Below are 72,089 nucleotides of genomic sequence, written 5' to 3' on the forward strand. Positions count from 1 at the left end.
AAATGGGGGAAGTGATTGACTCAACAGAGATAAAAAGTAAACTAAATTAAAACACGTTTAAAGTTGCCTAACACAAAATTAATTAACAAAGACTGACAGTAACCTGACACATCTGCTAGCAAATGCAAGAACAAAAATGGGAGATATAGAGAACTGGCAAGTAATAAACAATACAACCTAACTGGTATGATAGACACATAGTTGGATGAGTCTCATGAGTGGCCAGAACATTGGAATGATTATGGATTTTTTTAGTAGACAGCAAATGGGATACAGGGAGGTGTATGTTCTTATGTTAAAAAGAAATTAAGGCCTAGTACAAATAAATAGTGTATGTTGGTGCTAGTGATAATGTGGACGCCGTATTGGTAGAAATTGATTAGAACACTGGAAAAACTGGGGAATATGTTTCTGAACTTGGCAAATAACAACTTTAGTCTTAATTAGTGGCGATACCAACTCAATATTATTATTATTATGGAATTATTTATCACCTGGGGTGGGGGGTCATAAATGTGATTGTCTGGCAAAAGACAAAGTGGAAAAATTTTAAAATACTTAAAGCCCCACTGCCAGATGGTACAAATCCTTGGGTACATGGGAAGCGTTGCAAGAAATAGCCAGGCCGTTGCTTTTGATCTTCAATGATTCTCTGTTGTCTGGCAGTGTGACAAAAGATTTGCAAAAAGCAGAAGCAGTTCCAATATTAAAAAGGGATCAATATCTCGGCCAGGTAATTATAGACCTGTGAGCTTAACAGCTGTGGTAGGAAAATTATTTAATAGCTTTTTAAGGAATAATATTCAGAAATATATTTAATGCAACAGTATCATTAGTATCAGTCACTAAAAAAACAATTGAGCTAAAGTAGAAATGTGTTTCAGCGGATGTGATATATTTATATTTTGAGGAAGTATTTGATACAGTTTCACATAAAAAGTTATCGTAAAAATTGAAAAAGAAAGAATTGAAAAGTGGCTTAAACATAGATTTCAGAGATGGAATTCTCCCCAGGACAAAAGTGTTAGGTGGAAAAAACATTATATTATAGAAAAACGGTAACTGATTTGAAAAAAGAATAAAGCATAGTATTTCTGAAGTATGATATTATTGATAATGATAATCTTGAACATAATTCACTATAGCCCATTCATTGAAGGAATCAGATCAGTACAGAATATTTTTTTCCTCTTTTTGAGGCATATTTAGGAATCACTTTAATGTGGGTTTTTTTTGCCTTCTGCTGGATCCTCAAAATAATCAACATAATTTTGTAGTCTATTAGTTTTAGGCCCCAGATAGCAACAGCCTTTTATGTTTGAAAACTAGACATTAACCTGTTTATATTTCTCTATTGAACTTGAACTCCCCCTAAAAAAATATCACGAGAAAATATTGCTTCTCTGTTTGTGTACACAATGTATATTATGATGTAAAATACAATGCAAACCTAGCCTCTGAGCATCACAATAAATAAATAAATCTACAGTGTTATATGATGGCAAAAGCAATAAGCAGAGACGAACATCATACATAAGAAAATCATCTGCTTTTCTCCCTTTTCTATTAGCAACAGCTGTCAAAACTCCTATCATCTTTGATATACAACTGACACTGGCTTTCTCTATTTCAAGCACAATTCATTCAATATTAAAGCATTAGTCCCCTTTGGCACCAATCCTTTTAAGACTTGTAGTGTACTTGTATGTAGCAAGGGCTGTGTATTTAGATGAAATTACAACATAAAAAGATTGTTCACCAGTTCTTTATGAAATCCTAGAAACATTTTGCTTTTTCATCCCTAAAATGTAGGGGAAAAAACGTGAATGCCTTTATCCCAAATGGTTGTTTATGATGATTTAATATGTAATACTAGATTCTTGATCTTGGGTTAAAAAAATATTCTGTTTCACTAATGCCTAAATATACAACATTTTAGATTACCTTGGTCCTAGGAGAAGGCTGGCATCTTCTGGCCAGGGAGGGCAAGTATAGCCAAGTGGCCCCATGGGCCTTACTTACACACACTCTCACACACATGCTGCACATACTTAAATTAACACACACTTTGACGCACACTTATGCTAATACATACTCATGCAAGCACACAGTTACACATAGCCACTCATGCTAACACACACTTACACATAGAAACTCTACCCTCTAATACACAAGTAAACATACATTCTCATGCTAACGCACACCTACAAATACATATGAATCTAACATATATTTACACACTCACTGTAACATACCGTACATACAGAGTTATTCCCTACCTATCTCCCTTACCATCTCACACCCTCACTTTCTTACCGTCTTTCTCAAGCCTGCTTTCCTACGACCACCCCTCATCTCCTTAGATTCTTGGAACCTTTTTCTTGTGCAGCCATGGTTTCCCTGCAGAGTCACGTATCATCGAGTTACGTGGCATCTCAGAATTCCCCCCTTCGCCAGCTGGCCATCCAAGCAAGACCGGGTTCTTTTTAAAGAATTTTGGAGCAGTCCAGGGCTATTGCCCCTCTGCCCCCGGGTCAGCTCACCCCTGTTTGGTGCAAGGAATTGTTTTATTATTTTTATAAATACACAGCAATGCACTTAGTATAGCTGTCTCATGCAGCACCATTAGTCAGCTTGTCCACCTGAATATCTGGGAAAATTGTACATGAACTGAATTCAATAAACTGCAACTGCAGTAAAGACCTTCCAATGCTTGGAAGCTGAACTGAGAAAAATGGGCAGGAGACCCCTCTTGCTGCAACAAACACCTGAAATATTGGGGCTTATACATTAGTAAATCCTGCCAGTGATGTTTTCACTCTGCTGTGAGCTCTCATGGCAGCCAGAACCCAAGCAATCTGCTCTGTGATAGTGGGGAAGGACTGTTTGGTATCGTTTTCTCTTGCCTTCTTGGCAGTTTGACTAACAGTTAGTGCTGTTGGAGGCTTCAAGCTCCATACATAATACTTTTAATGTTGACTTAGCTGGCAGCTTCATGCAGGATCATAATTCAATGTAAGAGTAATAAAATAGTAATAAAATACAAAGGAATATGGTTTAATATGGGGTGTGATTGCCAAGAACTTGCTGAAACCACACCCACTGAGGCCACACCCCATTGAAAGCCACACCCTCTCAAACTCACATCAACTGTCCAAACTACTTACTGCTGTTCCTAAATCAGAATTATACATTTATTTGTGATGTATGCTATCAGTCATAATTTATTTACTGCTTTCAGCACAAATAACTACTTAATGTGCACGCAGTATCACTAACCACTCCAGCAGTTTAAATCAGAGCCCTTTCTGTTTTATTATGAGTCTGTTTATGAGTATTATGTGTACATTAATTACACGTGGAGTCATCTATAAATTAATATTATCGAGTGTCCAGCAGAGCTATGTGTTTTGTTTGTCTCAGAGCCCAGCATGGATGATGATTTTCACATGAGGCATTTGATGTTGGAAAATAATCTACATACATGCAATGCATTTAAACCTGAATACAAAACATGTACAAAATAGCACAGAAACATTTGTTTATTTAGAGTTTTATAGTATTACACAATGTATACAATATAATCTTCACAAACCCTGCCAATGAGCTTGCCATCTAACCTCATGGTACTTTTATATGAACTTCCTAGCAAGAATACTTGGCTTATGTTGGCCCCACCTGTGATCTTTTTTATGTTCAGATTGATGTTCTAAATAAGGCCCACACCAATTTTAGGCAGTAATGCAGAATTCTTTATTCTTGGTGCCCTATGTCTACTGTGGTCTGATGCATGCTGAGGAATGCAAACATGGATCTCCAGACAAATTGAAGGGGTGATTTTGATGTTCTTTAAATTTTGTCTTGAGCAACCATAAGAGTAGGGTATTTTCATAGATTGTAGCATTGTGAATTCATGTGTACAATATTTGGGCTTTCCTTTAAGTTAGGATAGACATATTGGATATTGGGTGACTCGCCAAAGTACCATTTCCTCCAATAAAACAGATGTGAACTGAGAATATACCCAAATAAGCAAATTCAGATTGACAGGCAAACAAAAATGAACAGTGCTATGGTACCTTGACAGACACATAACTGTTAATTTATCGTACATTCCAGTAGCTGTGGGTGGCAGGGAATCTCCCCCAATAATTTGCCATCCCTACTATCAGCTGATAACCTTCATGATAAGACTGTGGTTTTATAGCTTTTTTAATAGTATATATGAAGTGTTCTGCTTCTACCCAAACAACTGTGTGTTACATGGTTTACCTGTAACATCAGCACAAAATGCCAGAGCAAATGCACAATATCAAACCTGTAGGTCTTCTTTTTTCTGTGATATGCTTTCATTGGGTATCGAATATAGTCTCTAACCACTATCCTTGTTCCTAATCGGTAATGTTTTCAACCAATCTTGTTTTCAAATAAGGGATAAAATCATATTGTTGATTTTAGGTCATGCCCTAATTCAGTCTGAGAGTCACCTTTCAGATTTCTGCAGTTTTACACATTATCTTGCCACAGCTAGAAAAACAGGATTTCTCACCTACAAATGGTGTATTGTCAGAAAGATAGTTGAACATTAGGTTGAAACTGTCAAGATTGATTGTCTCAAACACAAACAAAACCTCTAAAACAAAATGTCCAGTATACAGTGAAGGCAGAATGCGTTGATAAAATAATACAGATGTTATGTTACAATGGTATTTATTGTATTTATTTTAGAGATTTAGGTTATAGGTAGATGTAGGTATTTTTGTAACTCATCAAGAAAAATGACACACTCACCAATTATTTATTTTTACATGCATGGGCACCCTTACCTCTATGAGCCCAGATGCATTGCCACATGCGGCACTTTTACAAAGTCTGGATTTACATATGGACACTGGCATAAAATAATGTAAAACATATAACAGTGCTGGGCTGTGAAATAGATACATAGACATTAAATAGGAAGAACATGTAGGTGTGATAGATGCTGAAGCTTCACTAAAATGTACAGAACATAACATGGAATGGGTTGATCTACCTTTAGACCTCTCAGGGTGCTGTAACCACATAATAGGTCTCCCCAATAGGAAATCTGATCATACAGTACATGCTGTACACCAACCACAAATACAGTCTGCATTAAGAAGCTCCAACTGTAATAGGACAATAAAGCATCAGATGAGCACTCAAATTATGGAGTCTGATACTGTGTAAACGTTCATACTGGAGGAAACAAAAGCCCCTTTAAATACTTTTCTTTTGAGACATTTCTGCATCCAAACCATAATAGTGCAGCACAATGTGTCTGATTACCAGAGGTGGCAAAAAGAAAAAAATAGTCATCTACATAATTAATGCCATGACATGATAGTTACTATAAAAAATAAATCCCAGCTGTCAAAGCAGAATTGATACAAGCAAGAAAATTAAAAGAAGAAAATCTGCTTACCAGTCTAAATATCCCAAATGTCAAGATTTCATCAAAACTGATATCTCAAAATCTTAAAAAAAAAATATAAGGCCTCAGATTCAAGTATTATTCCACAAAAACTTGAGAGCTTTCTTTAACTCTTAACTCTGCATATACCATAACATAACAGACCCGATAATTTTGCTTACTGTCAAGGTGTTCATTTATCAGAATTATCAACAATATAGTTGTGCTTTGCTTGAGGGAATAAAAGTTATCTCACCCTTCCATGTAGGGTTGCAACCTGCTTAATGTGTGCAGTCCTGGAATGAAGAGTCCCTGGTCCTGGATTTACCTTTTTGTGTTCTGGGAAAAGTCCACATTCTGCACATACTGAATATTCTGTGACTCACCACATTACCATTTTCTCTATTTCCAAAAACACTGAATAACGTAGCATGTCAACATGCTTCTATAGCCAATGTTGGGGTCATTTACATTGCATCACTTACGATCTTACCCAGAAAGAAAGTTAGAGGTTGATCTTGTATAATGCAAAGTAAAAATGATCTCATAGTTCTTGAATATCCCCAATTTAACTCTGTATGATGCGGGGCCAGCTCAACCCTTCTGTCAGGATTGGGCTTGGAGCGTAAGAGCAGAGGATAGTCCAAAACAATGTCAGACACAGTCCAATAGGTCAGGGGGCGGCGGCGATCAGAGAAAGCTGAAAGTAGTCCAAGCTAGGGTCAGGAAACAGACTAAACAGACTAGCGCGGGGTAGTCCAATAGGAGAGCCAAAGGTCAAATAATGGAGAATCCAAAAAAGGGTCTGTAGCAAGGCGAGCAGAGAAGAACAAGAATCTGGAGTCCAAGGACATACAGGAACAGGAAGTTCTGGAACACTAGCGTAAAGTGGTCATAGTCTGGAAGGTTTTTATAGTATCTACTCCTCCTCTGTGTTGAACAATCTCCTTACTGGATTGGTTGTCAGAGAGAAGTGATTCCACACCTGATTCACTGTTTATGTGTGTGAACATTATTGGTGGATAGTTGATGGTGGAGGCAGGCTTCACCTCCCCTCCACAGGTGTGCAACATTATGCTGATGTCTGGTCAACACCTGGAAGTCCTCTCTGGGGTTTGCTGGAACTTTAGGCCATGGTTTTGGCCTACCAGGCTACTGTAATCACAATTGCAGGTAGACACCGCTACTATAGACCGTGGCTCTGACCTACTCCACGATCGCAGAGCTTTTGGAAGGCCTGCAGTGACAGAGGACAGCTGGGGAGAGCAGATGAGGGTGAGAGGAGCATGACACGTTCTTACACTAGAAGCTGCACAAGGTTGGCCTTCATAATACATTGTGAAGGTGGTGAACTGAAATGTTCACTTGTAAATACCGTATTTGCTCGATTATAAGACAAGGTTTTTTCAAGAGCAAATGCTCTGAAAAATACCCCTCGTCTTATAATCAGAGACTAAGATCCAGATCCCCCGCAGCGATGGATCCTCCTGTGTTATGCCCCCCCCAGCTCTACACGCTTCCCGGACTAAGCACTGGGGACTCAGAAGCACCGGTAAGTTGGAGGGGGGGGCATAACATAGGAGGATGCAGGGGACCTGGATCCTCCTGTGTTATGCCCCCCTCCAAATTACTGGTGCTTCTGAGTCCCCGGTGCTTAGTCCGGGCAGCGTGTAGAGCTCTACGCGATTCGCGTGGACCTCTACATGCTGCCCGGACTAAGCACTGGGGGCTCAGATGCAGGGCACCTGGATCCTCCTGTGTTATGCGCCCCCCCCAACTCAGAAGCACCGGTAAGTTTGGAGTGGGGAGGGGGAGTGTTAAATGGGGGGGTGTAAGGCATTTCTGGAAGCAGAGTGCTCTGTGAAATGCCTTTTAACCCCTTTAATGCCACTCTGCCTCCTGAAATGCCTTTTACCTCCCTATATGCCACTGGCATATAGAGGGTTAAAAGGCGTATCATGGGGCACAGTGGCATATATGGGGTATAAGGCATTTCTGGGGCAGAGTGGCAAGCCTGGGGGCAGATGTGCATAAATATTTTTCTCAATCATAGCTTTTATTAACAAACAATTGTTCACATAGTTTACATGAATTAACATTTACTGGTAAAACTTTTTTCCTATAGGGTCGTCTTATATTCAGGCTTTTTCTTTTTTTCATAAAGTTGATATTCAGATTTTGGGGGTCGTCTTATAATCAGGGTCGTCTTATAATCGAGCAAATACGGTACATTTACTTAATACAACCCATAGGGTAGATTCTCAGGTGCAAATTATTATGTATTGATGTATATAGCATCATCATATTCTACAGCACTGAAATCTATGACTTCTTAATTCAGGTGCACATGTTCTACACTTATGCTATGATACATCAGAACATTTTTTTAATATTTTTATGCTTCTGTCATCTTCAACAATAAACTACACATTTTTGAAATGTTACGAGCAAGCTTGTAATCGCAATGGTCCTGTGATATACAAGGTAATACATCTGCAGCAATGATTTATTACATTAATACAATAGCCTGTTCAGTTAAACCATATATATGTATCCAACTGTTTGAGAATGCAGTATTTTATAATAAACATCATTAAGATTAAGATTTCACTATTGCATATGGAGAGTGGGGACAATCTTGTGCCTATATCCTGAATTGTGTCTATGTCTTGGGGCAGCTTCTTTAGGGCAAAATGAAGATTTGCAATAAAAGTATGTTGCCCAAGACTACAAATTAGCATCAAAGTCTATTGGCTAAAGGCAGAGTTAGAAGGAGAGTATGGAGGAAAGTCACAACTTCAACCCCTTCACTCCTCTTTGCATTACGAAGGGCAAACAAGTTCCTTCAAATGTTAAGTTGAGCTGGCTTTCCAGAAATCTCACTGATTTTAATATATATATTTTACAGAGAAAACCAAGATTGTCTTACAGGAGACACTGACTTGTGTTGTCCCTTCATATTGTATATGAAGGCCGTCTAATGAGGACTTGCAGCTTACCACTGTTGCACCCGCACACTGTGTGAGGAAACATTTTTTTAGGGGCATATTTAGCACAGCTAGGCTGTTTCAGGGCCAGAGTTGGCACAGATAGATAGGATAAGGGCAAGTACTAAAGGAAAGTACTCAGAGGTTGGGCAGACTGGATGGGCTTACTGGTTCTTATCTGCCGTCTATGTTTCTATGTTTCTATAGACTGTTTCAAAGCAGAGTTGGCACAAGCAGGCTGTTTCGGGGCAAAGTTGGCACAGGCAGGCTGTTTCAAGGCAGAGTTGGCAAAGGCAGTGCTGTTTCAGGTGCAGAGATGGCACAGGCATGCTGCTAAAAGGGCCGAGGTGGCACAGAAAGGCTCCTAAAGGGGCAGTGGTGCCACAGACTGGCTGATAAAGGGGCAGCAGTGGCACAGGCAGGCTGTTTTAGGGGAAGAGGCCTACCATGTCAATGTCTGGCTCAGGGTATAGTGATGGAAGTTATGATGTACCATATCTGTTCAGTAAATGTTATTTACTTAAACTAATTTAATTTATTTATAAGTTAATCATTAGTTTTTCAGATTTCAATTTTTTTTCCAGTTGACATACAGTTTACAAATTTGTGAAATAAATATTCTTGTCGGCGTTATTTTATTTTTTTGTGTAGGGGGTGCCACATACACGATCCGTATTTTCTAGGTATGACCCTGGAAGTCAGGGAGCTGATTGGATTTTCCTTGGTTATTTTTTACTCATTTTCATAGAAAAAACTCAAACATTGAATTTGCATGTATTATATATTAATGAATAGAATATTTTTTTTCAAATATTTGTATACATTCAGGTGAGTTTGGTCATTCACGTTAAACTTTTATTCCACAGACTAAGGGTGACCTGACCCAATTACATTTCGACCGTACACATTTTAAATGTCATTCAAAATCCTCAGTAATGTGCTAGAGAGGAAGGGATTCTTTTGCCCAATTTTTCCACTCACACTGAATAGCAGAAATGTATTGTGAGTGAACCCAGCCATGTGCCTCTAAAACTCATGATCCGCAAACGTTACTGGACTGTTATAACAGCTATCTGGGTCCATCTAATTGTCTAGAAAAAGTATTTTTGGTACAGCAGGTTACCTCCCACCCTGATGTCTATCGGTTTCCTAATTTACCGGCACAGCACTGCAAACAGAACAGAAGATCAATGATATATGTCAATAATAAATATGATTTATACAATGGCCATTTAAGTTTGCTGCTTAGTAAACCTGTGAACAAAATGGTTTTAAAATGTTTAATTTAGTTTTTTCCACGTCCCTTCTTTGGCCAAATCCAAATGCACAAATCTACTGCTTAGTGCTTTTGTTACTTACAATTTTAGACACAATCTACATTACTGATAATTTATTATTAAACAATGATCCTCATCTTTTAACTACAGATGAAATTAGATTTTAATAATCCTGCTGTCTCGTGATACAAATGTAATATTTATGTGGTCCAAAACATAACACTTACAGTTTTATTATCTGTCATAAAAAAAGAGTCTGAATATATTTTAGACTAATCATTTTTCGGGGAAATATATTTGTTTTATTAATTCAGCAATTACTTCAACATGGAGTCTGATGGCTGTATGATTAAGCATCTGAGTTAATGTAAAGTATGTATTCCGTTTATTTTTTTGTATCTATTTCATTTTTTCAGTTCTTAAAAAATGGTTTAAGAGTAAAGTTTTTAGAATAACCCAAAACATGGTTCATTATATTAGCGAAATATAGTGAAGTGAAGATTCAGAAATATAGGTAAGTGGGAAAGAAAAGGATATGCGGGAATAGTGCAGGGAGACTGGAAATATACATATGTATGGGAATAGGAAGGCCAATGAATAAAGCTAATAAAGAGAATGAGAATTTGCAGGTTTGTTAACCCACTAGTAAATTACTAGTTGGAACCTATTTTACCTTCTATCTTCAGAACTATAATGTGGGGGAGAAGATAATAAAATAGGCCCCTTTTTGTACTATTTTGGAAATTCAGGCAGGGTCGTCACTGATTTTACTGACAGAAACATATTGCATCACTTGTCTGCCACACTCTCGACATACTTTTTTCTATGATAAATTGCCAAACACTGGAAATACCCAGGAGCTTTCCCTCTTTTGAGGGAATGGTTTTGTGAGATGGTGGGACTAGATGGGTAAGGAGCCTGGTTAGCCATGTGATGGGTGGAACAAGCCCCAGATAGCATTAGGAGTGGGAGGGAAATATGGCAAGGAGTGAGCATGATAAACAATACCCCAGAGAAAAAGAAGAATGACCTGAAGACCTATGGGAAGAATGGCTTGACCTGAAGGCTCTTGGACAAATCTAGAGAGTTGCTAGGTACGTGTATGTCTTAAAAGAAGGTAATTACTTACACAGTGGATTTTCATTTTTTTCCACCATGATATGCTTCCCTTTGTTAATGGCCTCCCCTTATAGCAAACGAACCTGTTAAGATGGCTTTCTACTTTTCATGTACAAGCTTCTAGCAGTCGGTGGTGCGTGATATTCCATTATTTCACCCATTTCACTATCTTTTGAAATAACATATGTGCAAACTTAAAATATATATTGCATTTAAATGAAAATTACCACATGCAGTCCCAATGGATGCAGGTAATTCCTTTCTGTGTGAAGAAAACAATTTTAGCATTTCTGTGTTTAGCATTCAATCCAGCTTTTATAAATAAGATTTCACTGTTTTTCTGTTTGTGACCTTTTTGTCTCTGCTGTCAAATTAAATGTAGCATGATTGAAAGGGAAAACAGATTTAGGACCTGTTTATATAGAAAGACATACAGATTGTGGTTTGTATAAAGAAATAAACATATGGGGTGTCATTAACCAAAATAATGTTAGAATCCAACAACATCCATATATTTACTAGAATAGAACTAGACTTTTTATGTGACTTTGTGACCTCTGGATAGTTATTTAGAAGAAGAATAATGTATTTTATTCACACAATTTCTTGCTGTTTCTGTACCAATTGCTATAACTTTTAGGGTTGTAGAACACTGGGATACACTCATACCTATGAAACATTTTAAGATAATATAAAAGAGGGGCATCAAGGGGCAGAAAGAGAGACAGGGGGATTCAGAGCCAAAAGAGTGACTGCCCTTTCTAAACTGGGACACTTGTGAGGTATGCCAGCGTAACTAAAAAGCAGATTTGGGGAATATTCAAAAATAATATAAGCACAAAAAAAGCTTAATTCTAGTGCAGTTGTATCATGGGAAAACATTTTTTTCTACATTTTCTGCCTTGAGTGATGAAGTAATAAAAGTAATGGGATGACATAGAAAACATGACATGAAAAGGAATGTTCATTGAAACTAGTGGATCTGATTCATATATACAAAGCCACTATAATGATAATTCAGCCAAAAGAAAGTAATCTTGGTACCAGTCAGGGGCGGTGTACCTCACCGGAGAGGAGACCTGGGCTACGTTTTTGGACTCTGCACCTGTGTTTTCTCGCCTGCTCTGGTTCGTGCCTGGTTCTGCACCGTGGATCCCCTCTTGCGGCGGAGAGTATGGGAAGCTGCTACGTCCGTAGGTGCCACAGGTAAGTCCGTTACACCCATGGTAAGAGCCCAGCCATTTGCATACTGTGCAAGCGTGTATAAGAAAAGAATCTAGGCAAGGAAAGGGTGTAGGTGTAATGTGTGATAATGTATGATAGTGAGAGATGTGAGAGAAAGTGAGGTGTGATGAAGTGAGTATGTTTTAGTGTAAGCATGTATGTTACTGTAAGTGCATGTGTTATAGCAAGTGTGTATAAGTGTGTGCTAGTGTGTTAATTAGATACTGTAGGGAGGGGGGCATGGGTTGGTGGTCTACTCAGCTACCTGCCTGAAGTTATAGAAAAAAATTTGTTTACAATACTTGGTAGGGGAACCTCTACTGCAGCCAGTCTTCCTGTCAGAAGAAATTGTACATATAGATATTATCTACTGATGTTGAAATGTTATTTCTTTTAATATTTTTGAAACAATTAAAGAGTGATATATGACCCAAAACACAAAATCAGCTTCCAACTTTTAATTTTATCATCAAATAACCAATAAAGTCTTGAAACTAAAGGATTTTTAAGAAACAACAGTTTTTGAGACTATCAAACAAAAAAGCAAAGGCTATAAAAAGAAGTAGACTTACAAAGTCCTGGACAAAATATAATTGATCCATAATATGAACATATTTTTACATCCCGGGCATACCTCTTTCCTGAAAGTAACTAAGTACTTGAATACTGTTATAAGGATTATAAATATACTTATCTGTTTCATGTAAAATTCATGGAACATCCCATTTTTGCTTTATTCTTTAATGTAACTGATTCTTAAATGCTGATATCTAAATGAATACTAAAATGCATTGAACCAAACAATGTCATAATGTTGCTAAAGACATTTACGGAATATATTCCCTTCAAATAGTGTCACTTGTTTCATTTGTAAAGAATTTCCCCCATAGCTACTAGTCAAATACTATTACTCTAGGGATATACAGCAGGGTACAGCATAGTTTTTCATTTGTTTGAATGCAGTTTAGGCATATGCAACAGAATTCTATGTATGTATCTCAGAATTGAAAATATTATATTAAATTAACTTTATAGCAACCAAAAAACAAATATCCTGTAACAATTCCATTAGCCACAATAGCCTTTGGCTATTACTGCATAGTCTGATTTACAGTAAAACAACTTAGCGTAGTATAGCCTTAGTATTGATAATCCCTATATTAAGACAAACAGTCAAACCCATCTCTTTAAACAGAATTCTGGACATTGGTATCAAATCCCTTTTTTTCGTGCTTCCATGTAACAATAAGGATTACCTTCACATTACCATGAACCAAATGCAGTTCACTGCCCTTTTACAGTTTACAGTACTTTGTGATTGTAAATGCTATAGCTGAATCATGTGAAATATTTTGTAATATTCATCATAAATCATAGCTTTAAAAGCTGAAAAAATCCAGGTCAAATATTGCTAGAGCAACAAGGAGAACGCCCCGCTATAACTTGATTTCCTGAAATAGGCAAATGTGAATGTACATAGTCGGTTACATAATAACACAGTTAGCGTCTACCTTGTTCAACCTTTCCATCATACTCATTAATACATGAAGGCAAACTGAGTAAGTCCCAGCTTTCCTCCCTAGTGGTATTGTCTGGATTTTGTACACACAACTGTTCACTAACCGAGATAAGATTTCTATAGTGTTCATTTTATAATATTATAATTTATAAAATGTATAATATTCTAAAATAAATATGCCTAATATAAAATAAATATGCCATGCAACAGAAAATGTTTACTTTTAAATACTAATGCAGAGGCATTCCTAAGCATGACAAAAAACCCAAATGAATATTCCTATCATGTGGTGCTACCTGGATATCACGGAGGAGCTTTACAGACTTGCGTGCCTTGATTGACGGTCCAGTTGGGTTAGGTTGGTATCCTATAATAATAATACATTTTAACTGTAGGAATAATATTATTCTTGTAAGAAAACTTTAATGACTTTATCACCACGAAGAGTGCTAATTCACCAATATAAGTTTTTTTTCATTTGTTTTCTCAAGCATAACTTTGGTTTCCAATATATGAATATTTTCCAGCAAATTGATATCCTCCTGAGAACAGCTATTAATCTGTGCAAATAAGGAAAACAACACACACCTTGGCTTAAAAACACAAGATACTCTTTCATTTAGGAACCAATAGACTAGTATTTTAACTACTATTTTCTTTAATAGCAATTTCCTTAAAAACATGTACTTTTTAACAATTGTAATATTTGTATTAAGGGTATAAACCAAATTACAAAGTATAACAGCAATAAAATGTATTTCTTGACAAGGCTGCCATAGCAACTAATTCTAAATAGTTTTTAAAGTGGCACAAGTGGCAGATATTTTACAGGATGCCCCAACCCCCCCCTCAGACACCAATTTGGGTTGAGAAAAAAACATAGTAAAACCCCATCAGTTTAATTTTATTAACATGTTAGAAAAAAATATTAAGTTTTTGATTCAATGGGACAAAGTTTGTTTGTGGTTATTGCAATTCCAATAGCCAGGTTTCCATTATCAGAAAAAAGCTGAGCCACTGGGGCATTCAGCACAAGACAATCTCCATCTGTAATGACAGAGTCAACGCAGTCCAACACAGAGCGTGGGGTGGATTCCCAAGTCAGTCTCCTTTGGTTTCTGTTTAACTCAAGTTTGTAATTAAAATTCTCTGCCTGTGCTGGTGTTCCAATCAGCATCATGGTAGCAAAAAATTGTGGGTAGCCGTGATATTTTTCTTGTTTTCTGAGAACCAGCAAAAAATAGTGGCCCAGACAGGAGTGTGCAATTATCCATTCCACCGGTGCTGGAAGGTTCATGTCTGTGGCAAGAAAGACAATCTCTGGTCCTTGAAGTATGTTAATTGTATGTGTTTGTGTCAGATGAGAAATAACAACCTCTAAGTGACCTTCCCATTTACAAGCATACAAAGGACAGGAACAAGAAGTCAGCTGTGGGTCATAGACTACTTCATGGTGTTCGCTGCTCGCTTTAGAGGATCCCCCAGAGGCACCACATCTGCGCGAACCATTCTGAAAGAGAAATAGAAAGATAGGCAATAACACTTTACGGAAATTAAATCCCTGAGCACTGAAGCAGATGAAAGATATTCAAAGATACAAATGTGATATGCAAATATAAATTGTGTTTCGAAATCATCTCTTGTAGACTCATGAAAGCTTTATTACAGTGGTCATATCAAAAAGATAACATCATCCAGAAATCAAGCCCTACCAGACCAAGTTATCATAAATAATGTAACATCTTTAGAAAAACAGATATCGTATTCAATATTCAAGTAAGAAATTGAAGTTACAAAAGTGAGAACTACAGATAGTATGAAATTTCTCTAGATTTCTATGATGTATAGGGCACCTGTTTTTGAAGGTTCAGATGTGTTTTTCAAATGCAAAAGGGATGCAGTTGTGAATGAAAGCATTTAGTACAAACTGTGTCAAATTGGGATAGCTCTGCTGAAATATTTTTGGGAAGAAATGTGGGATTATGACTGCAGTGACAATACACCATATCAAGTTCTACCTGAGAATGCAAAAATGCTTATTGACAAAGCTGGGCAAAACAAAAAAAAATGTAAATCTCTGCAAATGGAGAAACTCTTTCAGTTTCATTGCTCAGTTCCTCCTCAACACTGAAAATGTAACATGACATCCCAATCAGATCTTGGGCGCTTCCCCCGTCTGAACCAAGGCAGCTCCTCATTATGGAGCATTGAGATATGACATCATATCCTGCAACTCCATGCCTGAAAGGCGCAAAGTGCCATGTAATGCATCCCATGGACGCCCCCATGAACCTGTTAGTCTAGATGCAATTTTAGGAATTCTCCAGTTTAATCCCATTCTGCATTGGTCAAAGTACCATAGAATCAGATGAAAAAGTGAGGTTTCTTTCAATAGCCAGCCTACTTATTCATACTCAAGTTAACTGCTCTTTTGATTATAGGTGCTAATCAACTATACTATGGAAAATATTTTAGACACTAATTCATAATAAATATATCCCAATGAATGGCTAACTAGGTAGCTGGTGACAAAAGAGACTGTGTATGCATTTATAACATCAAAGCACAATGATGTTCTATACCATCACAAATTTATCTCCAGCATTTATACTTATCAAAGCTAATCAGGCAGCTGTTAAATACATAGTGTGTTGAATGTCCAAGAAGAATATTTTGCACTTTCTTCTATTGTTTTGGAAATGGGCTATGTATTAAATCTCCCATATAATTCAAAGAGGGGCCTCTGAAATAAGTCATTATATTGAACTGAACTGACTAACAGAACCTGTATCCCAGACTTTCTTCTAACAAACTTAAAACGTAAATCCTAATTTGGTTAGGGGTGCTTAGGATACATAGTCTCTTCTAATTACCTTTTACCATTCTACCATACAGTGTCCCCACATTCATAGTGTTTCTGAACTACATGGGGAGTAAATTTTATTTTACTTCATTAATCAGAATAGATAGATTCCAACAGTAAGGCAGAACAACATTAGCCAAGCATTCCCTAGACACAAAATTCTGCTAATATATAATTATATTTTTCCTGCTCACTGGGCATTGAAGATATGATTAATTTGACTTTCTTAGGTAAACAATGCATCGGCATCAACCCATCAGGGATGCTTTCATTTCTGAAATTTTAATAAAGTCACAAGATGAATGCCAATTCTCACATCTAATACACTTCCTGTAATTACTCACGCTAACTGAACTCTAAATGCAACACCAGCAATTAGACTAATTAAAAATAATGAACTTTTTTCTTTAATTCTACTGAACCTTTTAGTACAAGTCAAGGTACTTAAGTATGACACAATTATAAATGTTTAAAATGTAAATGTTTATTTCAATACATTAGTTGTTTGGGAAAAAAAGAAAATAAAAATATAAAAGCATTTCCCACTTATAATTAGTGAACCATTAAACCTGAAAATGACTTTAGCATAACTCATTAACCTTTAACAGGGAAGGTAATGTCAAATGATCATAAGGTAATTTGTTTTCCAGACTGTTGTTTATCATTGCTTTCTTAATTGTTAGATTGTGTATAAACCCTTGCTTTATCAAATTTGCACAGGCTTTCTACAAAAAGTATAATAATATTTATTAATGCAAGAATATTTTAGTATGAATGATAGAATAAACATAGTTGAGTATATACAATTTCATTCCTAGGGTTGTTCACAAATGTATATATATATATATAGATATAAGCCTGCCATGTACAACCCGTGTGTGATAGTGGAATCAAACCTGAACTTGAACCGTTTTCTCAAAAGTGCTAAATTTAGCTGTGTTGTATGGCTGCCGGGTCCCTCATGATCTATCGACAAATTAATAGCGGAACCTTATACTAGGTATGCCAGCAGTACTTGCTCTCCTTTGTGGTTCAGAGTATATTAACTGACTGTCGATTCATATGGTTATCCAGAGGGCCAGGGCAATAAGTATGTGATATTAGGCTTAGGTAGGTTTAGACTGGCTTTCCAATGAAGTACTAAATAAAAATACACAAATACTAAGGGAAGTTCAAGATCAAAAAACAGATGTACATGCTGAGAAACAGTGGTCATCTCCTACATGGAACACCAATACACACAACAATACCTCCCTTTGGGACCTTGTCCATGGACTCTCAAGGTCATGTTTAAAAACAAACCTCCCATATAAAAGACTTAGTAAAGCCCTGGGCCCTAGAGAGGCATCTAACCATACATCCCCTAGATCAAAGGTGAATGCCATGACCATTTGGCATATTAGGAGGTATCTGGTTCTTAATGTGGAGCATTCACCGTGGAAATCAATGGAATGATGCCGCTCCTCTGACTACCCTTGAATAACATATAGTAAGTTAGTTGCATAAACGTAAACTATACTATCTATCTAACAGGTGTACTACCATCCATCAGAAATTATGTGGCAAAATAAAGCACAGAAAATCTAGATCCTAGTACATTGAGTAACAAAATATTGTTGCCTATTCTCATTTTTGGTGAAATATCAACATCTACATCTAAAAAAAAACATTTCAACACCAGACAGGCACAGTAATTATTTTGAGGTCTACTCTATACACATGAAGTATTATCTCAAACTAAGTATTACAAACAAGAAAAAAATAGAAGCAATTTCTTGGCACTTCGCGGCTCGCTGAACATGCAGAACTTTATAATATGAAAGTTTTGTTTCTGCTACAGAATAATATGTCATATGTAGATACAGAAAAAAACAGTTGCAAAAAAGCATTTGACTGTCTCGCAAGTACTTTTTTATTGTTGATTAGTAACACTGAAAAGCTGTGGGAGTAAATTAGTCAAGTGGAAATAATATACATTTCCTTGGGTGTTGTTGTATGCAAACAATGCATACTACAATAGCTAAACAAATGAAAACATATTCATAAAGAATAGCACAAAAGTGAATAAAAAACATGCTTTGGTATGGTATATTAACTTACATTTTCTGATTGGACAGATACTTGTGTATGGAGTTCATGGAATAACATAGGAACTAAAAACTGCATGTCACTATAGAGCCGTCATTCACTGGAGAGGCTCCTCACACCGTAGGGCACCTAGGCCAAAACATCTTCTGTTCTTAGAAGCAATTATTGTTATTAATTGTAAATTATATTTAAAAAAGAAAAGCTCTGATACATAGAAATTTAGCAAAAATAAGCACATCTGTCTAATGATAGTTTGACCAATGGATGGCACAGTGTTAGCCAGTTGAAAAGCCAGGGGTTTATGTACTTTTGCAATAAAAAATATGATATCTTTAAATGACTAATTAAAAGGATTAAAATGCCATATGGGGGGCAGTTCTGGAGACCCCATCTTCAGAAGGCTGTTGACATATTGGAGAGAATTCAGCGAAGGGCTACAAAAATGGTAAATGGGATAAAAATGAAACTAAAGGCTAATGGATCTTAATATACATTTACATAGATAAAGGGATTTAACAAAGTGTAGGATGAAAGTTTATTTCCGAGGAGAAAACAACAGGCAATGGTCTAAAACTGGAGGGTCGGTAGTTTAGATGTAATGCAACGATTAAGGTCTGAGTCTTTACAGGAAAATATGGGCCATATGGTTCTTATCTGCCCTCAATGTCTATGTTTCTAAGCTTTAAACAAAACAATGTAACTGTGCATGATGAAGAGACCACAGTGTCCTGAATTTGGGGATTTCCAAGGAGAAAGATATCCTTACCATTCTAGCCCTGTCTTCAGCAATAACAGAATGAAAACATTGAGGTCTCATTGTAATAAAAATATAAAAAAAATACTTATGCCTGAGAGAATTCCATACAGTAGCTTAATATATTTTTATTATAATTTCACTATAAAATGATTTTATTAATCTGTGCTAACCTCTGAAATGTGCTATTTTGTAATCAAGCTGTGAAATGTATCATCTTTGCTGTATTTGCATATGGCCCCTTTCGCCTTAAGCTTTTTCACCAAAGTTAGGCCAAACAATGCCTAACTGTGCCCATAATCTATAAATCTCTGATCTGTATCTTCAGCCAGTACACTATTCCCCTATGTATGTTTCAACACAAAAACCAAAATCCTTTTTAATCTTTTGCTTTTATGTCTCACTATGTGTTCTGAAAATGCAAATGAGAAATATTAAAAAAAAACACAAACGAAAATCTCTTTGACACAGATGCACTAAAACATCTGAAATTAAGTTATCAAAACTAAGCTGCTGTGTTGAGTGATTTTCTGACTTCGGGATTCAATTAATCCTTTTAATTATGCTAAATACATCTGCTATATACAAACATTGTTTTTTTAAGTAATTGTTGAAACTGGAAGACATTTTTCTTTGCAATCACTGGCAATAGCATAATTGATGATCTCAGCGTGTAACCAAATATGAAATCATGTTCAACTTTATTAGTGTATCAACATTTGCATGTATGCTAATGGCAGCGAAAGATAAGTAATAAAATTACTGGTGTGGAAAAATAATGAAGCAGGTGGCACGAGTTTTATGTTTTCCTTATCACTGTACTTTTATAGAGAATGATGTTTATGTTCCTTACTTGACATTTTTATTCTGAATAACTCTAGATGAGGCATAAAACCCAATATGCATTTGAGACAAATCACAAACAAGTTAAAGGAAAGAAAATATTATTAAGACACAGTATATTTATCAACTAATAATATTATTTCAATAACATTATATAAAAAACCCAGGCTTAGTAGTAGTCTGGCTTGCAAGTGTACGGAATAAGTCAAGATTTAATGATTCAGGTTTCTACTAACATGAAATGATAATATTTTACAGGATATCTCTGGTAACTTATATAGCAAGCTAATGTGCATTTTACTGTTAATTCAGTTTTTTGTAGACGGCACCAGCTTCATGAGCAGGGAGCTAGAAGAAAGATGAATGCACAACCTATAGTCATGGCAAATGCACATAGCATTCTGAGACTGACACCATGTCCGTAGGGGAACAGTGAAAGGAAAATTTTGCTTTTTTTAGATCAAGCCTGATGGCATATGCAACATTACAAACAATAATAATAGAAAGAGGTGAATGGGATGTTTTTGTTTCATATGCCAATTAAATGGTGGGGAAATAAGACAAGATCTCATCGATTGTCTACCATTGGGATTTCTATTACAAGCACAGCAATAGCAAGTTATAATGGCATTAAGAACATAGCATGACTGATCCACCTGCCATTGTTTAACTTTTAGTGAAGGAGTCATTTCCAAGAGGGTGTCTGTCTCGCTAGGGCTAAAATAAGGTCTTATTGCCCTTGAGCTAACAAAAGGTCCTTTATAAGATTTAGTAAGCACAGACTTCTATTTTTTTTATTACTGTATAAATATGTCAGTTTTATGTATAACTGTTGTATACATTCTGGTGGAACCTGTTGATACATATATAATATATATCTGCAATATCCTCATAGATCCACACCTATGAACCTGCCCTGAAATTCAAACCTTATATCAACCCTTTGAGCAAAGCCAGCCTGGACTTTTCAAATGCTGAGTTTTAATTGGCATTTTATTTTTTTCTGAAGACAGCAGGAAACCAAATTATAGCTGCTACCCGAGAAGAGTACATACAAGAATAAACTAATAGCAGCCAATTGTCTGCTATAAACAGGAGCAATAACACTAATAATACCAAAAAGCCCCATAACATTTACATATATTTGAACTCTGAATTTGTTCTTTTGCGTAAGTTAAATTTAGAGGTGGGCTGACATATTCCAGTACATGTGCTGATTTGATGCTAATTTTGTTCAGCATTCATGAAAATATATTGTTTTTATTGGAGACACTTATGTATGTGTACAACCTAATTGCAAGTCTGTGATCCTCCAGCGCCAGAGGCTCATGGTTTAATTTCAGGTCACGCTTTGGGACCTCAATCCCTCTGTCCTTTTTTTCTCCCTTGACGTACCTCTTTTATTGTAGGTCAGGATGTTTCTGGGTATTTGTGTATCATTGTGTTCTACAATCCTAACAGTTCTTGTATATTAAGTTATGAAGATAAGTATTCTAAAAGCCTCACTCAGTTCCATGTTAAAAATCCCATAAAAAGTCGGGTGGTTTTCTTGTGCCACATAACTGATTAGTGGGTACATAATGTGTTATATTGTTTACAAGGAAGAGATATCAATTTGTAGCACAATTAAAGCATGTACTGAAATGCTTAGTATAAGCACAGTAGAGACAGTAGACGGATTTAGAGTGCGTGCTCTTGAAATTAATTCTTGGTATAATCCCTAGTACGTAAAGGGTTAATTTATTTGCTCCCTTAGCAGAAACATTTTAAAGCATGTGACAGACCTGTCAAAACATCAAATTTATAAAGACTTAGCAGGTCATTCGTATTAGAAATGCTTAATGGGGTATAAAAGAAATGTAGCGATTAGTACATGAGCAGTTTCTAAAATGAGACTGCATTAGGTTTAAATTCAACACTGTACGTTCCCAGAACACCTGGAGAGTTCCATATAGATTTGTGTCAAATTTCTCCCTCTCTAGGTATCTCTCTCTAATTTGTTTTTCTTGCAAATACATCTTGATGGTCCTGTTCCACCTATTCAATCCATTGACAGTTCTTACTAGAATGATATGCAAATAAACATCAGCAGATGAGTAATTCTATTATTTTCTGTGAAGGTCTAAGCAACATAAAAAACCCCAGGCATTTAAGAAACTGTTTCTTTCTCTTTGTTTTCCCATGTCAAAAAAACAGGTCCATCGCTCTACAGTCATTAGATCACACGTGCAATGTCCAGCCATCAGCTCTATATGGCCCACCAGACGCTACGTGAGTATGAAAACGTTTATTGTTCAGGAGGCAACCTGGGACACCAAAGTACCCACTTAAGTTCCCTCACTTATTGTTAAGGTACTGATCATTGCTCATAAGGAGAATGAGAGAACTTAATGCTGACTTTCTCACAGGCTGTCACTGATCTCAGCTTACATGAGGTGAAAGCTATGGGTTGATTACAGTATTTGTAAAACGTAAACAATGATAGAAGCTCCATTGTCAGGCCGGCCCTGCTCCCGGGTTAAACATCACTTCATAAAAGTGGCTTCTTAGGAGCATCACTGGCAAGCATACTGTATAATGGGACAATAACCCTTGCATCCACCCACACCAAGCCCTCCTTCATGCCTCTTGTAAAATTCTGACAGCAGATGCATGTGTTTCCTCTGTAAATAATAGAATTTTTAAAGCATGCTCCACAGGACACAAGGTTGATCACCAAGCCGTGTAAGTCACAGTAGACAAACTTGACCCGGTCTTTCACTAGATTGGCTTATGGAGACAATCTCCCCAAGGCTGCTCCGTTTATCCAACCATACACATTTTTACTGCATGGAATAAGGTAGCTTTATATTGCAAAATAACCGGAACTGAATTATCACAACATCAAAAATCGTGATAAAGTGAGGTTGTCATTTGATAACCTATTAGAATGCATAGCTTACACAGAAATTGATGCGTTTGAACATCTTGGTTAATTGCATTTATGTTCTTCTTCCCACAATTTCCCTTACTGCAATGTGATTTTACAATAATTACTTTCCAGGGAAATGTGTTGGTTGAATGCAAGATGGTACTTATGCTGCATATCGATACAATAACAAAGGTCTCCCATAAGGAATTAGGCTGGAAACAGGTTTGGATTGTCTCATTTTGCAGCTCATCAGTCATGATTTGACTGAGATGACTCAAGCATATTTTTCAATCGTTTTATATATTGGATAACCTCTTCTTGCAGAGCTGTGGCTTTTTCTGTAAGCAGATGGATTACTCTTGTGTACGGTTTTCACACAAGCAGTGAAGTGACCCACAGTAAAATTAAGTGGTGATGCAGAAAGAATAATACTCAGCCATGCCTGGAAGCTATACGTTTTCTCAGGAAAGTTATTCTGTTGATGTCCAAAGTCGTAGTGGTTGAAAGCGGCGGCTATTAAATACACCTGGCAGACCAAAAATGGGCAGTATCTAACTTCTAAACAAGCTGTCACATTCAGAGGAGACGTTCACCAATATGTACATGTATAGAAATGTTCCAGTCTAAAAGGACAAGGAAGGCAGATGCTGTATGAAGAAGAGTGCTATAAACCAGTGGTTCTCAACTCATGGGTCGCGACCCAAAAGTGGGTCGCAACCCTGTCTCCAGTGGGTCGCGGAGGGTCAGGGCCGGACTGGAGGCATACCGGGAAAATGTCACTTTCCTGGGGCTGTCTTACACATTCTTGTGGCAATCCACGAGCAGCAGGCTGTCAGGACTGCAGCCGCAACAATCAGGGCCATTAGGCAGCCTCCGGTCCGGCATGTACTTTAGTATTACTCCCCGACCGCAAAGCAGGTTGCTTGATTGGTTTGCGGTCGCTGTCTGTTCCTAGTGGGAGGTGAATAAAGTTTTTCTCTGATTGCTCCTCCCCTCTTCCTGCTGCAGCCCACGGGCAGCCTTTCCACTCCCTCATCTTTTCTGAGGTTATTTTTGGGTCGCGACTTAATGACCAAAGACACATGTGGGTCCTGAGAATACATGGGTTGAGAACCACTGCTATAAACGATAGACAGCAAATAAGACTACACCATTAGAATACAGATATATGGTGTAATATTTTCATGGCAAACTAAGGCAAAGTGGTAAAACATCAGCAGGAATATTCATTGGCTATAACTCAAATTTAACTCTTACCCCAGAATTCACCCTGAAAAATATAGCCTATAATGTCCATAATGATTGTTTGCAAAATCTTAGTAACCAAAAAACTGAGCATAAATTGTATTCCTAAAATAAGATTACCTAATGTATTTTAACTTAGTCTGTCAATTCTAGCTTTCCCACGCAGTTTTAATATATGTATTGTAAGATTGCTGGCGCTATATAAAGAAAAGATTATAATAATAATCTCTTGACTGGTACAATTATCCAACTTTTTCGTGTGCTACTTTGGCAAAAAAATACCTTTTTTAAATAAATAGATGCATTTACAACAATGTTTCTGTTTTTGCACTTTTTGACCATAGTGGCAGAGTTTAATACCTAGTAATATAAAGTCCTGGGGACATTTACATTTGCTGTGAAGACTTGGGCAGCTCTGTGAAGGAACTGTAATGGAGGATCCTGAAGGTTGCTCCCCATCAACCTAGTTCGCTTGCTATGTCCATCATAAGGAGGTACAGAAATTATTTAGGCGCAGCACCAATACTATTCAGCTGAGAATTATATATCCATATGGAATATTCTGGGAATAAAAAAATGACGGTGGTTTCCAGATAATTTAGGGCAGTCAGCGCAAAAAATAGCAACCCTGACACTCAAGCAGACCCTGTAACCTGCTCTCCAATTAACAGCAATGTACCCTAACAAAACTATTTTGTGCATACAGTAGATATCTACTGGATGATATTGGTAAGTATGTAATATTATGAATAAAAGGAGGTCAGGTGCTAAAGATTCACCCTGTAACCGAAATCTTCTGTAGAACGTGGAAAATATATGAGGTTGTGAGCTTTAACACATCCATACTAAAAATGAATATCCTTTTAATGTCAGTTTCACTGTAAATTACATTTGCCTGTGTCTGAAGCAAAGCAATATGGTATTTTACAACCCACAAAGGAAAATGTACTTCATGTGAGGATATAAATTGCAGACATTGTAACCTTTCCCTTCTCTATTGTCACACCTGGCATCACAAATTTACCTGTTACATTCCACATTCCCCTGGCTGCTCAATAGCTCTTACATTTCTCTTAGTGTTTTATTAATACATTCTCAATTTTTGTTAAACTTTCCACTGTTCATTTTGTTTCATTTTGATTTTTGGAATATTCTATGGCATTCCTTAACACAATTTGTTAGGTGAAATGTCTCATCTCAATTCATGTACAACTCACTTTTTAGTAAACAGAGTAGAGTACGACCGTCAAACTATAAAAGAATACCGTAATAATGTTACAGCATCAATGGAATAATGTTGGAGCCATGTTCTCAGAGCTGACTATACAGCCAAAGCCATACTTTGGTGGTCGCAGATCCATAGCATGTTCCCTTATACATACATACGCATGAAGACAACCTTGGCCTCACACATCAAATGCATCCAGTTCTGCTAATACTTTCTGTTATATTTCATGCTGACAAATAGTCAGCATGACATGTAACAGTAATTGCCAACAAAAAGCTGCTTGCCCCAAAAATTAAGGGCCATACTATTTTCCAGAAGATACAGTAACAAAATCTATGGATTCCTGGTAAAAAAAAAAAAATGGTTTGCTGGGTAGGGGGTGTTGGTCAATATATGTATCTATTATATATTTTATAGGATGGAATACTGAAGCATGAATATTTTAATTGAATACAATATTATATATATATAATGGACGGTAGAATCCTGGAATAGGCTTCTAGTTGAAATGGATTTGGACATCTTGTATGCAGTAAAAATAAGGATGTTTGTTTTGGCAAGACATCTTTGGCCAATAATACCTACATTCAGAGCCGGCCTTAAGTGTTCTGGTGCCCTGTGCGGACTACTCCTCTGGTGCCCCCCCATCCCCTTCTCACTGCCCCCCCCCACTCTGCCCCTTCTCACTGCCTTCCCCCCTGCCCCTTCTCACTGCCTCCCCCCCTGCCCCTTCTTACTATCTACCCCCTCTCCCTATCCTTACTTACCTTGTTGCCGGAGTCCTGCAGTGGAAGTGGGAGGCTTCCGAATAATGCCGGCGCTCAGCATGAAACATTGGCACCGCGGCGGAGTCACGGAGAGTGAGGGGCACTGAGCGGTCGCTGAAAACTTCATGAGCGACTGCTCAGCGCCCCTGCCCGGGACTTAAATAAAAAAATCGGGTTTTTTGTTTGTTTTAACCTTATTTAACATCCTCCATGTTAAATAAAGTTAAAAAACTTTATTTAACATGGAGGATGTTAAATAAAGATAAAAACAACAAACTAACAAAAAAAACGATGTTTTAATTTAAGCCGCACAGGTCGCACACCCTTAAGGCCGGCCCTGCCTACATTCACTGGTTTCTTTGGTATGATGTGCACATAAAAATAAAATTATTTAGCACTAATGCAAAATGGTATCCTATTCAGAAATGCTAGACATTCTAATGATAAAAACTGTGATGTGACTAATGAAAAAGAAAAATGTCCTATGATATTCTTTAAAAAATGTAAAGCAATGATTTTCATTTGGATTTTTTTAAGAATATTTGCCATAAACATCCCACTTACAGTTAAACTCACCAGGCAGCATTTTTACCATGAGTTTTTAACAAGCACGGGACATATTTAGCTAATTCCCGACCATGACAATCGTTATTTTTTTTATATGATTATTTTATTAATAATGTTTTATAATTCTTTTCAGCATGCTGTGTGCTATCTGCAAACGCTCATTGTGTAAGGAATGACTGCATTTGTGTCACACGGCACACATAAAAGAATAATTTAAGGCATATTTTATTATCATGATTATGTTCAGGGTTATGGAAGAAGGACAAGCTTTTTGCGGAAAGGATTTTATTATGTGGACAATTGATTTTGTTCTAACCTAAACATAAATATCAATAGAACTGAACTAATGTCTAAGCCCAAAAGCAAACAGTGATTTATGAGAACAATCTGTTTTAGTTATAGTGAATTAATCTTAAATATACTGAGCGAGTACTAGTACTTTAATATATGTCAAGAGTCGTATAGGACACGGAGTTCTTCAATCACAGTCCTTAAGGGGCAGCAATAACTATTTTGTAAAGTGACAGTTTTTAATATACAAATGAAATATAGCATACGTTGGCACTGGTTGCTACTTTACGTGATGATTTCCCTTTAACATACTTTCTGGATAGTTCAACCCCTGCAGCCCTTAAAAAGTGATAATAGTTTTTCTTTGCATTGAACTTTCCAATGGTTTCAAGATTGGATTTCCAATGAAAACTTAAAAAGGCGAATGCTGAAATACCTTTCATTTAGCTATTATTTATCTTATGCTACAGCGTCACGAGTGGCCAGAAAAGTCAGTACTCTATGAACACATAGGTAGTGATGCATAAAGGTGCATAAAGGTGCCTTAAACTGCACCTGCAGCAAAATGATGAAAATGATGTATAAACAGTATTAGCTGCTTTTATAGCTACTTCTTTCAGTCTTGTTCTGTTATGTCCCTCACTGTTAAATTACTGTGATCTTTTTATGGAGATTTTTGGGAAGAACAATTACAATTATTACATGTAACACAAAGATTACAATGTTCATGGAGCTCTAGAGAATACATGTGCCATTAATATCCCTGGATATAGGTAAAATCTATTTATTCTAATCACGTTACTTACATTTTTTTTACCATAAATCCTGCAAATACAACATTGACACAACAATGATTTATTTATGCTTTTGTTTGACTTCTTAGCTAAATCTTGTTTAAAATCAAATTGTAGCCATATAGGATTGAAGTGGAAGTCATTATAATGCCCCCTTTGCCTTTAATATAAAGTACTCTGAAACAGTAAACCCTAAAAGGTTTTATTAGGTTAGCAATGGGCTAATTATCTTTTCTGATATTCTGTAACCATTCCAGAAAGCAAAATGAAGGTCACTTAAAAAGAATCATTTATTTTCCAAATAATGTTACAATCACATTTATGAGCCGTTATGCTCGTAGACAAATTCAATAAAATAATGGACGTAGAATGGAAAGATGGAACAGTAAGTCACACACTGCAATTTCATTCTACGGAATGAACAGGTATATCTAGATAAGAGATGCCCCCTCTTCCATCCGGCCTGCTAGGCAAAAATATATATTTGTATTGTCTCAACATTCATAGATTCTTTTGCCCTCCATTTAATAAGAGAACTGCACAAAACATGTGACTTTACAAATATTGTTATTGACCTTTATTAAGTATTATTTCTAAATAAACTAGTTATGAAAATAGAAAAAAATATTTTTTTTCCCAGATAATTTGGCATATTCTATCCACACTTATATTTATAAAAAAACCCAACATAATAATAGCCTCTCAGTATTTGAGATGTAGGTTGATAATTTTTCTTAATGTTGCATTCTTGGCCGGGTGAGACCACTGGTTTCCCCGCTCCAAGAGTTAAAAGTCCGTACAAACAACCAATAAAGTCGCTTGTACGGACCTTTAACTCTTGGAGCAGGGAGACCATGGTTTATGCTGTTAGCAAAATGATTTATTTAAGCAATTTTCATTTCTGAACTAATCACATTAAAAGGTACTATTTCATCTACAGTATTAGAATAGAATAAAATGGCAGATTTGCTGAGGTTAATTTGCTTAACATAATAGAAAATTAAATTAATGTTTTGCATCGGTGAAACAGCACCTCTGTGTTTTAAAGACAATAAACTAGACTAAACATTTAAGTATGCTTTGATCCAGTATAGACTACTTCCATATTTATCAAAATTGGGCAAATTATGTGATTGCGTGCTAAGCCCACATTCCTCTGGTTTGATAAATTCAAATGTAGCACTTTGGTCGCAAAATTGGACAGATGATGATTTCGGATGAGGACCGGACTTTCACAGCACAACTTCTAGGTATAAACCAAAAGCAAATAACACCACCAAGAAACAACATAATAGAAAGAGAATTTTTAACACGTACCCTGTTCTGATAAAGAAAACACAATTGTTGCCTTCACTGGTATAAGTAATATGATAGGAATGTATTATACTACGGAAAGTGCTGACACCCATTGACCCATTGGCTCCTCATCAGTCTGGTTGCAGCTTGCTGCCAGGGATTAATGGGGAGGAGGTTTAATTGCACCTCCCCCAACACATTAATAAGGTTTTGGTAGCAGTATAAACTGCATGTAGGAGGTGAGAGTAGGATCTCACCCTATTGAGAGTGTGCCTTGACATGGCGGGTGAGCGTAATTATTCTTTGGCCAATTCATATAACCAAAACCTCTCATTTATATTATGTTTATATATTTGTTGCCAACTTTATTAGGGTGAGAAGCGCAGGCAGTTTTTGTTTTTTGTATACATTGTACAGCCAATACACTGTTTCTTGCAACATGCTTACACCTGTTTGGTAGGCCTCGTATTACACATTTGTATTATTTGAGCCTGAGACTAGCTTAGCGCACCGACATTTTTTCTTCACCCGTTGACTTAATACTGGTTTTGGTTCAACGATCAGTGAAATGCCGTAAACGTTTGGTTTCCGATAGCTAACATTGACCCTTTTGGAATAGATAGCACATGACAGTTCTTCTAATTTAAAACCGGTATAACACACACAGTTCATCTTCTGAATACACAGCATGCTGTAAATCTATACTTTACACAAAGAGCCTACATGTGCATTAGGAACTGCAGTTGTAATATTGATGTTTCTCTAGTGATTTAGAGCTGAAACTGCAGTGTTGAAAATCACCGGATGACAGTTTCTTTTCTTATGCGCTTTACGCATTAATCACCCAAGCTTTTATTTACCTTGTTTAAAATAAGGCAACTATGAATTATACACATTGAGCTTCAGAGAGGCCATCTATCAGCTGTATGATTCATGTAATACAATCCCTGCCACTGTTTCTTTTATTCAACAAAAGTCATAGTGATTAACAAACAATTCATACGGCATGCATTTTATACAAAGGCAAACTGTGGAGTGAAGTTTACCGTTTTTTGTTTTTTTTTCGTCAATGTCTACTTTTTTTGTGGGTTTTCTAATATATGTATCATATTTTGGCTTTCAATTGCCTGGAAATGGCTAGGAACTAAATATGTATAAAACCATTACTTATTTATGTGCGGTTATATTATGGAAAAAATCAAAGCAAGGTGATAATTTTGCACAAGTACAACCCAGTGATTTGATTAAAAAAACTTACGTAAATGTACACCCAGAAGCCTAGGCCACCCCAGCACCATAGTGCCCTACATTACACCTCTGGTGCAGAACACAATCTGATTACTGTGTATTAGATTGGCATGACTTTCGACCCTATAGTGTTTCTCTGTCCAAATTGTGCTTTATCTTTAATAAAACATAACATGTAAAATGCAGGTCTCATCTGTGTAATTAGTCTAACATTGTATAGCTGAAGTAATGAAAGGAAAAAAAATAAAAAACCCTGTAACCTCCGATCAATGTGTGTAGCTTAAAAACATACATTTCTAGATGTTGCTCTATACGTGTGGGAGCACATGAATGTATATTGTGTACTGTAATGGATGTTTATCAGCATTTCCCAGCTGCTGTCCATGGTACTGAGAATTGTAGCAATATGCAATACATTTTTCTTTACAGTAAGGGCAATAATGGTATGGAATGGAAAGGGCTATAAATAGATTAAATATTTCAGAGCTTCTTGATCCAAGGAGAAATCCAATTGCCTTAGGAACATTAGGTAGAAGGGTTGAACTTGATGGACTTAGGTCTTTTTTCAACCTTATGTACTATGTTACTATGAAACTATGTAACCTTCCAGGACCAGATTTCTCACTGGGCAGACTAGGCACATGCTTAAAATGCCACAAGGGGTCTGTGGCTAAATGGTAGGCCAACCCACTCTGCCCACTTTACCCACTCATGTGTCATAGTTGTATGCCTATGCCACCCCTACAAAACTGTGGGTTTTTTTTTACCATGTTGGGCATCTGAACTTTGTATGTCTTTCCTATGTGTGTGCTTGCCGTCTTCTGGTAAATGTTACAAGCAATTAAATAAATATTGTTTCCTGTAAAAGCAGCTGTCTATGTCTGCAAAAGTTTTTTTTAAATCCCCAAGTGATCATAGCTATGATTTCATTGCAAGTTTTATACACCTTCGTTGAGCATTGTTGCAATAACTTCCCTAGAGTAATATATATGCAGATAAGTCGCCTTAGGCTTTCTTTTGAGAACTGCCACATTGCTACACTATTCAGGGTCTGTTGTTTCTTGTAAGTTTTCATGTCAGTGTAAACCTAGAACTGATTTTATTTTGTATCAAGAGGCAAAATTTATGCGATTTAATAAAAAAAGAGTAAGCATTTAAAAATGACATAGAACGGTTTGAAGAGATTGCATAGAAATAGGTACAGAATATGTGTCTGTGTAAGAGATAACTTTTAGTAGTATGTTTTTGGGGTTTTTTTAAACACAGCTTTGTGTGACCAATTGGACCAATTAATTTTAACAAAATGTGTCACTAAAGTGCAATACTATAAAATCCAATTGATTTAGCATATATATATACTGTATATCACAGACAGTAATAAGTAAGGATTTCCCAAAACAAGGAGGGACCCCAAACAAATAAAAAGGAAGCAGAGAGCTCAGTATTTTTGTTTGCATTTCTTTGCTTTTTTACTCTGACCAAAAACGGGAAAAAAAAAAATATAACAGTGTACAGTAACACAGAGCAATAAAGAACTGTAACAAAATATTAAACATAATTATATTTCTTGCTAACAAGAAAAACATTATCACTACATCATTACTGCTGTAAAAAGCAAACGTAGCGTTTATTCAGGACCGGACTGGGAATAAAAACCAGCCCTGGAAATAATTGAATAGCAGCCACATTTTTCATGGTGCTGTTATTGTAAAGTTCTGGCCCCAATATTTTTTGTTGTACAGAAAAGGGACAAACTATGCATTTTTAAAATATATTTGAAGAACACATTAGTCATAAATAAGGTATATATGAAAACACATAATTACTAATATCACTGTGGCCCATGACATCATGTAATGGGCTGAGCACCGGTACAGTCCACAAAAAGTTGAAAAACTATTTTGAGTTCTTTAAAACACAGAAATTGTGTTCACAGTAGAAAATAACCAGCACAAATAAACCTGTCGCTTTCTTAATACAAAAAATTAGCTAAGTATAAGAAGGAGGTTGGGGGAGTGTGTGAGCTGCATGGATGATCAGAGAGAGTGAGGGTATGTATGTAAGTATGTATGTGTAACTGTACAGTATTAGAGTTGGTGTGTGTATATATATATGTATGTGTAAGTGTATGGTGTTAGAGTGGCTGCGTATGTATGTATATGTGTAAGGTGTTAAGTGGCTGTGTGTGTATCTGTATGTGTAGAGCTGCCACTGACCTTCATCATATCCACCTACATCATCCCATCCCCCACCACAATCATTAACCCCCAACCTTCATAATCATAATTTCATTCAACTATAATTTCCATTCTCTACCATTATCACCTCATATGGCACACATATAGAAACACAATCTTGCACAGACACACACATGCATAGTGATGCTACGCACACACACACCAACACACACTTACACACACATGCTAACACACACTTACAAATACACACTCCCTCACGCAAAAACACCTATGCTAACACACTTACACATACACATCCATGCTAACATACAAACTCGCACATGTACACATATACACTCATGCCAACACACACTTATGCATACACACTGCATCTAAAACACACACTTAGACATACTCATACTAACACACTCTTACACATATACATTCACTCTAACATACACACATACTCACTCACCTAACCTTCCCAGATGCTTCTTTCAGCTGCTCCCTTCAGTTGCAGCCATGGTTTCACCACGGGGTCATGTAACATCATGTCACATGAACCTGCCACAAGTTGGGAAGGTGGACCGGCCCTTTTTAAGAGCAAGTATCGGAATTAGGTTATAATACATACTTTGCACCATTTCAAGTGACCATAGAGGGATTCTTTTATTTAAAAGAGCATGGTTAGGGGCAGAGTATTATTCAGTAAGACATTTAGGAGGCAGTCTCGCTGAGCTTTCCATTTAGTTGTATTAAATAGACACTCCATTTATCTTAGTAACTTAGTAACTGTAATGCTTATGAATACCTGAATGGCCCCTTTAAGTTTTCATGGTGTCTGTTTTGCAAATGCATGGGGGGATTCTGCAGAACCCCCCTCACGTGATAAATGGCTTTGTTCAACATTCTGTGAAAATTAATCACCTAACATTCATTTCCATTGCTAAAAAAAATGTAATGCTAAATCTTATCCGACAGAGCTTGAAAATACCAGATTCACTAAAGTGTTTTCAGCTCCATATTTTTCAATTACAATTTCAGGGATATAATGTTACTGATTCACTTACCAAAAGGACAGAATTGCAGTAATATGGTAATAGGCATTTCAATGCCATGGGACTGATCTTAAGACAATTCTTTTGCTTAAAGGACAGTACAATTTTTATAATTAGGTTAACTGCCCTGCCTCTGAGTATATACTTCAAAATAATTTAAGGCTTCTACTTGAACGCAGTCAAGTTTCTAAAAAAAGCATCTTCTTTATCCAATTTCCATTTTTCTCACAGCTAATACAATGTATAGCCCTGACTATTTAGAAGACAGGGCGGCGTGTGGTTGTGGGGATAAGGGGTCAGATAAAGGTCAGGGTTATAGTAATAGGTTAGGTAGGTTATATAATAAAAAAAAAAAAAGGTTTTAGAAGCATCTGGTTGCGCTCGCGCTGTTTAGTTAGCCGCCTTTTTCCTTTGGGTGCGCACGAGGACGCCGCGCGCCGCTTAGTTACGCCCCCCTTTTTGCGCGCCTTGCGCTCGCGGCTGCCTCGCGCTGCGCTTAGGGCGAGAAGTTGCCCTATAAATAGAGCCGTTTTGAGGTACACCTCACTTACCTGCGGCGAACCGCTAGCTGTCTGCACTGACCTCTTGTAGCGTCTGGTGAGCAACAGCATAGCGGGAGAGCCAAGGGAGGAAGATGGAGGAGCTGCTTTTGAAGCGCCCACCCATTTATTAATATTTATGTATGTATATTTAACTTTTTGTCGTGTCTTTTATTGAGTTAAGGTTGCCCCTTTATAAAAAAAAAAAAAAAAGAACTAAATAAGGGGTGAACCGGTGGTGCATTTGGCTGTCCTGGCTTTAGGGCAGATGGTCTTTAAATGGTTAAATTATAATTGCACTCTGGGGCTTGGGCCAGGAGTGTTGTTTTATGGTTACAAAGTGTCAAGGTTATGTGTTGATTACACTGTAAGCTAAATAAAAGACCACGGCCTGTTTATCCAAGTTGAAGTTGTTGGTGTCTTTATTTATTATTATTATTATTGTTTATTATTATTATAGTGTATAAAAGTTTGTTTTAATGTTTGGTCTATATCCCTTACAATCACATGCTACAGTCTAAAAATGCCACAGCAAATAACTTGTTTTTCTAAACGGTATGTTAAAATTCAGAATATAATTGTTTCAGATTAGATGACATATCAGAATATTAGAATCATAACTGCCAGTTGTGTTTGTTCTATTTTTAAGGCTACGTTTAAATCACCTAAATTTAGGTGAACTATAGGATGGGTAAAAATATAAGACATATAATTCTACATTTCCAAATTCAACATGTTCCTTTTCTATAGATGTCCTAGGTGAAGTCCTCTTAAGAAGTAAAGTGAGAGTAGCCCAGTCTAGGGGCTTGTACTTTACTCATTAAATGCCTGGACTTTTCTCTGCCAGTTTTGGCAATCTGATGGTCCAGTCTGGATCCAATTCTGTTCAACATCACCCTGGTACACCCCTAAATCACCATGAACTGGTTTCACCTGAGCTACATCATATGTTCAATGTAGCGCGATTGCAAACCAGTCCCCCTGATCAATAAAACCTTACAGGATCATCCTCCTCTAGCAAACCATTACATGACCCCAGCTCTCTATATGTGCATTGTATGGATATTTTCTAGGCATAAAACATTCATATGTGTAATTTACTTTAGTTTCAATGTTCAATTATTGTTAGACTATTGTTGAATATTGTTACATAGTGTATGACTTTGAAGCACCCGGTAATTTTAGATAGCAGGGAACATTGTCATGACAATAAAATTAGGAAGCAGGAACCACTTCAGGCACCATTTAATAATTCAGTGAGAAAAGTCAAATGAAATACTCACATTTTTAATAAAAGTAGGTCACACCACAATTGGACAAAACAAATTAGCAATATGACTTGGCATGATAAGAGTGTGATTGCTGTTAGCAATCACACTCCTATCATACCCAGGCAGCAAGTACATGCTGGTACAGGGTGCCTGTAAGTGATGTGCAGACCCCATACTGCTGGCAGCATCAATACACAAGGGGGGCAGCTAGCTAGGTTTCAGCATGTACTGGCTGACTTGGCATGATAGGAGTGTGATTGCTAACAGCAATCACAGTCCCATCATGCCTAGGTTCCAGCACTTGCACTTACACATCCAACCAGTAAATGCTGTAACCTAGGCATGATGGGACTGTGATTGCTGTTAGCAATCACACTCCTATCATGCCAAGTCAGCCAGTACATGCTGGTACAGGGTGGCTGTAAGTGATGTGCAGACCCCATACTGCTGGCAGCATCAATACACAAGGGGGGCAGCTAGCTATGTTTCAGCATGTACTGGCTGACTTGGCATGATAGGAGTGTGATTGCTAACATCAATCACAGTCCCATCATGCCTAGGTTCCAGCACTTACACATCCATGCTATCACACACACTCATTCATTCATATACTCATTCATTCACAGATTCATTCCCTCAATCACGCATACTCATTGAAACACCCTCCCCACCCCCTTACCTGCACTGCAGCTCCTCGATGCCGCTCACAGGCTTCAGCAGAGGGCGCGGCCTCCCTCTGTGTTCTCTGGTAATGCACAGAGGATGTGATGTAATGTGACGTGAACTCTGCTGGGTTCCGGTTCCTCTGTGCAGTACAGAAGACCCTCCCACAGGTAAGTAGCAGGGCTTGAGGTACGGACCGCGTAAGATCGGTTGCCCTGGCTGCCGATCTTACGCGGGCCGGATTTGAGTACATATTAAGAAAAATACATTGGTAATAACTAACTAATGTAAATGGGTGACACTTGGACTGCTGTATAAAGATGTGATTTATATCAGTAGTACAGGCAGTGTCGTACTAAAACACGTAAGCTTGAACCCATGAATACGATATGAGATTTATTGAACAGGTTGAATGGCGTTTCCAGTTCTCCATAACCCATTGGGTGCAGAAATGAAGAGTAACAGAGTCCAATTTATGTTGCTTGCAAATACCTTATCGGTCCCTCAGACACTCAAAGGGTTTGATGACATGATGTAAAGTAATATGCATTAATATTCATTACATGTATGTAATCAATTTATCATGATATCTGCAGTAACAGACATGATATATAACATTGCTTCAGGGTTAAGTGCACTCATCTTTTCTGAAGCAATCTACGACATCCCACAATACACAGCTATTTTATTGTAATATAATTAAATGTTCTTAGTAATACAGTAGTAATGAATTGGGAAAAGGGAGGGAAAAAAAGACGAAATCTTATTAAACTACTGAATTGACGTTTATGAACATATTTAATAACCAACATTAATTTGTGATTAACAATATACATCACAGGTTAATTTACTGTGTATTATGCTGCAGTTTATTATGCCTCATTAATAAGTGAGACCGACTGAGCTGGCTTCATATAAACTAATGCTGTATGTTAGTTCATTCCTCCTTCACTATTGTGCTAGGTGCCCGACAGGTTAAATCATGTATTATTACATGTGTATTGGTGTGGGAAAACCTTCCCCATGAAGACTTTGTTGCATTTACTGTAGTATGTATGATTATGGCCTTCTTTATACCACACGTTAACACAAGGAGGAAATATACAACAAAGAATACTATCTATAAAGTTCTTTCTAGTTGGAAAATGCAATTTTTCCTGTTTCCTAGTAACAAACTCTTCCAAACCTGTAAACCAGATATAATTTATGTATCTACCACGTATTCCGACAATAACCAGTTTCCTACCAAATTCTTCAAAATACATAATTGTCAGACATGACGTATCTTGGTTAAGCGCTCCTTGGCCCTCTTAGAAGAACCCTGTGGGGGTAGTCCATATGTCATATGTTTAATATACTAAACTTTAAAATAAAAATGTGCTTTTATTTCACAAAGGTTTTCTGTGAAATGGGTGACAATTTATCTTTTAAGTGGAACTCTACCAACAGAAATTTTTATCTGCTCGTTATAAAATTCCATACTTACACATAAGAAGTCTACAATTATTTTTTGTATGCTTTAAAACATACTTGGGTGAAGTACCAATTTGTTTTTCTTAATGTATCTTATTTAGTGTAATTTTCATATGAGTACATAACAAAGATGGCATATTCTTAAAGTTATTTAGGGGAAATTATTGTGAATATTGCTTCATTTCTATTTCTGTATACATATATTTCTTATCGTTATTCCTTTTTCTTTTTATGCCATAAAGTCTTAAATTATGAACACAGAGTGCCTTTGGGATTTCTCAGATAGAGAACTACAGTATTGCTTTAAAGTACGATAACAAAAGTATCTCCTATTAGTAAGCATAACAAGATTTAAGACTGGAAAAGGCATCTTAAAGCATTAACCGATTCCTCACTTCTCTGATGATACCAGACATTTTATTTTTTAAGAGAAGAACATGATTACATGATAATCTTGCAGCCATAAAACGTGACAGCAGGTAATACATTTGGCCCATCTGGTCTAACCATATCTTCCTGCTGCAAAAACCACAAACCTTTCCTGATTCACAACCTTATAGTCAGAATAGCCTTATATCTATCCCACGCATGTTTAAATTCTCTCACTGCGTGAACCTTTGTCAAACATGAAACTCTCTTTAACGCACCTCTCTTTAAACTTAATCTCTCTCTACTCTCCTATGTTGAGGAAAGTTAAACATACACTATATGGACAAATGTACTGGGACACCTGACCATTACTCTCCCTTCAGCATACCAAGTCATTTGGACTTTGTGGAACAGTTTGAGGAAGGCCCTTTTCTATTTCAGCATGACTGTGCCCCAGTGCACAAAGCAAGGTCCATAAAGACATGGTTGGATGAGTTTGGTGTGGAAGAGCATGACTGGCTCACACAGAGCCCCAACCTCAACCCCATCGAACACCTTTGGATTGAACTGGAATGGAGATTGTGAGCCAGGCCTTCTCAGCCAACATCATTGACCTCACAAATACTCTACTTGGTGAATGGGCAAAAATTCCCATATAAACACTCCAAAATCCACTCAGAAGAGGGGAAGCTGTTATAGCTGCAAAAGGGGGAAAAAACGACATATTAATGTCTATGTATTTAGATTGCAATGTCATAAAAGCCCCTGTGTAACGGTCAGCTCTCCTAATACTTTTCAGAAAACCCCATGGTTTAGTGAGCAACTAAAACAAATAAACCTCATCCAAACAAAGAGGCGCACACCTCAGTGACGTTTAAGTGCCTATGTTCCACTAGTAAAACATTTATTGCACTCTCTAGGTTGCTAAGCAATTAAGCTGTACCAGATGTGCCATTTTATTATTTCCTTTGACAGTTTAATCCCGTAAGACATTTTTAATAGAGCCATTTTTGGGGGTTCAATGGCAAAAAACACCAAACGGGCACGCATTCATTGTATAACTATGAATGAGGCCAAACTTAACGCAAACAAAAAATTATCTTTAGGATGAGTTTGAGCAGTGCTGTGAAAGTTAGAAAAATGTTTTGTTCTATTGCAAATTGGCTGAATAGCACCTTTAGGTGGCATTTTTTGCATTCATCACATCTTACCCAATAACACCATGTAGACCTCTTTGCTATTAAAATATCTAATCATGTTTTGACCTTTTTTTAATTTTACTAGGACATATATGAGGATTGTGGAGGATATCTATTAGTACAATTAGCAACAGCATAGTATACTATAGTGATCATTTGTATTGTGTTCCTTAACTTGTGCATAATTATATCAATTATTTGAATTAAAAGATTGTCCTTCTCTAACCTTTTCTGTGCACGTGGCTGCTGGCTACTATTAAAACACATACATATTATTTAAATATGTTACATTTTAATATTTTCCAGTAAAAATGGACCAATGAGCTTCTGAGCACTACAACTGATGACGAGGGCCGTCGGTGCATTAGAACAGCAAAACAAGGTTAGCTTACTTGTGCACGTTCGTAGTTCTTACTTAGATTTTATTTCATTAGCACAATTATAGAATTTAACCTTTCTTATTGTGCCTTCCCTACGTTACACTGTGTAGTGTCACCTAGTACATTTTTTTTAAAACCAACGATGGCAAATGTTTTTGTGCGTGAGTGCCCAATTTTCGGCATGAAACCAAGTTGTAGACCTCAAAGTATAGAAACTGCATGCTTGTGCCCATAAAACACACACAAGCATATACTCACACTCACTTACATGCAAACACATATACACACACATACTCAAGCACACACACATACATACATACATACATACATGCATACACATACTTACATACATCACACAGCTTAGCAGATACCGTTTATTTTGGCAAGACATATATGTGTGATTTTGTTGAATTTTAATATATGTGTGATTTGAAGAATAATCTGCGTTAGGTTTAACACTTCTTTTCTCATGTCTTAAGAAAGAAAAGGATAGTGGGTTCCATCTGAAAAGCTACTGGATACCTTGCACCCATCCTGATTAATATAAATATATGTATATCTTGTTTAATCTAAATATGTACATACATGTATATATATATATACAAACACCTTGCATCCATCCTGTATGTATATACATGTATATAAATATATTTAGATTAAACAGGATGAGTGCAAGGTGTCTGGTGGCTTCTCAGATGGAACTGCTGCTGCCACTCTCTCTCCCATTTCTCCTCTTTCTCATTATCTCCTACTTCTCTCTATCTCCCCCTTTCTCTTTCCTCATTATCTATCCCTTACATCTTTATCTTTTTCTCTCTATTTTCTTACACTCTCTCCTCTTTCTCCCCATCGCTTACATGATGAGTGAGAGGTCTGTTCATACAGTTTCATTGCTTCATTGCGGTGTGCGTGGCTTCAGTGCTGAGAGCCTTAAACTAAGTATCTTAACTATATATAGTTACTGCATATATTTTTTTTCACTGCTGGCAAAGAATGTGTGTTAAAGTACTTAAGTTCATTATTATAAATACATAGTAGAGAAGCTTGCTTGGGGCAGTATATTTTGATTTAAAGAGACAGTCCAACCATCATATGCACAATACACAATGCACATCATGGTGGAGTGGCCCTTTAAATTACCATTTTGTGCCCCTTGCGAATGCATGGGGGCATCCTGAAGAATACTATCATGTGTATTTGCCTTCTAAGCTTGTACGCATGTATGGCAAGTGCAATCTTTGCTTCAATCAGCCACAAGTGGTACAAAAACAGAACCATGAAGAAGGAGGGTGCCAGAGGTGAGTGAATTCTTTTATTTACTCTACAGGTACCCAAAGCATAGTAAAGTACTTATAAATGATATCAATGTGCATTGATTATTGCGGGGCTGTAAGGGACACTAAACTCTTCATATTTGCTTTACAATAAACTGTAACTACACGGCTTTAAATAATGATATCAGATAACAGCCTTGACTATTGATGATGCATTGGCAAAATCTTAATTATAGCTTGTTACTTAAGAAAATACATAATTTTCCTGCCAGAAAATTGTTGTTCACACAATTTCAGGTAAAATCAATATTTATACTCCTTTTATAGTAACACTTAATTACAGACTCTTTGGTTTGGAACTGTATTTTTTTGTTTGTATTTTCTAAATGGAATTTTGAACGTGACGTAAACTAGGTTTCTTTAATTCACTGCATACAATATCCAACAGCATTAAAATGCTGGCTATTAAGCTGTGCAGTGAATACTTTGTTCCAAGTCCCCCACCTGGATGTAATAAAAGGAGATGGAGGTACCGTTGTTTGCGACTCAGGCAGTCACTGATTTTTAGACAGATAAAACGTGATTCATGCTGAACTATAATAGTCTTATCTACCTCTTTTTTTGTACCGCCTGCATGCTGTTTTCTTGTTAGGGGAGATGTGTGAGTTGTTTTATTGTTTTTTGTCATTTTTTTATCTTTACTAGTGGTACTTAAATATTGGTAGAGCAAAATCAAAAGTAAGGTGTATTTCATTAAATGAGCTTAAGAGGTTTGGCCCTGGGGACAAAAGGGGCAATTGAACTAACTCAGTCACAGAGAAAGGAGCACAGTGGGGTCATGTCAACATGATTTTAGGTGACACTATGGTAATATAGTAAGTGAGAAGAGGTGATGATGAGGTGTCGAGTGAGGTGTGATTATAGAGTCAGGTTGTTTTAATATGAGTGTGTACTAGAGTGTGTATATGTTAGTGTATATGTGAGTGTAAGTGTACTAGTGTGTGTGTATAAGTGTGTGTATAAGTGTGTGAGTGTGTTAGTGAGTGCCTATGTGAAAAAGAATGGGTCGCTTTGAAGAGCTCAAGCGAGGTACAGTTTGTGAAATGTCATCCCTGCTAGATATTCCACGGTCAACGGTGGTATTATTAGTGGAAATTATGACCATTGACAGGTGAAGTGAATAATTTTGCTATCATGGCACATGTTACTGGGTGGGATATATTAGATAGCAAGTAAACATTTCGTCCTCAAACTTGATGTGTTAGAAGCAGGAAAAATGGGCAAGTGTAAGGATCTGAGCGACTTTGACAAGGGCCAAATTTTGGCATTTCCCGCAACCAAGTCAACCATTTATTTGAAATCATCGTTCACACCACCATTACTACACATTTATGAATTTTATAAAAGCCCGGTTTAATGTTCTGCAAACCATGCCGCTCCTTCTCCATACACCGTTCCACTTGCTGTGTGCACATCTGACAAGATAACTGATGGGTAATCGTAATTGGAGAGCTTGCAAAGCTAGCGATTCCCTTCAATTCAATATGTTATCAGACAGTCAATAAAAAGAGAGTCTCAAGCAAAGGGGTATTCAGTGTGTCTAAAATAATCATCCATGTCACATATTCCCTCTTGGAATAATTTGCTAAATGTAGGAATTTTCAATAGTTAAACCATTTAGGATTGAAGCTGAAAATTTTGCAAACCCATTAAAGGGACTGCATAATGTCTTATATATCATAATATATATTCCACCGACACAGAATGCATATTACACTCCAGTCATCATATCCACTTTAATGCATATGATAACTCCATGGTCCCTTTAAATTTTCATGTGGTCCATTTTGCAAATGCATACTGATCCCCCAAATGCATTTGCCCTTTTCACCACCACCCAGCCAAATGCCCTGCAGGATATTCATTGAGCTAAATGTATCTCCATGCACGTGATGTGCTCACCTCCAGTGCTGGCTCTGGTGAGTGCTGCGTGCGCATGTGTAAATTCTTCCCATTGATTTCAATGGTAGCACATTCTTGTGACTGATTGACAGCTTCAAGCAGCCAATCACTGGCAAGAAAGTGATCCCTTTGCCAAACCTGTCTCCTGGAAGCCAAGGTGCTGCAGGGGAGGCAGGGACACATTGCCAATACATAGAAGGGGTGTTGATGAATCGCTCCATATACCGGTATTTGCGCTTAAAAAATGTTAATTTCAGGAGTGGCCATTTAAAGCACATAAAGGGTTATGTCTTATTAACACATCCTAACCTGTTGTGTGAGCCTTGGTTACCCTCATAAAGGCTGGACTTACTTTGCACAATAAGTACCAGGATTAAAAGCCTGTCAAACTATGTGTGATGCCTGTTTGCCCATTGTACAGCGCACCAGAATATGATGGTGGTATATACATCAATTAATAATAGTTGAAGCATGTGTTAATGGTAAACATTTACTAGCTTTTGCACTGAAGTAGCAAATCCTGTTGGTTCATCCATAAAACATATTCCTGTTCCACCCGTGGTGTTCAGAAATGAGCATTGCTATAAAAAGAAACGTGTTTTGTACTCCGTGAACTGTCATTCAGCACATCCAACCTCTACATTTCATTCAAGCCACTTTGCCACCTGGTATCGAATCCTCTGCAATCTACTCAAAATCATTTTGTCCCTACTACAGAAAGACAGCATGCTCTTCCCTTTGTCTGGCTGAGCGTGATATGAGTTCCTGTTTACAGAAGTTGCCAAAGCCTTATTTTGAATCCAGAATTGTGCTTGCAGAATTAGCGCTTCTTATAGTACTTAAATAGGGTCCTGCTCGCAAGGATACAATCTAGAAAGAAACAGGTAAGAAGAAACATAAAGTATGGAGAAAGGGGAGAGATAGTGTGAGGTTGTATGAGCAGCAGGTAAGTTCTATCTACAAGATGGTACACATCTCTGAAGAAGTGAGCCTTGAGATCTTTCTTCAATATAGAGAGGAAGGATGGAAGCTGGAGGTTTGGTGGAAGTGTTCTCTAGAGGTATTGGGCAGCACAAGTCTTGTAGGCGGAAAAAGTGAGGAGTTAAGCCTTAGCCCATGGGAAGAATGTAGAGCTCAAGTAGGGGGGTATAAGTATGTGTGGATGAGCAGTATTATGGAAGGCTTTATATGTAAGTATAAAATTCATGAGGTTATATGGAGCCAGTGGAGGGATTCACAGAGTGGGGAGGAAGAAGAAGAGTGTCGTGTTAGGTGGTGCTAATATAAAGAGATACATTCAGAACAGACTTTCCTTTCCTGCACTCCATTAAAAGACCATCATTTCCAGAAGAGAGAATAAGATGATAATCATAGGTCAGAGCACTCCAGGTTTTAAATTAGGAGAAGAATTTACAGCTCCATAGTGACAAATAACCCTTTCACTGCATGGAGGGGGTGAAATGTGACAGCACCTTTCCAAGTCCTATGGAAATTACTTAAATATGAGGATTTAGTCCCAGCCATTGTTCAGCTTATCATGCTTGCTCACTGCACATCTGTTAGCAAAAATCCCCAGATCCAAACCACAGAGTGCATCCACAAACAAAACGTCTAGCTACATGTTTGCTATTTCGGGAACATCATTGCAAATGTCCTTTCCACTGCGCAACCCAAACCTAATGCACTAAACACATTTTATACACATTGACATGTTTTAATTACACAATTTTTGTAACACAAGATGAGCTTTTTTTTTTAATTAAAAAATATTTCAAAAATACATGTTTTAAGGTAATTAACCTTTGTATTGCCAATGGAGTGCACAGGCACCATCACACTGAGATCCAGTAAAGCACTATCTGTCACTTAAAGGTTATAAAGTCTTCCTGCTATCTCATTCTGTTTTGCAAGTTTAATAATTGTCAAAATATTTTTTTCCATGGAGACTTTGATATTATACTATGTAGTGAATAAATAATGCCAAGCACCTCAAGACTCACCAGGAGATGATGAAAAAGGAAGTTTCTGAAAAATAAGATTCTGTATACTTCACCAAAACACAGATGGAAGAAAAAAAAGTTTTCCTTTTCTCAATATAAGCTTCAAATCCAATTTCCATTTTGTCTTCTAAAAACTATTCATCCTTTAATCTACAAGGGATGTGGAAACAGGGGGGCTGGCAGCAGGGGTAAGGGGCAGCAGGGGGGTAATTGCCCCCTGGGAGGTTGTCTGATGTAAAGAATTTGGACCACTATGGAGCACTTGAATCTTTGTGATGGTTTTGTAGTAATTCTAGAGAAGTCACCAGCATGTCTGGAGCAAGAAGAGCTTTAGGTGGCATCTCCTAGATGACTGCATCATTTTCTGGATTCTCTATACATTTCCCTTCTGTTAATGGAATGTATAGAGCACATCGAACATGTTCACTAACACATATATTGTAGTCTGCTTTATTACAGGGACACTTGCTTTCATTTGCCTCTATTCTGTATGTTGCCAGCCGCCCCCTATAACAAACATTTCCAGATCGCATTCAATAACATTAGTCCCATGTAAACAATCCATCGCCTGCTTACATTGGGGAGACTTAAAGTAATTGCTTCTTGTGATTAAACCGCCTTTGCCCTCCAGTTATATTTACATGCAAATGGAATTACGATTCCTATTACTGATACTTTGAGAAATCATATCCTTGAGCATTTTAGATAATGAAATAACAGAGGCAGCAAATCAAAGGCATTAAATCATGCAGGCGTCACTGCTTGGATAACCCATTATAACGAAATAATAATATTAAACATAATATATATATATATATATATATATATATATATATATATATATATATATACTGATTTCCATGCAATCTCACCTTCTGCGTTGGGTTAACTACACACACCAGCTGCCCTGCGGATGAGAATACCCTCTTAGCCTGGTAATGCTGGAATCTGAGATGGATGAGATCTAATACAGCCCCAAAACACTGAGTAAAGAAAAGCATCACAACTTTCGTAGTAGATCCCCGTCTTGTTCAGGGCTGGTAAGTACAGCTTCTTTTTATTTTCCTGGAGGTCTGGAGGCAGTGTATCTGTGCGTTTGCACTACACTCCTACACTGCTTTCAAAGCCTTCATATTTATCGTGGAATAAGACGGTTAGAATCTTGCAGCAGTGGGCTGACCAATCAAAAGAGCAGGAATGTTATCCTTGAGACCCATATCCAGCCAATAGGAAATGCCTCCCACTACTGAAGCTCTCTGATGAATTAAAGGTATGTAGTCAACATTACCATACATCCATCAGTACATTACCGTCACACCGTAGCCTGCCCAGTGCTGCAGAGCAGCCAGCACAGATTGACTGCTTAAAGTCTTCATTTATTAATTCACTTAGTTCATGCTGAAAGCTCTCTAAAACATTAGGGGGAAAGCTTAAAAAAAACATGATTGCAAAGTTGTTTTTTTTTAATCAAATGTGTTTTTTTTAGTACTTCTAGTAATGAGATCTGACACTCCCAGGAGAAGTCAAACATTAGTGATGGGAATCTGATGGTGAATGCTATATTAGATTTATATGTCCATTAGGAACTATGCCATCTTCATTATGATTCCTTGGCAATCTCATTTCCAAGTGGCTTCATGGAAAATGCAGTTCGGTTCATGCACAAGCCCTATAATTAGATGCAGGAGAGGAAAAGAGCAAATGTGCAGGTCTAAAAATAATCCAGCAACACATGGTGTGTAATGATGAATGTCTGAGGCTGGGATGCTATGAAGGAGGAACTCGTATATCAAACCTCTCTTTGGCATATTAGCAAGTTAGCAACCCCTAAATTGCTGCTTAAAAATAGTATGGTTTGGTACATTAAACAGTACCATTGGTTCAAAACTAGTTCCAGTCGTTTAAAGCTAAAGCTTAGAACACAAGGGCAGCCAATATATTCTATGCCATCTGATGAAGACTAAAACTCCCATCAATCCCAGCCAGCTCTCGCTGTAGTGCGTAAAACTGTGTAACTCTGGGACAGAACAGTTTTACTGTGGTAAACAGTAAAAACATAAAGAAAAACTCCTGTATTTACAAATCCTAACATATTCAGCATTTATGTGATGTCATAATTTTGTGGAATCATAATTATTGAATTGGCTTGAATGTACTAGTAACTTCCTGTAAAGGTTGTGTCATGAATGTGTAGGATCTGGTATTCTGAATATATTATATTTATTTATATATATATATATATATATATATATGTGTGTGAAAGAAAAAAAATATATATATATATAGGTATATAGGAAAATGTGACAGTATTGATGATCTGCAGAATTGTAAATTGTGCATATGGGCTATGCAGCCAAACGCCTGTATTGCACTACTATACTATGATAGCTTTCAGAAAGATGTCTAAATGGGCTAAAAGGAGTACAGATAAAAATATATATATATAGAACTATAAAGTGGTATTTATAGATACCATCTGCCAAAAAATATTACCAAGCTTTGGAAAGCTGTTCTGATCTGTCTTCCATTTTGCTGCAGCTGCGTTTTAGCTTACTGTAAAATTTTGTGAAAACACTGTAAAACATTTCACTATTTGACGCCGTTTGTAGCGTGAGCAAGTGTATGACGAGAGAATGACGTTTTAGAAAAAGTCCCATGGAAAATAAATATTGTTGTTTGAAAATGAAATATAGTGTTTAATAAAGCGTTGGTTTAAATAAAAATATTTGAACGTAATATTGCTACATAAAGTACATTTATTTCAGAATTAGACATTTTTGGCATGTGATAGATGGGCAGGTAAGGGCGGTCACCTTCTGACCTATGGGTCAGGTAAAACTAAGTGTCTCCCCCTCCAGTAACTAACATATGGACTGGCACACATACTTAAACACACACTGTCACACTTACGCAAACTTACACGCTAACACATATGCACTCATACGACCACACATACACGCACTTACACATACACCCTCATGCTAACACATACAGACACATACAGACTCACCCGAAGATACATACACACATATATAATACTTCACTCTTAACTCCCTTACTTAGTGTATGTGCTAGAGTCAATATGTGTGTTAGCATATGGTGCTAGAGTCAGTGTATGTTAACCCCTTAAGCTTACTTAAAACAATGCATTGAAAACAATGCATTGAAAACAATGCATTTTGAGCCCATACATGTACGGGCTTTGTCATTAAGGGGTTAATGCACAGTGTTTGTGTGTGTGTAGCTGTTAGCGTATGGTGTTAGAGTGAGTGTGTATATGTGTTAGTATATAGTGTAAGAATGTTTGTTATTGTATAGTGTTAGAGTGTAAGTTAATGTAAGGTGTAGGCTCACACCTGACTGTATTTATCTAGTAGATCTAGTAGTTAAAATACCTACATATTATCTAATAAGGTATATTACTAATAACAAATACTATGGAGTTCTCCAAAAGGTATTGCACCCAAAAATGATATATATTTTTTTACGGGACAAGTAGAGCTTTCTTTAAAACCATATACTTATATGGAAGTTGTAATTTTTAAGAAAAAAACCAAAAATGGAATAAAAGAATGTTCACTATTTTACAGGTATAGAAACTATTCACAGCTGCTATTAATGTAGGTTTGTAAACCAGCCTATATTCCAATATCACTCTTATTTATTTTAATATTTTTATGTTTTTATTTTTACTCCTTCCTAACCCTAAACATAACACCATCTAACTAATTCCTGACTAACTAATCCCTACTATAATAACTACTCAATATACATTATAAATTAGCCCCTTTGGGTCAGGTCAAAATATATATTTGTTTTAAAAATGCATTTTTTACACCTGGCTCTTGGGACCCAGGAAACACTGTTTCTTATTGTTTTGTGTCTCCCTCTAGCTCACTGTAACAGTAAGGAGAGAGGCAAGCACTGCCTTTATCAGCTAACTGTATCGGTGCATGTGATTGGCTATCGCAGTTATCACATGTATGGAAGTGCAAGGGATTTGTTGTAGATCTCCGACGTCGTAGCGGTGTGGGATTGTTTTTTAACCAATGATGCACGAGGTTTAGTTATTGATCCACTAGGGACATGTTTTCATTATGTACCTGGTACGTCATTATTTGCTACAGGGGTTAGAGAAAAATACATATTATAATCTATGGTTCACATATAGTTTACTGGTAGTAGTTAAATTGCAGGCTGTAAATACCGGTAGTTGCAAATACAAACAATAATTTTCCAGCAATACCAAAACAGCCTTTTATCCGTGATTATCCATGTTAAAATCAGTGTATGCAGAGAAGTGGTTTGCTACAATGCATCTATTCATCATTTATTTATTTTCATCCATTTACCTTTTTGTATTCCCAGACATCCCTCATTAGTTAGTATATCCTAAATCTAGTTAAATGACTCCTTGCATTGGTATCTCTTGAAAGCGCATTACATCATACGATTTTTATTACATTCAGAAGAAATGACCTCAGAAGACCTTTGGAATAAAACAAACCTGCAGCAAAGATTTTGCTTGCTTGAGGACATTAGATCAAGCTCACATCGTTATTCATTTTGTCATTATACTGTTTTAATTCTAGTTTCCAAACACTGCAATATTCACTACATTATAACAGTACAACAGTGGCTTGTCCATATTTATTCAAAACTGAGGACTCCTGAAACTTTCCTACCCTGGACCGTACACCCTCCATATAACTGCACACACTATTAACCCCATCCATCAAGAATGTGTCTGCTCCTTTAACAGCTACTGTTCCAGCTGGACTAAAGGTCTTGTCCCTCGTTGTTCCGATCGCTGAAGTCTTGTCCCTCATTGTTCCTATCTCTGAATAGCTTTTCACAGTTTTATAATCCATTTTCTAACGTAATAGTAACAATTAAAATGACACTCCAGCCTTGCATGCACTGGACTTGTGCAAGTGGACCAAAAATGATTCAGATGAAATTTCAGATGTTTTTTTTCAATTTGGAAATGGAATTTGTTTTCACTCAGCCTCATTCATGCTCTCTCACACTCTCTCATACTCAGTCTCACTCTTATTCACTCTCTCTCACACTCTCACCTCCAGTAGGCCTGGTTAATAGAGCTGATACCAGGGGGAAGGGGATGAAGAAAGAAGCAGAAATCTTGGGGCCCAGTACATGCTTAACGCAGGGGACCCCATTCCCCTTCCATCAGACTGCCCCATGTCCGTCCCACTATCCCACCCATTGCTCCACCCATCACCTCACCTTAGATCCTCCCATAAGCACACCTTATAAGAACAGAACCAGTGTGCAGGATTTCTTCAAGGCCACTTAACATGCATATATACAAAAATGCATCTTGCTATAATACCCACTCACTTTAGCATTATACACTTACATACACACACTTTTTTTTCACCTGCTCCTCCGCTCCCCTTCCCAGGTGTCACTAACCCTATGCTGAAATCTGACACAGACACACAAACTCAAGATAACATAATTCGCTGACACCCACACACATGCGAACACCAAATACTACAACGCACTCATGATAACACCAACTACAATACACTCATGATAACACCATACACTTACACACTGTAACACCATACTGTAACAGATACACACATGCTAACATTATATGCTCTCAAACATTAAAACCTTACAGCAACACACACGCACGCTAACACACATGCTTACACTCATGCACAGGCATGCACAGGCATACTAACCTATAAACTAATACACACACGCTTACATGCAGATATACACACTCATGCTAATGCCATACAATAACACAACTCCCAAGACATTTGAGAGTCATACACTCATACCCACTAATTCTCAACATATAGAAAACAAGGTCATTAGTGAAAGAAGAAGGATCTGGGTCCCAAAGAGGAACATAGCGTACGTACTGTATGTATACTTATGTCATAATATGTAACACATTACAGATGACATCTAATTTCTGAATTTTAATTCACTAAGTGTTATCTCTACTTTAACCTAACTCTATTTGAAATGAAACATGGAGAACACATTTTTAGTGAAGTAAAAAAAGTGTGTGGGCTTTTTTTTAAAAAATCCTGAGGGGCTCAGGGGGAAAGGTTTTTTCGAACATGCGGCCCCTTATGGAAGACAGTTTACTTTACACATTGCAGGGGGGGTCATGAAGTAAGAGCCCATCAGTAAAACATGGTTAAGCAAGTATAGACTTTTTATTATGGAAGTTCAGCTGTATGGTAGCGTGTTAGATAAAATTTTATCCTCAAGGAAAATATTCCCTATTTTAATTCTTATAGTCATTTACATTATCTAATATGACCATGTATATTCTTTACAGTGAGCTAAGTTTATTCCTTTTGTAAATAAAACCAGGATTAGCTGAGAGGATGCCCTGGGCATAATATAATGAAACACCGTTATCATTTATAGAGAAAAAATACATAACTCTTTGATATTTGGATGATCCATTGGGGCACAAATTAAAATATTTTTTTACTATGAATAATAGTGATAGAGTTGTACCTATTGGCTAAATGACGTATAATGTGCTGCAAGCTTCCAAGACTATAGAGGGTATGCATTAGTTAACCAATAAAGGTACCAAATTTGCTTATTATTAATAGTAAATAGCTGAAAAACATTGGTGATAATACTATCAACTCACGCACTGAATTCAAAATAATGAATCAAAAAGGCCCAGGGCAATTGTCCTCTTTGCCTTAAAGTCAGCTTTTCCTTTCAATGCTGTATTTTTTCTCTGAGATATTAATATTTAATATGTAGCAGGCCTTTCTGATATATAGAGATGTAGAAAAACATTATTACACCTGCTGATATGTGATATGTCTTATGTGCCAGAGGGTACAGGCTGTACTTACTATGCATTAGGCTGGAGCGAAAAAGAAACTGGGATCATAATATAAAACAGTATTTCATGTTATGTTGCAGAGAACAAGCAGCGTATCACTGCCCATCTACTGGCAGGCTTGATTTTGTTCAACTCTAGGAGAGAGAACCCTCGTATTAATGGTTTGTGCTCAATAAGCTTTTGCATATAATTAATTATTTAGATTATAAATTCTATAATGCAGATACTTCTAATGCCTGCATACCTGTAATTCTTATTCTATTGTTTGTCTACCTACTGCAAATACTGTGCCATGCAGTAAGGTTATGAACAAGAAGACTTATAGGTTGGTATATCGTAAATACCAAAATTGGTCCAGCTCACTATTGGACAATCATGCCTAGAAAAGTGTCATTCAAAGGGGTAAACCAATGACCCCAAGGGAAAGTTGTGATGACTAGCATTTCCTGGGCTAATCCAGGGAGGTATGCGCTCTGTGCATTAAGTCCCTGGCCATGAAAAGGCTGGCACCTTCTGTCTTAGGTGGGGGGCATGTAGGTAAACCTTACCTTCCCTCCTCGTATCTAATATACACACTTGCACACACACACACTCTCACATTAACACACACTCACCCTAACATACATATTCACCACTACATTAGCTACAATAAAAATTGTATAATGTATTTAATTCATAATTGTATGCAAATACTATATTCTATATCAAGTAGCTGTACATATCAAAGAGTCTGTTTGTAGAAATAAGTTCATATTTTCTTAAGGTAGTTACTGTATATTTACGTTATTTTTATTTACTTGTGTTCAGAAATACAAACTTACTTGTTCTTTCTGTTTATTCTGTCTATATTCTGACAAGTAATGTTGTGTTAAACTAGTGTCAATTAACTTGAGTCTACTACCCAGTAGCCATTTACCGTTTTGAGGGCACAGGTCACAGAAAGAGTACATTGGATTTGTGTGATAATGAACAAAGTCTGCCCTTTAGCAGTCAATAATTAGCTAGTTATGCTGCTGTCTGCTGCAACTAATACCTAAAGCATTGTTTAAACATATCTTTGACATAACTCCTTCTTTCATGACCTCCTACAATAAACGACTGACCTAGAGGCAAACATCATGTCAGGTGTATAGCTAGATAGTCAAGTGGGAAAAAAGTATCATCAGTGATTGCTTATGTACACAAAGGCAAGAAAACATTAATGCTTTCCCAGATTTGCCTCAAAGAAGAATATAAAAAAATAATTATCAACACCATCAGCAATGGTATTTTCCCTGAATGCATATCATACCTTTGTTTAATTATTTAAGCCCAGTATGTCCACTTGTTCTGAAAAACTAATTAAGCTATTGGCACAATTTAATTGGCCTTAAGTTATCCATCTACGCTATGAAAAATATTTCTTATATTCTTAGATAAAATGAAGTTTCATTTATATTGTTACATTGCTTAACCCTGTGTTTTCTAATCTTTAATGTAAGCTTAAACTGCATGCCTGAACACTTGGGGGAATTCATGATGTTTTAAACTGGTTCAGATTATCTGGAACATGGCCCATACTAAACAATAAAAAACCATACTCTATTGAAAAGCGGTTTACTTTAACAGGAGGAATTTGAGAGATTTTTAATAGCTACACTGAAAGCAAAAAACGAATAGCATGTCTGTGTGAGCATATGGCATTAGCATATGTGAGTGAATGCTGTTAGGGCGTTATTGTGTAGTGTTAGCATATGATGTTTGAACGCGTATGTTAATTTATTGTGTTAGCATGAGTGTGCATGTTAGTATTTGGTGTTAGCATGTATAGCGCATACTATTGGAGTGTGTGTCAGCATATGGTGTCAGAGTATCAGGGGTGCGCGCCTTAGGTTAGTAATGCCAGGGAGTGGAGGAGGAAGAGGGATAAAGTGTGTGTTATTTGGAGTTTTAGTGTGTGTGTGTTTTAATTACAGAGAAAACGCCAAAGAAATACTGCACCTAGGCGTCAGTAACCCTAGGTTCTCTCTAGGCAGTTGAAAGCTGTACAGCCTTCCACTCAGGTACAGTTGGGGGTGGGAGCTCGCCACAGGCCCTTTTTTTTTATTTTATTTTTTTAAAGTGTACTGTCTGCTGTTTGTTTCACTTTAATAGGAGTAAAGGCTTGTTGGGTATATCTATGATCCATGTTGTGATATAGCAGAATAGGTATGGGTTTAACTCTTTTCAGGCCCATAGTTGATGAATGCCACTATTGGCATCTGACTGATTTCTTGTCATTATGACACATTAGTTCATTTGTCTAGTACATGTCTATTTTGGCTTTGAATTATTACGGCTCCAGGGTGTCCAGTGCAATCAAGAAGGTGAAAGAGGAGAACAGTTGAGAAACCATTAAAAATTATATGCAAGATACTTTAGCAAGAATTACAACTCCTAATACAAAACTCAATTATCCTTCAGCTGAAAACTAACCATCAGCTAGTTTCATGCTGGTAGCTCTCAAACATATTACCATTTTCATTCTTTCAGGTTTTAGCAAATTATTTACGCTGTATGGCCAAATTAATTTCATCAAACTATGCTTCCTTCAATACTTTTCATAGCAGGACACAAATTAATAAGTAGATGGGAAAAAAATCAAATGAGGTTTATGGGTCTACATCAAGCTACCATTTTATGATACACCTACACACTCACATTAAAGCCTTGCTTTTGGTGCGTAGCCATGACATCACCGTGGGTTCCTTTCGTGACCCCACTGTGTTAATCTTATCGTGTTTCCTGTTGTGGGTCACCTCCCTTTCTCTTGGCAATGTGGCGATTTAAACAATGCCTAGTCCAAATAAAATGGGTGTTATTTTGCATCCTGACTGATGTGTGGTGACTGGTGATATGGTTCTTTTGGGGAGATTTTCCCCAGAGGAACACATTTTACTCTGAGAACCGGATGAGCCACCCACTTGTAGCTGTCCTAGACTGTGATGTAGGTTGCCATGACATCCAGCGACCCCCACGTATACCTGTTTCCCGTTACAATCATGTTAAGGGGAGCATGCGTTATGTTGCTGATTTTGACCTGGGCACTGCAATCAGTTTTGTTGCTGATTGGATGGATTTATTTTCTGTTGCCGTAGCTGTGATTGTAGTAGATCACCACTAGGACACATCACCGGGTATTATGAGAGAATTTCTCTGCATTGCATTTATTCAAATACCCAGGCATGTTTTATCTTGATTTCCCTCTTCTTTTCTAATGTTATTATTTCTGATTGTTGTGTAAATGTTTCTTAAGCATTTATTTTGTGTTACATAATTTGTTAGCACATGGTAATTTCTTGGTAATTTTCCTAAGAACTTCATTAGATACAAAGGAAATAATAGCCTAGTACCTAAACAAATGCTCTATACAGTCTGTACTTCCACACTTTAGCTAGTTTGGGTTTGTTGATTAACAACACAACCATACAAATTAGGTTTTTGAGTATTATTGGCAAGCTACCGTTGTATGATACATTCATACAGATGCTGCACAAGAATTCTAATGGAGAAATCCATACTTTTGTGGGTTTTGAATAGTACATATCTGAGGCAATTTACCTACCTGTACAATTTAAAGTCTTTTGAGTATGAAGATTGAAATTCTATGACATTTTGAATGGACTGGAAATAACAAGTAACTATAGTTTGGAATGGAAACAAAGTAAAATTTGATATAACTGTATCACTGCACTCACTGAGCCTAATATACACACTCACTCTGACATACTCACAAACAGAAACACATACACACTTCTGTATTCACACTCACAGTAACATACACGTATTATAATATACATCAATAAAACATCCTGATTCATCATCGCACCTCATTTCACACTTCCACACCTTAACAGACTTCCCTTTAACAAGCAACTTCAAGAGATAAACAATACCTCTTTGGTCAACCTACCAATGTGCTTAGGACATTCTCTTGTGGGCTTTTTTGGAGGTCTGTACCTCCTCTCTTGTTCTGGATGTTAGGATATAAGTGATAGCCTCAAAAGGTGACAAACCATGCAAGGGAGAAGGAGTATGCACGGCGTTCCCAGCCTTAGCGTGGGTATAGTGTTTACTTGCCAGTAAAGCTTTGCTTAACTCAGAGTAGACAAATTCAATATTCCCTAAGCCATTTAAAGTCCTTAAATAAAAATAACAAATTCTAGATGACTTGACAGGGCCTTGGTATAACTGGCAAGTTCAGTTTCCTGGAGTTTTATATAGATTTTAATATTGAGCATGGCAGAGAACCTTGTATATTTACATATATTCTCAAGGTGACCCCCACATCAGATTCTCATCAGAGAAACAGGAATCTCCATGCCCCTGTTTGCCCTAGTTAACAATGTTTTGCTAACAAATGGAAAATGCATCATGTAACCCTTCTGTGATAAAAATGAAGATTGTTTCCCTTTCAGTGTGATGCCAATTCTAATTGGATGTTTATTAGCATAACTGTTTATGATAACACCATACAGCTTTATTTAGAACACTTAGACAAAGTGAGGATTGCTTTATTGTTTCATTTGTTTCAAGTTGCATTATTATAAATTGTCTTGGATTGAAATTAGGAAATATCAGCTCAAATATTTGACACAGCCACTGGATATAATTATATTCTCAAGTGTGTGTGGGAGCTAAAAGATACAATAGGGACCTCCAAATTACTTCTTAAAATATTATTATTAAATCACAGTGTAATTAAAAATGCAAATGTGTCACTTTCCCTAAAAGATGGTATTAATTTTGCTTGTGAAATTACTATTTATTTAACAATTTATTTATTTTTAAATTTAATTCTCATAACGTATTGCACTGGATAAAAAAAAAGGATATCAAATGTAGATGTTGATGTCTATAAATGCAAAGATTTTTTTACTTACTAAAGTAAACGGAATATTTCACATCGTGTGTTACGAAAAAGTGTTTCAGGTTTCTGTTTACTGTTTCATGTCTGCTTATGCCCTTAGCCTCACTCCCCACAACCTATAGGTTCTAAACCCCCATCGCAACCAATGATGACACTACACAGGAATTGTGGTTATGACATCAGCCACTGTTTTATTAATAACACATGACAACCATGAACAACCACAAGCTTTACCACAAGCTCTGATTGTGGGCACAATCAGCCTCCTCAGTGCACATCTTCCCAAGCATTCCTTCGGGCACCAGATCTTCCAACGAGAATCTCAATCTTGATAGCATCCCAATAGTTTTGATCTTGAAAACATCTTGAAACTGTTTATGAGCTAAATATCTCCAAAAAAGAACAAGTTATAGGTAGTTTCGATAAATTAGTTTACATATGCTAAATTACATTAGATTACATTTATTTATGTACTGCCAGCAGATTTCGTATCACTTCCGAGTTGGGAGGATAAATTACAAACTATAACAAACTGGTACAAAAGGAGAAGAGGGCCCTGCTCTTGCTAGCTTATAATCTTAAAGGGTGTTCCCATTTAACCTTTTGAATGGCATGGGCATACCTGGGAACTCTCCGGGTTTGACTGCTTCTCCGGTTCGCCAGGTCATCACCCGAATCCTCTGGGTCGTGGGAGCGGGGACTTGACGGGCTTTTTTTCCGTAGACCTCCATTGGTCAGATATTCCAAATGTAGTGGACTGAATAATACAGTGTGAATAAGAATCTAGGCTACCTAAGAGACATAATATAGGACATATGCAAATAGTTATATAAAGTAGGAAGTTAGAAGTTTTTTTTTAAAAATTGCAACCGTGTTTCATGCTGTTTGCAGACAGGGAATAAAATATCCTACACCGTGTCATTAGCATACTTGGGAACATCTCAAGGCAAAGTATTCAGAGAGCTCCCTCTTTTGGAGAATGGCTTTGTGAGGGCCAGTGTTAGCTGGCCATGTAGGTAGGACTAGCCATGCATAGGGTAGGACTAGCCCACAGTATTGAGTAGGAGGTAAATGTGCCGGCAGTGGATGTGGTGGAGTGCCACTTGCTCCTGCCCAGAGAAAGAGAAGTGACCAAAAAAACAGAGCTTCATCTGGAGATTTAGGGTCAAACAATAAGAGTTCCCAAGTATGGCAATTTAGTACATAAATGTAAACCGGGTAAAGTAATAAAAATGTCAATGTAAGTTCTCCTTTTGAAAGTGAATCACATGACCTCTGTCTTCTGATTTTTATTTGGTTGCTTTTATAAGCACTTGAAAAATAGAATACAGAAACAACATTTCGGTAGTATAGTGGTTTTATATATTTATATAACTATTAAACTGTGTAATTGCTTTGTTTTGTTTAATAAACCTCTGAAATCTCTCTCTCTCTCTCTCTCTCTCTCTCTCTCTATATATATATATATATATGTTTCTTACTCATCTGCTTTATAATATAATAGAGAAAATGTAGGATCAGTATGTTTGCACTCGGTTTTGTTCATAGCAGATCTTATGTTCTGCTGCTGTTACTGAATTAGGTTTTACTTAATTGTCTTTGGAATGATGTAGGTCTACTTTATTAATTCAACTCACAGATGAATGACCCTAAACTGTGACCTTCCAAAATGCTAAATAATTTTAGGCATTGCATCTGAAGGACAACTTAGTGTTGGGGTTGTTTCTACCCAGATTTCACTATAAATAAACATTTTAATTTACTGTAGCAAATTCTTTACTTATTCCACATGAGTGTCTGATTTCCTTAGGTTCTGCCTGTAGCAAAACAAGTGAGTAAGAGAGTTGCTTTTTAAGTTGCAAATACTTTCATTATCTAAGACATGGCATGCAAGTCTTTTGGGGCAATTAAGGAAATGCAAATTTGTTAACATTACACTGAATGATTCTAAATCTAAAAATAAATAAAATATAGGCAATCATTTGTACTTGGAGACAGCCTGGTCTTTATTTTAAATGACTGACAGACAGATGCGAATCATACTACTAAATCACTGGTATGGTTCACTTTCCAAATGTTTCTCTACCTTCTACGCGACCACTTCTGCAGACCGATTCTGCATCTTCTATCTTTTATCTTCTCTCATCTGCTTTATCTTCAATCTGCTATCTTCTATCTTTGTTTGCATCTCCGCAGGCATAACCCGGCAGCAACTTTTGCCAAAATGGCAGTGCTTCCGGTGATATCCTCTCCCCAATCCGACGATCGGAGGAGAGGACGTCACCAAAAGCGCTATCATTTTGCCCTGAGTTCAACTTAGCACAAAATTGGAGGATCTGGGAGAGGACATCACTGGTAACCATTGCCACCACTTCTTTCTACACAGGCTACCACGGACCTTTACGTCAGATTGTGGGGTTCGGTTCACATCCCACTTCTGGACCTCCTTTTGTCAAAGTCTCCCTATGCTTCCTGCTTTGTCCACGGCTTTCCACCCTCAAACGGACAAACCGAGCACATGAATCAAATCCTGGAACATTACCTGAGAGATGCTACACGACATACCTACAGGATGCCTGCCAATAGAAAGTGTCACAAGTGATCCAAATAATCTAAAAATAATGATAATAAAAAAATGACATAAAAATAATACTGTTGCCAAAAATAACATGGGATAGAATGTATATAGGAAATAGCTAATCCGTAACCACGCACTCTATATGGCACAGTATAATATTGGAGCAATATGCAACCTCTATTTATTACGTTGCATTTATGATCTTCTTTTCATGCTCAGATCTGGAGACTTCATTCAAGAGGAAATAGCTTTTTCTGTGGATTCTTTTGTTCAAATGTCAGCATCTCTAAAATAATTACCCAGACAGCATGATGCTGATGAAACTATAATCAATCCAATCTTTAAGGTGTAGTTTTGTGAATTTCAATGAATAACTATTTCAAGTCTTTCTTCTACACAAAGCATTTAAAAAAAAAATCCTTTCAACAAGTCATAAAGGCAAGACAATAAAGAGTTAAAAATATATTCTGTTTTCCCCAGATAACAAAGAAAATATTTTACTCATAGCCAAAAAAATAATTATTTCCTTAAATCTAAAAAAATATTGTGATTAAAATAATGGCACTGTTTTATAATTCAGGATGGTACTTCGCAGATGAATGACCTGAAACCATTTTAAGATCATCCTTTAGTAAGACCTTTAGAGCCTGTTTGCTTAATTACTTAGCAGTTCCTCTGAGATTAATTTCCCTTTGGTGAAAATACAGAAGAGACACATTACAGAATGTGACACACACTTAGATTTATAAGATGCACTGAGCAATATGTAACATTTGCGTGTGATCTTTGACGTGAGCTGTTAATATGCTCTATTGAGTTTCAAAAATCTCAGTAAGTAACATTCATTTTTCATTTTCTTTGATAAAATATAAAATGTTATTAACTCACTCCTTCTATTTCAGTTCAGATGTATAACCTGGAGCGGTTTAAGAGAGGAGTTACAAAAATGGAGAATGATTTGCAGGATAAATACTAAAGAATCTAAACATGTATAGCTTGGAGGTTAGTAGAGGGAGAAAAACATGTTGGAAACATTTAAATACCTAAAGGGATCCCACAATGTACAAAAGGGAAGTTTCTTTTAAAACAGGAGAAATGTTAGGACTAAGCGTTGTTGTATAAAACTAGGCTTAAATGTAAGGAAACATTACATTACTAAGAGAGAGGTAGACAAGCGGAAAACCCTTCCCACAGAAGTGGCAGCGCTTACTACTATGTGATATATTGTTGGGGTTTTGAAAAAGCCCCTGAAATTTGTCAGCAGGAAAAATTGTGGCAACCTAGATGATCCAAAAGGGTCTTATGTGCTGTCAACATCTATGTTTCTATTCTGTGTTCTTCCTTACACATGGACCATTCTAGTTTTCGGTAAAAACCCTGTGGCTCATCTTCATACCTGGGAACTCTCCGGGTATGACCCGGAGAACTCTGGGAGAAGCACCGCTTCTCCGGGTCGAAACACAAATTCCCTGGGTCGCGGGGTCTTGACAGGCCCCACTCCCTGCCCATTTCCTCTTTAAATGATTGGAGAGGGAGGGATTAAATTACAGGTAAAGAAAAAAAGCTATCATGTAGGGAACATTTCACCAAATTTTTAAAAGTAATAAAATGTCACCATGACGCGATATAATACAGTGATATTTTTTATTAAGATTATTGCCCATCATTGTTTTGCTTATTGTTATTGAACTGTGTTATACATTGACAATTGCCTTCTGTCTGTTTTTACCCCTTATTGTAGTGCTCATTGTGTTATATTTTCAACTGTAATCAAAGGCCAGTCATTGCTCCTGTGCGATCAAAAAGTGAATTGTGAGAATGTCATATCTTTTCAATGACTGCAAAGTGAATCACTCCAGAATGCAGACAATTCACACCCATCTAAAGGAAAGTGATATCCTGCTGTCTTATTTCATGTAATTATGTATAAGCGATTTAAGTGTGGGAGTGGGGGAAACAGTTAATAAATTCTAATATGTGTGAGACAGGCAGAATTTAGATGATTTAGAAAGACTTTCATGACAGGAAACTGCCAAGCTTGGAAAACCGTTGCTAAACGCATAAATAATCAAACAAAATCATCGCTGGAGTTGAAAGGCAAATGCGTTTAATACGATGACACAAAACAACATTCAACACTTAGGTAAACTGACAACAATAAATATTTAAGTATAACAATTTAGTCTTTTTTAGCTATGGGAGTAACCAAGTCCCGGGGGATCTGTTCTAGGAACATTTCTCCTCGTTCCCATGGATTATCACTTAATGGTATAGTGCTTGTACTTTAGCTGGTGTAATCTGAGATCCACTAAGACTGATGATGTATTTAGGCTGGACACTGTCCTTTGATTGACTCGGGTCATCCAAGCATCCCTCACAACTTACTTCTGAGGTGGCCATTTTCTCTGCTGAGCAATGAGATATCAAGGTGCTCCATCCCAGAAGCTAAGGATAAAGATGCCGCCTAGGCACAGGCCATCATAGTGTAAATTAGGTCGTTACAAGGGAAATCTTTGAGAAGAGGCAAACCGCCTCTGGAGTGATAGGCCAGTATATGCTACTGCCTAGGACCTGGCCAAGGTGAGGAACCCATCACTTATTCAAGAAATGTGGGAGGATAGAAAATGTTCTTGCACAAGCACGTCTAAAGAGAAGAGATCCCAGATGGAAGAATGCTAACACGCCACAGACCATATCCCTTTGCATGACATCCAACCTCAAACATAGGGCCAGTCTGGTTTTAACCCCAGCATGACCTGATTGAATTTACTGATGTTCCCTGCATCCTATAAAGATTCTGGCCCATCCTAATTTTGCGAATCAGCCTGAAATACAAACCAAGTCATCATAAATTGAGTAGTGCAACTGTATGCCTACAATATACATGTATTGTCTTAGGTTTAAATGTGTGACAACAAGGTTACTAAGCTGGCCATTAAAATCGGGACTGTCATAAGTAAAACAATAACTGGATCTTGAAAGCCTTGTATTATTATCTTATTATACCATTTAAGTTATTCTGATTTATATTTATATTTTCCACTATAAAACCCTTCAAAGTCATAGCGAGAGCATTATATGCAATTTTTTTTCACAATATCGTAAGACCTCTCAGTGAAAATTGCATTGAAATCCTACTGTCAGTAAAATAGGCAGTTGTAACATCCTTGACCCTTCTTTGCTTAATTAGCAGATACCTGTATGAACCTCTAGCAAAATAAATTGCCCAAGTCTCTGTAAAGCTGTTACGAGTGGGGGTGAAAGTGGAAGGGCACATCTGATATCACAATCACTGATCTGTGTAACTTAGAAAAGATCAGACATATTGTATTTAACTTTGTTTTTTCTGGTGTGATCAGCTGTCTATGTCTGATTGATCTGCAGGAGTTTATGTTGTGCAAACTGTATATGCAAGACTTTCCTCTTTACAGACGTTCTATATGTGATTGGCAGTGAGAGCTTTAAGTCAAAGCACTAATTTAAAACATGCTGCAACAAGGTGGATGCTCTCACATACAGCAACACAAATAACAGGTCTTTTATTGATACCAACAATATATATATATATTATTATATTATTTTATATTATTATATATAGCCATACAAATGGTGATTAAAGAATACTGGATACTTGTGTGATACTAGGGAAGCCAGTATGTGCCATCTCGGCCAAGACTGTGTAAAATTCATACACTGAATTGAGCTGTGTGACACATTATTCACTCTAGATGATGTTGGCCCATGCCCATCAGATTCCAGATTTCAACATGCTGATCCTTAATGTCAGAAAAAGAGTTGGATTGTGAAATTCAGCTTCTGCTAAGGCAGAGAAGTAACAAAAAGCAAATCATGTGTGTGCACATAAAGCATGTTTCTAACAAATATACCTAGGTTAACTTAGTATACTGAACAGAGGCTAGAATATGGATGACTAGATGGCCCTGGCACTTTAAGGCCAGTAACCTCCAAATTACATACACGCAGCACCGGCTGGATATGCATGGAGGCATGTTACATTTTTATACTTGTGTACGTGCCCAATTGGCGGCATGGCTGGACTAAGAATTAAAAACTGAACTCGCACTTTAAGGCCAGCGGCCAATATATGACGGACATGTGTCCGGATACGCTATGTTCTTACATTCTTGCCACAATGGCCACACACTTTGCTCTTAAACTCTCACTTTGTGCTGCCAGGTTTATTCAGCTTGCAGCTGCAAGACACACAGACATTTGTCCAGTTGCCAGATGGCCAGTCCTGCCAGTAAAAGAACCCAGGGGCTCACTCATATTTGTTAGATAGTTGGCTTCTATACTGTTTACATTACTTTTCACATTGTACAAATGATAATCCTGAAATCCAAGTGAATATGCAGCCCATGTGAGTTCAACATACATGGCTTAAAACATAGCAACATAAGAAAACCAAAATCTATACGAGGGTAGAGCAACACAGCATTAAGGACCCAGATGAGGATGATGTTTGCCCAACCTTTGTATGTGTTTTTTAATAAGTGAATTTGAACTATGGCAATTAGATTTTTTAATCAATGCAACTGAAGTCAATTAATGTAGGGGTCTGTTTTGTGTTGTTTGCACGCATAAAAAGAATGCAGGGAACTGGATGCTCAACACAAATGGTCCTGATGAGCTGGCGAAGATTGCTGGGACAACATTCTCAGAAATTGTGATCAAGGCATTGATTGAAGCTATGGATCGGTAATAGCTGAACCTTTCTACCTCTCTCCATTATCCACAACAGCTTAGTCCAGAGAAGACCATTATTTAGAAAACAATTACTGTCAAACAGTTCAAAAACAGAAATGCTGCTGCCGTATAATGGGAAGCAAATTATTGGTGATTTTAAAAACAAGGGCATTGTGAAATATGACAGAAAACATCCCTATGTAATAACATGTTCACTTTGATTACTATACAGCCTTTCATTTTCGATGCAATGTTCACAGAAGAAATATTTAACCTATTCAAAACTTGAAACAACATAGTATTCTCTGAGAAAAAGCAACTGTGAATGTATTTTCTTTACTTTTACTGTTTTGTAAAAAGTTACGCATCCAATACAGAGAAGCTCAAGTATCAACTATGTAATATAATCTGTGTACAAACTATCACCTACTTCTATAAAAATAAAGAATTATTATTTCTTAGTAAGGTGAACATAGAAAGTAGAACTTGACAACAGATAAGATTTCCCACACTGTATTATTAACTATGACATGTAAAGCTAAGATCTATTTTAATTAAATTATACAGTATATCAGTCCAAAACAGGTAGTTTATTCACAGAACTATCAACGCTTCTGTCCGCCCACTGGACCTGTGAGTGCGTGACTATTTTGGATTGATAGCTATTGACCTCTCTGCACCCAACAAATGTGGATGATGTTTAAAGGCTGAGTGCAGAGCTTTTGGATGTTTTATATATATATATATATATAGCTAAACAACAACACAGGACATATTACACCGTGTCATGATTTATTCAACACAAATAAAGCCAAAATGGAGAAGCCATGTGTGAAAAGCTAAGTACACCTTATGAGTCAATAGCTTGTAGAACTACCTTTAGCAGCAATAACTTATTTCTAACAATAAAAGTCTCTCACATTGTTGTGGGGGAATTTTGGCCCACTCTAATTTACAACGTTTCTTTAGTTCATTGAGGTTTGCGGGCATTTGTTTATGCAGAGTTCGCTTAAAGTTCCACTACAGCATTTCAGTCGTGTTGAGGTCTGGACTTTGACTGAACAATTGCAACATCTAGATTTGCTGTTGTAGATTTGCTGCTGTCCTTGGCATCATTGTCCTGTTGCATGACCCAATTTCAGCAAAGCTTTGGCTGTCAGACAGATAGCCTAACATTTGACTCTAGAATTATTTGGTGTACAGAGGAGTTCATGGTCGATGGTTCATGGTCAATGACTCCAAGGTTCCTAGGTCCTGTGGCTACAAAACAAGCACAAATTGTCAACCCTCCACCACCGTACTTGACAGTTGGTATGAGGTGTTTTTGCTGATATGCAGTGTTTGGTTTTTGCCAAACGTGGCTCTGTGCGTTATGGCCAAACATCTCCACTTTGATCTCATCTGTCCAAAGGACATTGTTCCAGAAGTCTTGTGGTTTGTTTAGATGCAACTTTGCAAACCTAAGCCATGCTGCCATGTTTGTTTTAGGGAGAAGTGCTGTCATGAACTTTAACATTTACCATGCTAACTGAGGAGTAGAGTCTGACCTGTAGAGTCTGAGATGTAATTCTTGTTTTTTTTTGCAATTACTCAGAGCATTGCATGGTCTGATCTTGTGGTGACTTTGATTGGACGTTGACTCCGGAGAAGATTGGCAACTGTCTTGAATGTTTTGCACTTTTGAATAATTTTTCTCACTGTAGAATGATGAACTTTAAATTGTTTGGAAATGGCATTATAACCATAATTATTTCAAAGAGGGTGTACTTTTTTCACATGATCTTGTGTTGTCATACAATGTAAATGCAGTTTCCACCGCATAGTGTAAGATGATATCATCACTCACTAAGCACACACATCTAATTAAGGATATTGCTACTGGATGAATTTTTGGTAACTGTGTGTAATTTATTATGTTTGTGGAAAAGTCATATAGAAAAAAACAAAGAAACACTGAATTTGATAGCAGATAAGAACCATTTGGCCCATGTTGTCTGCTCATTTTTCCTGGTGTAAAGACTCAAACCTTAATGACTTCTTGCTTTCATCTTCGGTTCAGGATATCCTCATACCTACTCTATCTGTATATTTTTGTATTCACTAATTGTGTTAGCCTTGACCATTAATGCTGGGAGTCTATTCCACTTATCTACGACACCTCTAAAAAAAATGAAGATAAAAAATAGTTACAACTTAACCGGGGTACCTGCATTTGAACATTAAGAAAGCATGTAATAGAGCAGTCTAGCTGAGTTATTTGAGATATATAACCCTTTGCGACATGGCACGTCCTATTATGGCCTCAATCGGCACAGATCTTTTTTATGGCTCAAGAACGGCCCCTGGTAAGGCAGCCTACCAGCGGCAGTTTAGATTGCTGCGGGGCGGTTGTCTCCAGATTTGGTTATGTGGATTTAGGATTTGGGGCTTCAGTCCCACTAGATGCCCCCTAGCGGCAGTCAACAGTGCCAACAACTGTAGAGAGATGAAAGAGGATAAGTAAGGAGAACTGACCATTTGCTTTAGCGGTGAGGGCTGTCTCACTATAATGTTGTGGATAGAACCCAAATTAGAAAGTCAGAGAATTAGAGGTTAGAAAGTGGATTAGGCAACTATAAATTAAATGTTCCAGTAGATGGAGAAGGGGATAGGACTATAGTCATAAGTATTTTTTGTTTCTTCTTCATAATGTGTTTGTAAATATGGACATATTTATGACTAGTCAACCTGAATCCCCATATGTTCTGTTGTATTTATGATTAATTTAATAGTACCCCCAGCTCTCTCTTCTGAGCAGTACACTGTTTTATCATTATAAGATTGGATAACACTGATAAATATTAACTACAAATCACACTGAACCCTCAGCTTTCAAACACCCCAATAGACCTGTAGCAAACTTTAAATATTCCCTTTGAAAATATTCATCCAAGTAATAATTCATGTGTTATGTTTTGAACATAGTCATAGTTATATAATATAAAAATTACATAAAAAAGTTCCAAGCTCTCATATATATTGAGGTCAATTTTCGTATAAAAAATAAAGTTTTTAATGTCCTCACTCTGATTTTTTTCTTTCCTATTGCCTTAGGAAATGCCAAGAATGAGATATACTCCTCAATGCTATCCATTGTATCTTTACTTTAGCCAGTTTCACAAACTTTATTTTGTTTTTATAAAATTGCCTCCTATCCAATACGTTTTGTTACAGAAGACACCCAAAATGGCACACATTGCCATGACAAGTATTAATACCAAAAGAAAAATAAGCTTCACTCACAACAGCCTAGTGTAAGTGGCACCTTGGTACAATATTTCTTTGGCATCCCCCCCCCCCATAAATGACATACACGAAGACACACTAACACCATATACTAACACACTCCTTGAGCCCTAACCTCAACCCTGACACCATACACTGACATTCTCTCATTTCCTCTACCCTTCCTCCATCCACAGTGCAATCTGCATGCTCCCTCTTTTGTTCACATAGCCCTGTCTTCACTACAGTTTGCAATCTGTGTGGTCTGCCACTACTACCATAAGGCTCATGTAACGTGCATTATGTGACAAGGAACACTTTTGACAGGTAGCCATGGTTTGGAAGGGGACACAACTTGTGTGGCTGTGCTGAGAAGTCAGTGTAAGAGGTGCAGCAGGTGATCACAGCATCAAAAGAGGTGGGTGGCTCATCTTAGTGCAAGGAGATTGATATTATAAAGTTGGTGGACTTGTCTGCAGTGAGCTGTGTGCTTTGAGGAGCAGCTTAGTGTATGTTTGAAGCAGGAGATGCAGAATAAAATTGTCAAGGGAGAGCATGTGGAGATATTTGGAGCTGCTGTTGAACTTTAGACAGCTCTTCCAAGGTGAAGTGTTCTAAGACAATACAAGGAGAAGAAATAGCATTATAAGCTTTTACTGAGCGGCAGGCTTTTGCAATTTTGGCATCTGCTTTTTTGCAGGGGCAAGAAGGTAGTATAGGTTTAAGGACACACTTCAAGTGGTCACTGCCAGGATTCTTGATTGGTTGGCTGAGACTTTATACAGTTAGTAATGTGGCTAGCCTGTTGAAGATGGGCTTTATGGATGGATTCCACGTTCCATTTCAGCCATCAAAGGCTAGGTACCATCTTACAAATTTACAGTTCAGCTGTGGTTTTTAAACATTAGAGGTATATGATTGTTCTGTTTGATGTCACTCTTTTGCCCATTGTTGGGGTTTCTCATTTAAAGTGGTACTGAAGAAGGAGCCAAGCAAGTATCAGTTCATACACCACCTTTTGCTGAGGGGGTTCTGTAAGTCATAACATTGACACTGATGTCTGTAAGTCCTCTTGCACATCCATTGACAAGGCTGTGGATTGAGCGTGAGCCTTGGACCTGGAGACAATTTTATTATTATTATTATCCTTTATTTATATAGCGCCAACAGTTTACGCAGCGCTTAATACAATACATAAATTCAAGGGATATGACAAGACAAGAATTGACAGACTAAGACAAACCGATACATTTGGTGGAGAGAGCCCTGCTCGCAAGCTTACAATCTAGAGGGAAATGGGGTGACAAACATAAGGCATAGAGAAAGGGTGAGAGGTATTGTGGGGGTTGTATCGATGACAAGGAAGTTCTAGCAGCTAAGATGGTATGCTTCTCTGAAGAAGTGGGTTTTTAGATGTTTCTTGAAAGTTGGGAGGGAGGGAGAATGCTGAAGGTTCCTTGGGAGTAGATTCCAGAGATATGGGGCAGCTCGAGTGAAATCTTGTAGACGGGAAAAGGAAGAGGTGATGAGTGAGGAGGAGAGCCTTAGCCCATGGGAGGAACGTAGGGATCGAGTAGGAGAGTATTTGCTAATGAGGTCAGAAATGTACGGAGGAGCAGTATTATGGATGGCCTTATATGTCAGTACCAGGATCTTAAATTTAATTCTAAAGGTAATTGGGAGCCAGTGGAGGGTTTCACAGAGGGGGGAAGCAGAAGAGGAGCGACGTGCAAGGAAGATGAGCCTAGCAGCGGCATTTAGGATAGACTGTAGAGGAGAGAGTCAAGACAGTGGAGTACCAACCAGAGTGTTGCAGTAGTCAAGACGGGAAATGATAAGGGAATGAACCAGGGTTTTTGGGGATTCTTGGGTGAGGAATGGGCGGATACGAGAGATGTTTTTTAGGTGCAAGCGGCAGGATTTGGCGAGGGACTGAATGTGAGGGATGAAGGAGAGGTTTGAGTCAAGGATGACCCCAAGGCATCGGGCCTGGTTAGTAGGAGAGATAGTCGTGTTGTTAATGGTGATAGAGAATTCAGGTAGTGGAGTGGAGATGGAGGGAGGGAAGATAATGAGTTCAGTTTTAGAAAGATTAAGTTTCAGGTAGTGTTGTGACATCCATGAAGAAATAGCAGACAAGCAATTGGTAATACAGGACAGGCGAGATGGAGAGAGATCAGGAGAAGACAGGTAGATTTGGGTATCATCTGCATATAGGTGATACTGGAGGCCAAATGAGTTGATTAGTTTGCCAAGAGAGGAAGTATAAAGAGAGAACAGCAGAGGGCCAAGGACTGAACCTTGGGGGACACCAACCGAAAGTGGAAGGGGTGATGATGTCTTGCCAGAGAAGTTGGCAGAGAAGGAACGGTTAGACAGATATGAGGAGATCCAGGAGAGAGCTGTATCTCGAATGCCTATAGAAGCAAGTGAGTCTATAAGAAGGTGGTGATCAACAGTATCGAAAGCAGCAGAGAGATCCAGTAGAATTAGAATAGAGTAGTGACCTTTTGCTTTGGCAGAGAGCAAGTCATTGGAGACTTTTGTTAGAGCTGTTTCAGTAGAGTGAAGGGGTTTGAAACCAGACTGTAGAGGGTCAAGGAGGGAATTAGAGGAGAGGAAGTTAATGAGGCGGTTGTACACAATCCGTTCAAGCAGCTTAGAGATAAAAGGAAGCAGAGAGATAGGGCGGTAGTTAGTCAAAAAGACGGGATCTGAGGAAGGATTCTTTAGAATTGGTGTGATTAGTGCATGCTTGAAGGCAGATGGTACAGTTCCAGATGATAGAGAAAGATTAAATAGGTGGGTAAGTGATGGACCAAGGGATGGATATAGAGACTTTGTGAGGTGTGAAGGGATGGGGTCGAGGGGACAGGTTGCTGGGTGAGAGGAAGAAAGAAGAGTGTCTATCTCTTCTTCGGTTGTAGGGGAAAAGGCAGTTAGTATAGTAGGAGTGGAGAGAGTGGTGTTGAGTGGTGTAGGAGGGAGTTGTAAGGAAGAGAGGTCTTTTCTAATAGTCTTGATCTTCTCTTTGAAGTGGGTAGCAAGATCTTGAGCAGTGAGAGAGGTTTGTGGTGTGGGTGTGGAGGGACAGAGAAGAGAGTTGAAAGTAGAAAAAAGGCGTCGTGGGTTGGAAGAAAGAGAGGATATGAGAGTGGAGAAGTAGAGCTGTTTGGTGAGAGAGAGAGAGGGCAGAGTTGTAGGTGTGGAGCATGAATTTATAGTGATTTATAGTCTTTTGATGAAGACTTACATGCCACTATACTATAACATTATACAATATATTAATTTGTGGTGGCATTTTAATACCATGCATTCACATATATTTCTTCTGTATATCATTGATATATCTTGGAAACGTTCCATAAAGTACATAGATTGCACTTGAACCATTACTATTATTAAAATGACTTTTATTTCCCTGGTATTAATTTGTTCACTCTGACCAATTGAATCATTGTGAATCATGGCAAAGATTAGCTACCCTTCTGATTTACTTCCCTTTCGGGTCATGTTAAACATGTACTCTAATGTACTCTATTGCTTTTAACCCTTAAGGTGCAACAAGTGCCTAATACCAGCGGGACCTTGGTGGTCTGAGCAGATGGGTTTCTAACCAGAGATGGCCCTAATTTTCTAATTTTATGTATTCTCTGGTACTAGCAAGTGTAAGGATCTAAGCGACTTTGACAAGGGCCAGATTGTGATGGCTAGACGACTGGGTCATAGTATCTCCGAAACTGCAGCTCTTGTTCCTGGCCTGCAGTGGTCAGTACCTATCAAAAGTGGTCCAAGGACAGAAAAGCGGCGAACCAGCGACAGGGTCATTGATGCACGTGGGGGCAAAGGCTGGCCTGTGTGGTCACGGGCTACTGTAGCTACAGAGGAGCTACTGTAGCTTAAATTGCTGAAAAGGTTAATGTTGGTTCTGATAGAAAGTACCTACAAGGGGCAAGTGAGCATACAAACTGTACCACAGAGCAAAGGAATAAGGTGGCCTGGTCTGATGAATCACGTTTTCTTTTACATCACATGGATGGCCGGGTGCATGTACGTCATTTACCTGGAGAACACAGGGCACCAGGATGACCCACCTTGCAACTTACAGGACTTAAAGGATTTGCTGCTAATGTCTTGGTGCCAGATATCACAGCACACCTTTAGCGGTCTAGTGCAGTCCATGCCTTGACAGCACAGGGCTGTTTTGGCAGCAAAAGAGGGACCTACACAATATTAGGCAAGTGGTCATAATGTTATGGCTGATCGGTGTATATATAAAGGTTCTACATAAATTTCTATATAGAATAAACTTTAAACTTTATACCCAGTAGCATACCTAGTGGGGGGCAGTATGCCCTGGGTGTCGCTCATCACTAATGTCCGCCGCTAGAGTAGCAAGCTCTGTTGGGGAGATCAAGGATCTCCCTCTAACCATCTTAAAGTCAATCAAGGGAGCGGGAGGTCTGTTACTGACCTCAGATCCTGCTCCCTTGCGATGCACTCGGCAACTGATGCTGTGCGTCGGGATTTGATGTCATATCACGACGCAAAACACTGAAGCCGTGCCCACCGCCTTCCACGCTCAATGCACGGGAAGGACAGGACACAGAAGAAGAAGAAGAGCCAAGAGGAAGAACAAAGAGGAGGAGGAAAAGTGACAGAGAAAAGGTAGGGAAACATTCAGTGAGAGTGGATTAGTAAGTGTGAGAGTGATGGGTGTTATGCTGTAGTTTATGCTGAATGTTTGTGAATGAGTGTGTTATAGCATGGATGTGTAACTGTGTGTGGGGGGGTAGCATGGCATAGGGAGGCTGTAATCACATTCCTATCATGCCCAGGTTCCAGCATGTACTGGATGCCTGGGCATGATAGGAGAGTGATTGCCATTAGCTAATATATATATATATATATATATATATATATATATATATATATATATATATATATATATATATATATAAAAACACCCAAAA

At 37.5% G+C, this 72,089-nt stretch overlaps 1 protein-coding gene across 1 annotated transcript; it reads right to left on the bottom strand.

Moving 5' to 3' along the window:
• Positions 1-14,488: 14,488 nt before the first annotated feature.
• Positions 14,489-45,821, bottom strand: SIAH3 (siah E3 ubiquitin protein ligase family member 3). The gene is made up of 2 exons (XM_089501128.1): positions 45,693-45,821; positions 14,489-15,070 (listed from the first exon to the last, which is right to left on the bottom strand). Exons 1-2 carry the CDS (start codon positions 45,819-45,821, stop codon positions 14,489-14,491), a joined length of 711 nt encoding a protein of 236 aa, XP_089357254.1.
• Between the last annotated feature and the right edge of the window lie 26,268 nt (positions 45,822-72,089).

The sequence above is a fragment of the Sceloporus occidentalis genome, unplaced genomic scaffold (genome assembly GCF_023333645.1).
Source record: "Sceloporus occidentalis isolate IW3139 unplaced genomic scaffold, rSceOcc1.0.p SCAF_164, whole genome shotgun sequence".
Classification (NCBI taxonomy): domain Eukaryota; kingdom Metazoa; phylum Chordata; class Lepidosauria; order Squamata; family Phrynosomatidae; genus Sceloporus; species Sceloporus occidentalis.

Coding starts and splice junctions, on each gene's coding strand:
- SIAH3 (XM_089501128.1), bottom strand. CDS start 45,821: ATGCTTTTCTTTACTCAGTGTTTTGGGGCTGTATTAGATCTCATCCAT. Junction 15,071..45,692: donor TAGTTAACCCAACGCAGAAG/GTGAGATTGCAT, acceptor TTTCTCTTTCAG/AATGGTTCGCGCAGATGTGG.